The sequence below is a fragment of the Numenius arquata genome, chromosome 11 (genome assembly GCF_964106895.1).
Source record: "Numenius arquata chromosome 11, bNumArq3.hap1.1, whole genome shotgun sequence".
NCBI lineage: Eukaryota > Metazoa > Chordata > Aves > Charadriiformes > Scolopacidae > Numenius > Numenius arquata.
Window position 1 is genome coordinate 23,549,038 of NC_133586.1, and position 69,033 is coordinate 23,618,070.

Consider the following 69,033-nt stretch of genomic DNA (forward strand, 5'->3'; position numbering starts at 1 on the left):
GCCCAACCACATGGGACAGCTGAAGGATCACTGCAAGGACCCTGGGGTCCAAAACACCATCCTCACCCTCTATGGGGAACTGGTGTGTGTGTGACCTGGGACGCCGCCCTCCTCTGGGATGCGAAAATGAGTCCCCCTGAGGTCATGTCACCCCTCTCCTCACCTGAGATGGTTCAGGGGGGTGTTTCATAACTTGCAAACAAAGAAAATACATGCCCAGTTTGACTGCTATAAGTGAACCTAGTTACAGTCATGTCAACAAAGCCCCTATCTTCTTACCTAGCAAGGCAACAATGATCCTGATCATTGACTAAAAAGGCAAACGTATTTTTGTTGAGCTGATGCAACGTGAAACTGTTCTGGCAATAGGAATTGTTTTGCAAGGTCAACTTAAGTTCTAATATGATCTTTATAACACCACTATTGCGTGCCTAAAGGAATGCAAATGACCTTGTGGTCAGTAAAAGCTGTGTGCCCATAAGCATAAGTGAAAAAGAAACGAATGTGCAACTAAGTCCTAAGTATGTTTTGTTAGGCTTTTTTTTGGTTGGCAGTCCAAAGAGCTTGCCAGGCAGTGTTGAAGGCAAACAAGGGGAAATGGACCATGGCAAGATCTTCAAAACTTCTTTTAAATGAAGATCTCAGAGGACTTGTAGCAGCTGGTGAAGTCCTTGTGGTGTCGAAGCAAGAGTAGACCAAGTCTGCACGCTGGAGCTAGCTGTCAGGCAGAAAATGCTGGCAGAGAAAACACAGATGGAAAATGTGAACTGGATCTGATCCTGAAGGAGAGTGGGAAAGAGAAGGGGAGGAAATTGAAGACACAGTGCTGATGGTCACAGCAGGGAGCAGCAGGAGCTGCAGGAACCAGTTCTCATGCCCCAATAAAAAGCCACTTGTCTGCCCAAACGCTGGCAAGGAACCACCTTCCTCCCCATCTGGCTGCAGGGTAGGAGCAGAGGCTCTCTGGCCACAGGACTGTGTTGGACGAGGGCATCACTTTTGCTTAAGAAGAGCCAGCATCATTGGTTCCTCCTGGGAGAGATGACAACAGAACCAAAGCACTTTAAATCTGCCACCCTGCCCTGTCAAGGCAGTGACACCCTAGGCACAGCAGCAGCCAGAGGCTGGGCTCCTCAGAGCATCTCCTGGTGTGCAAAAGCAGATCAAAGCAGCACAGAAGCCACTTCTGCAGCAAGACAAAGCCTGTGGCAATTGAAACACACATTTTCTTGGCTGGCCCAACACACCTGCCATTGGCCTGGCCTGTTTGATGTACACAGAGGAAATCTCAGGGTGCGCTGCAGCACTGCTTTTGCAATGGCAGTCTGCAGCTGTGCCCCAGGAAATGGAGGTAGTCTCAAATGGAGAGAAGTTACCCTGGGCAAACATTGAGCCTGTGAGAAATCTCCCTTGAGAAAAGGAGGAATAAGGCTGCATGGGAATCACCAGCTTCCCAGGCATACCCAGCCACGCTTATTTCCCGTCAACTCCACTAATATCAGGGTATAATCTGAAAATCAGCAATATTGAGGAACAGAGTCTATCATGAGAGAGAGAGAGAGACTTAGTCTTGTAGGAGCTGAAGACGACTCCTGCGACCCATAGGAGTTGTACTGTAGCAAGAGCCTCAAGTTCTCAGCTGAGCCCCAAGCACGTCTCCAGTGTTTCTTGAAATTTTGGAGCCGAAGGGCCAGACTGCATGTTGCTGGTAGAGCTGTGGGATTTCACAGGGACTTCCAAGCTAGGATGCAGACAGAACAACGCAGACCATTTGCACAGCAAATCAAGTTTGGAGGTTAGCTGCAAATATGTCCCAAAAAGGAGAGGTGTGAATGGGTGCCCTGAGAAAACAAGCGTGTCCAGGAGGAGACGTCCATTCCCCATCTTTCTGTAATTTGCAGAAATGTAAATGTTCGTTTTATCCATGGAGGCAGTGGATGTGGCAGGAGTTGTATTGCTGTATAAATACTGAGTAAGGCATTTGGTCACAGCTTCCCTCGCACACACGCTCCTTCCCCTGCCCTCAGAGTAACCACAGGGGTGGCTCATAGCCACTAATTTGATGCTGACTCTGACTCAGACAAGCGTGACTGGGGAATGACCCTGATAGGGAGAACAGAAACGCATCAGCCCTCCTCTGCATGGAAGGTGAAACATTTTTGCAAGAGGGAAATGAAATTCATAGATACTCCCATTCATGCAAGTAGGAGAAAGCAGTAATATTAGAAGTGCAGGCTATTTTTAGCTCCTTCTGGCAATTTTGCATGACACATCCACCATATTTTAAGGCCAGGCTGGATGGGGCTTTGAGCAACCTGCTCTAGTGGGAGATGTCCCTGCCCAGGGCAGGGGGCCTGGAACTCGATGATCTTTAAGGTCCCTTCCAACTCTAACCATTCTATGATTCTATGATATTTTCTATTTTTCCAAGGAAGTCAAGCTCAGAAAGCTTCAGACTGTTCATAGGAGAGGATAACCTTCTTGAGATCTTTGCCAACTCCATTAGCCAAGGATCTCCGGCAGAAAAGCTCTTATCCCTGAAACCCAGAATCCCTGCAATCTCAAGTTTTTTCCCAGGAAGGCATTTTCCCGGCTGAGATATCCACATCCCAACAATGCTGTTCCTGGTTGGGTCCAGGCAAGCCCACCGGCCCGCATTGTGTTGAATTTTAGCTGAAGTGCACACTGCCACATTGCTTCACACCAGTGGCAGCATGAACCAGACCACTCCATTTAGCACAGGAGCAGAAGGCACTTGGGCAGACACGACATGAGGGGAGACAGGGCCCAGTGGCACCCAGTTACGCTCTGAAACACCGGGAGCGCTGTGTCCATCCCAAGCCGGGCCTGCCGGGGTCTGGGTGCAGGGAGGGCAGCCAGCAGGTCTCCAGCTGAAGCTGCTCCCCAGGCGCTGCCAGTGGCCGGGGGAGTCCATGGGGCTGAGGGAGCCCGGCGCTGCGGCCTTCTGGGGTCTGGGTGCTCAGTGGGGGAGACCCAGGCGGGCTGGGGTCTGAGCCTGCAGCAGGGGCCTGGGGCCGGGGCCTGCCCACTCGGTGCCGAGGGGGCGGCGCCGGGCATGGGGCAGAGGGCGGCCCCACCACGGGAGGCCCCGCTGCCGGCCCTTGAACCCGGGCGCCGCGCCGCGCACAGCCGAGCCGAGCCATGGCGGCGCCTGGGCAGAACTTGGCCGTGGTGGTGCACCGAGCCGGGGACCTGCGCCTGGTACGGGCCGGAGGGAGCGGGCTGCCCCGGGGCCGCCGCGACTCGGCTCGGCTCGGTGGGGCCGTGCGGAACAGGCCGGGAGCGGGGCCGCGCTCGGCGGCCGGGCTGGGTGGCGGCGGGGGCGGCCTCGCAGCGCGGCCCGGGCGGGGCGGGGGGAGCCGGGCCGGGCCGCCCCACAGCGCCGGCGGGCGAGCAGCTCCCCGCGGGACCGGGAGCCCGCCGGGGCCGAGGCCCCCACCGTGCGTGTGGGAGCGTCCGTTACCCTCGGTGTCCCTGACTGGTGCCGGGCCAGTGAGCTGAACTGGCCCCGGGATGGGAGCGGGGAGGGGCAGCGGCTGCCCCCGTGCTAGGGGGGAAAATGGGGCGCGGGGAGCCCAAAGCGTGGGGCTGCCCCATGGGTAGGGGCCGCCCGGTGGCTAGGGGCTGCCGAGCCCCTCTCTTTGTGTTGTGCAGCTGAAGGAGGGGACGGGGAGCGGGTGCTGTTCGTTATACAGTCCTGTGAAAGTGGCGTTTCCAGGAAGCGGAAATGGGGGGTGGCCCGTGGCTTCGTTGGGTGTGAGAACCCAGGTGAGAAGGAGGGTTCGAAGGGAGCAGCCACGCCCTGACGCCCGCGCTTGTTCCTGACGGGGAGGGGAGGCCTTGTGTTTCCATCAGTGCTTCAAACCGATTCTGTGACTGTGAACGCTTGGATGTCCCTGGTGTTGGATCATTGTGGCGCTGCTGCAGATTTGTGTTTGCCAGTTTGGCAAGTGCCAAGTCAGGGAGGGAAAATTTACATGGGCAAACATTGACAGGCGGTTTTCTGTACAAACAGTTCTGGCAGGAGGGCTTTTAGGAACACGCAGACTTTGGATACCTGCAGCAGCTCATTTTGGGGATGATTATCAGGGAAGCAGTTGATTTTTTACCATTCCTGCACAGCTCAAGCGACGCGTGCCAAAGGCTAAGTGATATTCGTGTGACTAATGCCTGTGTGGCTCCCAGCCGCCTTTGATATACCTGCAATTTCACTAGAAGCGTGTGCAACCTGGCTTCTACTAGCAATAAAAGGCATCGCCATAGTGAGAATTGAGATGGTCCCTCTAGTTCAAGAACACGTTTCCAAAACCCTGTGATTTAGAAAGATGTATGAGACTTGTGAGGGTGGATGCTGGCTCCATCCTGTCTGTGTTGCTGGTCTCTAAACTGGCTTACGCCCAGATGCGTGAGTTTTCCTTGGGATATTCATACTGCTGGAGACATTGGAGGTGGTCGTCAGTGCTCTCCTGGTCTTACTGGCAGCCCCTCAAGGTGTGATCCTCCCAGGCTTCTCTGAAGTTTCTTTGCCACAATATGAATGGCACTCATTGCATTGCCCCACTGATCATGCAAAGGTCACGTAAGGCAGTGAACTGTGAATTTGTTATCTGTGTTGTTGATACCTAAAGTTAGGTGAAATCATTTTTTCCATAATTCCCACACCATTCTTGATTTGTGTGGATGTGTTGGCCATGGGGAGAGTCACCGTGACTTCAATAGCTGACCAGTGTTATGCAAAAATGTGTTGGCTTCATTTTTGTTGACTCTGCTCTTGATCTTAGGCAGTTGCCACAGACTCACATTTGCTGTCACTTGAGGATTTATTGTTTTTTATGCACGTACCCATATCCTCTCTTTGTATGTCTCCTTTTACAGAAAAAATTTGCTGCATTTCCTTCATGTCCTCAGTTACACCAGTTGTTCTCTCTGAACTTCTCAGTGAACATTGGGCAGCAAGTAGAACATGTGTCCTGAAACACTTTGGGGTCTTCCAATTTGGTCACTCCCTGTTTTATGCAAATCAAGCTGGAGAATTCACTTCCTACCAGGATGTGTGTTTTTCCACACAGCTGTTATTGAAGAAAAAAAAAGTAGTTTTTTTTCTGGGCTGAGTTATAAGAAGCTACATCTAGATCAACTTCTTTTAAAAGTAATGCTGTGGACTGTGTCCTTAGTGAGACAAAACAAACACCCCACGTAGAAAAAAATGCAGGTAGAGTTCTGAACATTGAAAACCTCAGCAGATTGGGTTGTGCTTTGACTTGCACTCCAGTTGACACAATTTGGGCCATCTTGCCCACATCCCTGCAGGGATTATTCAGCAGGTATTTTAACAGAGCAGCACTCTCACGATGCGTTTCCAGAATTTCTCTTTTCGTGATGTTTAGATTGGTGAAGTAGAAAGTATGAGTTGGGGAATATGCTGGAATTGAGAATGTATTTAATTAGCTAAAATGCGAAGCAGTGCTCCCCAAAAGGAGGAAGGGATGCCCTGATTTCTCTGCAGTAGGGCAACAGAAAATCTCGTGTTCGTTGTTATGTAGCAGCTTCTAACTGGTGAAACTGATACATGGAGGACCGCTGTAAAGTGATTGCGCATCTCTGAAATCCGGAGATCACGTTTCTTGCTAACAGAAGATGCTCTTGCAAGGAGAAATAACTGATCGTGGACTCACTAATGTGTATACACCAAAAATTTGAAGAGGAAATGTGTGAATAGGAGGTCTGCTTGAAGGTCTTGTGCCCAGTTTTGGGCTGTGGGTAAAGAGGTCTAAGATGCATGAAAATTTGAGCAGCAGATGGATTATGAAGAGTTCCTTGTTAGCACTAACTACTTTGGTGGGGTTTTTCTTAGAGACATGATCCTAGAGGTGGGTGCTCGGTGGGTATTGTATTGTCTTGTTGTTGTAAACCCCAACAAAATTGCTCCTTTATCCTTTGAGGCACCTGAGGGAGTTCAGTGAAGGCAAAGGCCTGCAGACTTTTTGAGTGGAAGGGTGACTTGGGGCCATGTGACTACTTTTATAGTTCTGGTTTTACCATTCAATTCATGAATATAATTCATGAAGAGTTGTCATGCCAATTACAAGAGGATGTGACTTTAAATGTAACTTACATAATGTCTACAATTGATTTATGCATTGCGTTATTATGTAGTAAAAAAATTTCCTATTATTTGTAAGAATAACATAAACACTGCAATATCAACATTTTCTAGAAATAGGTGGTTCAGAATCTTCCTGGTTACAGAAGGTGAATTTTTTGGTCAGCCAGTGGGATGAAGGATTCAGGTGAAACTTGAGGCTGTTCCAGGGCAGGAAAGTTTAGTATGTGGCTCTTTTCTGGGCAGGAAAGGGGAGTTTACTGCAAAATAGTTTGGAGAGTGGATTTACAAGCTGGCTGTGTGCTCACTCGTAACGGATGCCTACATTACTCCACTGTGCAAGCAAAAGTAGGTGAGCTTAGGGAGCATGGACAGCACATTTATATCCCCCCTCATTGCACAGCAATGTCTGATTGAGCACACAGAACCAAAAATGTGATCAGCTTATGGATTTACCTGAGCTACCCTGGACTGACTCTCCACCTCTCTAGGAGCTATTCCCATGCCTATGCACAAGCAACTGAATGTTTGTTGTTTTTTTTTTCTTTTTGTCCACAGGAAAACCGTCCGATCCCAGAACCAGGTCCCAATGGTAGGTCTAGAGATGACTGCTTCTGTCTGCTTTCTTTACTAATCTCTTTCTTTTCTCATTCTCTTTTGTCACTCCTTAATATTATAAAGAGATAAAATATTTCTGAGAAAGTATAAAATAATTCAAAAAAGAATGTGTGGCTGAAAGATAATGCTGCGTTTTCACTTGAAAAGAAGAGCTGGAGCAGTGACAAATACAGCCCTTTGTCTGGCTTTTTCTGCTTCCTGTTTCATCAGTTCATGTATTTCACATTAAACAGCTCTTGGGACATGTCAGATGATCTTCTTGCAGGACTTAATATTAATAGGCTGGGCATATGTGCTGATAGGAATTTGATTCACTAACTCTCTGGGGCTGAAATCGTAGCTTAGGGAGAAGGAAAAATTAAATGGACTTGCTCTTTTATTCTTGCTCCAGTGACAGTCACGTCCCTCTTAGATTGTATTAGCTTTTGTTGACAGGGGTCTTACCATATGTTAAGCTTTTCTGATTTGTAAATCCTTGTGTAGTTTTGTATTTCAGCAGGTGTCTCATGAATATGCCATCCATCCTAATGCATGCATGTGTGGTTCTGGTATATTTATTTAATGCTAGTAAATTCAGCTGTTTCGATGCTGGCCTGGCCTTTGTTGTGGGGCACAGGGACAGCACACATGTCGCTCCCCAGTGCCCGAGAAGGTAAGCTTTCCTACAAGGAACATTTCTTGCGTTTCTGGCAGAGGTCCTTCTGCGGATGCATTCTGTTGGGATCTGCGGGTCTGATGTCCACTACTGGCAGCATGGTCGAATCGGAGATTTTGTCGTGAAGGACCCCATGGTGTTGGGGCATGAAGCTTCTGGGACTGTTGTGAAAGTGGGATCAGGAGTCACTCATCTGAAACCAGGTAACTGGAATCAAAACTGTCTTTTTATTTGTTTTCCTGCTAATCAGTTCCTGAGAACATGTTGGTAACAGGCTGTACTTTTTTGTTAGGTAAATTTATCTGGTGCTCTGACCTGTGAATTGCACAGTGTGACCTTCTCCTTCAGAGTGTCGCTGTGCTGCTATTTATCACCCAGCTTGGACGCTGTAATTTATGGTATTTCTTAGGTATGCTTTATCCTGGGATATCTTGAGCTGGTCTGACTTTATTTTAATGCAGAGCAGAGTCTACGCTGGTACAAGGTGCCTTTTGAAGAAGCTAGATAAAGCTTCAGAAACCATGTATGTTGCTCTTGCAAACAACCTGCTGTTAATGTTTCTTCACTGTGTGTGAAGCAAATGGCCTCCTGCAGTGGAGAGAGGTCACTGGAGCAACTCTACCAGGCCCCATGGTGTGACCTCTACAGTTCACTGTGCTCATGAATGTCCTAGAAAATGGGCTGAGCAGTGAATTTTGCAAAGTTTGCTGGTGATAGCAACTTAGGCAGGGTGGAGACCTAGTGAGAGTTACATAGAGACCTTAAGGGTGGCTGGGCAATGAGATGCCGATGAAATTCAATGCACATAAACACAGTGGTTTCCACAGCAGAAGAAACAAAGCCAGCTTCATATCTAAAATGGTGGGCTGACGATCACTGCTCAAGAGTGAGATCTTTGGCTCAGACACAGTGCGTGGGAAAGTTGGCTCAGCAGTGGTGAAGAATGCAAATCAGTGTTAGGAAAGGGACAGGGACTCAATCAGAGGACATCATTGCAGTCCTGGAGCTCTGCATACAGTTCTGGTCTCCTCCTTTCCAAAGGGATATAAAATAAGTGAAAAATTTTCAGAGGAGGAGAAGGAGATGATGAGATGTGGAGCAGCATCTCTGTAACGAATAACTAAGCTAGGAACGTGAGCTAGGCGCTGGAGAGACACCTCACTGATGTGTGACACAGGTCTGAGGACTCATGGAGGGCAAGGAGAGGGCACATAAAGGTTGTCTGGTTCTCTGGTTCCTCCAATACAGGAGCAAGGGATAGTGGAAGCCAGGTACAGCATTCACCTAAGGTGTAGCAGACCTGCAGGCCTCCTTGGCAACGGATGACGTGGATGCTAAAAGTTTACATGGTGGAAGGTGGGGGAGAAATTGTTGAGGGTTATGAAATACAAAGAAACCACATGCAGCCTGGGAGACCCCACAGCTGAATGTAAGGGGAGGCTGGGAGGACATTCAGTTCGTGCTTGTCCTCTCACCCCCAGACATCCCCTGTTGGCCATATCACAGGGGTGTAGACAGCTCTTTACTTCGATCCATTTGCCTGCTTGTCACTGTGTCTGGCTGAAACCCTGTTGGTGGAGACCTTCATGGAGACATTTGGCTTTAGTTGGCTTCCTCTGCCAAAGAAAAAGGGCTGTCTTGTGTCCCTGTGTATGGCAAGTTGTACTGTGGTCACACGGCTGTTTTCTTTGCCCATCCTGCCTTGTGATTGCAGTTAAATAATTACTCTTTGTCCTGCAGCATGTGTCCTTCAAGCAGTCTGGGCTACTCCATTGCAGCATCAAGATGTCTCTGTTCCCTGATAGGTCCTGCCTCACTCCTGGGTGTGCTTCTGCACCGTCACCTCCCTTCCCAAGGGACAGTCCTTTCCAGCTGGTGGCCAGCAGAGCTCACCTGCTCTCTCCTAATTATTTCCTCTTACAGTTTCTACAGATTCTGAAAAAAAATCTGATCACTCTGTGATTGCCTGGGGTGAGGGCTGCCTTTTCATCTGCTAAGGCTGAGTTCAAGGCAGCTGGAGAGAGGTTTCTATGTGGATGAGCTTCCATCTGCTCTGTGTCTGTGCCTTCGAAACACCAGCTCTTTCTTTTGGTGATGAGGCCACTATGAAGGAAGTGTTAGGAACTTGCCTGGCGCATGCAGCGTGATCAGTGAGCAGATGCCCCTCGTGACAGGGTTTCATGCTGTCTTCTGTGGTTGTTCAGTACTACTCGTACCTATGTGCCCACCTTCTTCCCGAGTAACAGTCTGCTTTCACCCTGGCAGGTGATCGAGTGGCCATCGAGCCTGGTGTCCCAAGGGAAATAGATGAGTTCTGCAAAACTGGCCGCTATAACCTGTCTCCAACCATCTTCTTCTGCGCCACTCCTCCCGATGACGGGAACTTGTGCCGCTACTACAAGCACAGTGCCAGCTACTGCTACAAGTGAGTTGGTGCTCCCTCTGCAGAGAAATACATACTCTCGAGGCCAGGGGGGGAGAGGGGGTAGCTGAAGAAATTGCCTCTTGGCCCTTTTGAGTATTGCAGTGAGCACTCTTTACATGAACACAACAGGTTTTATTGCTTTCTGATCCATAAATAACGTATAAGGCTTGGATAACAGCCACTTTGCAAAGGGTTTGTCAGGCAGGTGTAGTTTATCCTCTTTGGTGCCAGACATAAACAAACATTTCTTGCATGTTTCCTGGGATGTCACCACTGTTTTACCCTTTCATTATTTTCCTTTTCCCGTTTGCTCCCAGCTTCTTTTCTGCCATCTTTTTATATCGTTGCCTCCTTAGGATGGTGCCTGAAGGTCTTTGTCTTACTCTTTGAGCTGAGCTAGCTTTACTGCTGCTTTTCAGGAAGCACTGCATTGACTGCTGACACCTCGCTCTGCCATTTGAAACAAAGTCATCCTACTTAGAGCAGAGTACGAACAGAAAGCAGAGTCCCTGCTAAGGTGCTTTTTTGTGTGGCGCTGAGTGGCCCCACTAAGCTGCCAGGATTACACATCTGTTTTCATATCCAGTTCAGCAAACTTGAGTATGTGGCAGGACTGACACATTTGCTTAAAAGCAACTCTGTGCTTAAGTACGCTGGCAAATATGCTAGAAATCCAAATAAACCTCTGCAACGTTATACCCACTTAAGTGCATTTACACAGGGAGTTAAAAATAGTCTAAGGTTGTGGTCCCCTGAGACTGGTCTCCCTGTGCAGCTTGTTCTTTCTCAGTCTGTGTGGAGCTGGTACTTCGATGAGCAGGAACGTCCTTGGGATTGATCTTTGATGCCTGCAGAGGATGCATTCAGGATCAAATCAGTTGGAAGGAGGCACTTGATTGCTCTTGTCATGAGAGTCCTCAGGCAGGAAGCTCCTTTCAAAGTGGATCCCAAGCAGCTGCTGTCAGGATGAAATGCTGTTCTGGATGGGTCTAACTTCTTACTGTCCGGATCCTCTGTCACTGATTTCCTGTGTGTTAAAATAACGTTTTCTGACAACATCACAGGTTTTTGCTTGGGAGGAAGCAGCTGGTTCGTAGCTGTCTTCTTCCAGGGTTTTGCTTTTTTCTCCGATTTGAGTAAATATTACTTTGGCTATTTTTTGTTGTTTTTTTTTAAGCTGTGTATTGCAAAGCCTGGACCTAGTACTTCCCATTTCAGATCAGCAATGCTGTGGCTGTCTGATGCAGAGCAGATTCTGTGACATGAAGTCGCTCTGCCAGCACATATTTGCTAAGAAAAGGTGATGGCTGAGCTCAGTGGGCTCTTACATATTTGGGCAGCTGTTGTCTGTCCTTTTGGAGGCAGAGAGACTCTGTGTTGGGTGCTCTGAGTAATTTGATGGAGGTGGATGGTGCCACAAAGCTGCCCTCCCTGTTGTCAGGGCAGTACCCAGACCCAGGAGAGCAGATGCGATGCCAAACTCTCACGCAACGGAACTCTTGGAGTCAGCCCTTCAGTCCCTCCTGGAGACAAGGGACATACAGGTATCTTAGAGCCGCCTTCCCACAACTGTCATTTCCATCACTCTGACTTTGTGTTGGCTTGGATGGTGTCGTGGTTTAGCCTCAGACGGCAACAAAGGACCACGTGGCAGCCGCTCGCTCAGATGGGGCCCTCCCCCCCAGCGCGGCCGGGAGGGGAGAATCGGAAGAAAAAGGCAAAAACTCGTGGGTTGAGACAAAGGCAATTTAACAGAACAGCAAGGAGAGCAAGAAACAACAACAATAATAACACCGACAGAGGAATACACAACCACGAGTACGATACCACCGATTGCCGATCGCACCCGGGACGCCCCCGACCGCTCCGCTCCCCTGGGGGATGACTTCCTGCCCCTCCCCTTCCCCGGCTAGCTCCTGTTACCCCCTGAGCATGGCTCACATGGGATGGAATACCTGTGTCCCTGCTAGGTCCTGGGGAGAATTAACCCTATCCCCGCCAGACCCAGGACATCATCCACCCCTTATTCCATACCATTTCATGCCATGCCCAGATCTTACAGTTTCCAATTAAATACTATCAGTTTCCCCTGACATACATATATATATATACACATATGTATATCTCCATACAGGCGTAATGTCCTTAGTCTGTGCGCCATCACTCTAAAATGTCCGTTGAGTTCATATAGTCCATGACTTCGAGCTCCATCTGTTGGAACAGTCCCTCAGGGCATGCAAGATAGCGTGTGTGGAGCTGGACTGTCGCATGCTGTATTCTTGGGGCTTGTGGCTGATGTATCCGGTGCGGCTCATGTCCATGGTCCATGGGTTGAAGATGTCGATCTCAGTGAAGTTGCTGGACGCCAGCTGCTGAGGTCAGTTCTGGTCCCTTCGCTGCTGCACTTTACTTGGTTTTTCATCAGAGTCCATTTGTCATTAGTTTGGGTGATTCTTATTATAGTACAACCAATAGCAGTTACAGAAATGAGATGTACAGTGGCAGGGTTATTTAGCAATTAACATCATACAGTTTCATTCACTGGCTATTCTCGCCCAAAATCAGGTCCCCGTGTGGTACACATCGAACTTCCCCATCCTTCCGCATCACCCACCAAGTGCACCCGGGTCCTTGAGCAAAGGCAATCCCACGGACAGGTTTGCCTTTGCCTGAGGCAGGACTAACCCAGACTGTCTTCCCTAACATATTCTTCATGTGCACTACGGGGACTTTATCTCCCTCCACAGTACGTGGAGGTTTTGATTGGGCAGGGCCAGCTCGGTTGGTAGACCCCCTGGTGTTAACTAGCCAGGTAGCCTTTGCTAAGTGTGTATCCCAATTTTTTAAAGTTCCACCACCCATTGCTCTCAGTGCAGTTTTTAACAGTCCATTGTACCGTTCTATCTTCCCAGAGGCTGGTGCATGATAAGGGATGTGATAGACCCATTCAATACCATGCTCTTTGGCCCAGGTGTCAATGAGGCTGTTTCGGAAATGAGTCCCGTTGTCCGACTCAATTCTCTCTGGGGTGCCATGTCGCCACAGGATTTGTTTTTCAAGGCCCAGGATGGTGTTCCGGGCGGTGGCATGGGGCACAGGATATGTTTCCAACCATCCAGTGGTTGCTTCCACCATTGTGAGCACATAGCGCTTGCCTTGACGGGTTTGTGGGAGTGTAATATAATCGATCTGCCAGGCCTCCCCATATTTGTATTTCAGCCATCGTCCTCCATACCAAAGAGGCTTTAATCGCTTGGCTTGCTTGATTGCAGCACATGTCTCACATTCGTGGATGACCTGTGCAATAGTGTCCATGGTCAAATCCACCCCTCGGTCACGAGCCCATCTATATGTAGCGTCTCTTCCTTGATGGCCTGAGGAGTCATGGGCCCATCGAGCTATGAATAATTCACCCTTATGTTGCCAGTCCAGATCCACCTCGGCCACTTCAATCTTAGCAGCCTGATCCACTTGCTGGTTGTTCTGATGTTCCTCAGTGGCCCGGCTCTTGGGTACATGGGCATCTACATGACGTACTTTCACAACCAGATTCTCTACCCGAGCAGCAATATCCTGCCACAATTCAGCAGCCCAGATGGGTTTGCCTCTGCGCTGCCAATTGCTCTGCTTCCACTGCCGTAACCACCCCCACAAGGCATTTGCCACCATCCATGAATCGGTGTAGAGATAAAGTACTGGCCATTTTTCCCGCTCAGCAATGTCCAGAGCCAGCTGAATTGCTTTCACCTCTGCAAACTGGCTTGATTCACCTTGTCCTTCAGTGGCTTCTGCAACTCGTCTTGTAGGACTCCACACGGCAGCCTTCCACTTTCTATGCTTTCCCACAATCCGGCAGGACCCATCAGTGAACAGGGCATATCTCTTCTCATTTTCTGGTAGTTCATTATACGGTGGAGCCTCTTCTGCACGCATCACCTCCTCCTCCGGTGACATTCCAAAATCCTTGCCTTCTGGCCAGTCCATAATCACCTCTAGAATTCCTGGGCGACTGGGGTTTCCCATTCGAGTTCGCTGCGTGATCAATGCAATCCACTTACTCCATGTAGCATCCGTTGCATGATGTGTAGCAGGGACCCTTTCTTTGAACATCCAACCCAGCACCAGCAGCCGAGGTGCCAAGAGGAGCTGTGCTTCCGTACCAACCACTTCTGAAGCAGCTCGAACCCCTTCGTATGCTGCCAGTATCTCCTTTTCTGTTGGAGTATAGCGGGCTTCAGATCCTCTGTATGCCCGACTCCAAAACCCTAGGGGTCGACCGCGTGTCTCCCCTGGTGCTTTCTGCCAGAGGCTCCAGGTAGGGCCGTTCTCCCCAGCTGCGGTGTAGAGCACGTTTTTAACATCTTGTCCTGCCCGGACTGGCCCCAGAGCTACTGCGTGGACTATTTCCTGTTTAATTTGTTCGAAAGCTTGTCGCTGCTCAGGACCCCATTTAAAATCGTTCTTCTTCCGGGTTACTTGATACAGAGGGCTCACAATCAGACTGTAATCTGGGATATGCATCCTCCAAAAACCCACAATGCCCAGGAAAGCTTGTGCTTCCTTTTTACTAGTTGGTGGAGACATAGCTGCGATTTTATTGATCACATCCATTGGGATCTGACGGCGTCCATCTTGCCATTTTACTCCTAAAAACTGGATCTCCTGTGCAGGTCCCTTGACCTTACTTCGTCTTATGGCAAAACCGGCTTTCAGAAGGATTTGAATTATTTTATTCCCCTTCTCAAAAACTTCTTCTGCTGTGTTGCCCCATACAATGATGTCGTCAATGTACTGCAGATGTTCCGGAGCTTCACCCTGTTCCAGTGCAGTCTGGATCAGTCCATGGCAAATGGTGGGGCTATGTTTCCACCCCTGGGGCAGTCGGTTCCAGGTGTACTGGACACCTCTCCAAGTGAAAGCGAACTGTGATCTGCACTCTGCTGCCAGAGGGATTGAGAAAAATGCATTAGCGATATCAATTGTAGCATACCATTTGGCCGCCTTGGACTCCAGTTCGTATTGGAGTTCTAACATGTCCGGCACGGCAGCACTCAGCGGTGGAGTAACTTCATTAAGGCCACGATAGTCCACAGTTAGCCTCCACTCTCCATTAGATTTCTGCACTGGCCATATGGGACTGTTAAAGGGCGAGCGAGTCTTGCTGATCACTCCTTGAATCTCTAGTTGACGAATCAGCTTGTGGATGGGGATCAGAGAATCTCGGTTAGTTCGATACTGCCGCCGATGAACTGTTGTGGTAGCAATTGGCACCTGTTGTTCTTCGACCCTCAACAACCCCACAACAGAAGGGTCCTCTGAGAGACCAGGCAAGGTAGACAACTGTTTAACTTCTTCCGCCTCCAAGGCAGCTATGCCAAAAGCCCACCGGTACCCTTTTGGGTCCTTAAAATACCCTCTCCTGAGATAATCTATACCAAGGATGCATGGAGCATCTGGACCAGTCACAATGGGATGCTTTTGCCACTCATTCCCTGTTAGGCTCACTTCAGCCTCCAGTACAGTCAATTCTTGGGATCCCCCTGTCACTCCAGAAATACAAATGGGTTCTGTCCCTCTATAGCTTGATGGTATTAGGGTACACTGTGCACCTGTGTCTACTAAAGCTCTATACTCCTGTGGCTCTGATGTGCCAGGCCATCGAATCCACACTGTCCAATAAACTCGGTTGTCCCTTTCCCCCACCTGGCTGGAGGCAGGGCCCCCCTAATACTGGTCATAGTATCCGTCACTCACCTCGTGCAGAAATGCTCTGGAGGTTCCTTCAAGGGGATCAGAAGTAGGCTCAGGCCTTCTATTCTGTTTGGGGAACTGCACATTGGAAACCGGGGCAGCACTTTTCCTGGGGAGATCTGCTTTTGTGGTTGTTCTTCCTTGCAATTCCTGTACCCGTGCCCGTAGGATTGAAGTAGGTTGTCCATCCCACTTCCTCATGTCCTCTCCGTGGTCACGCAAGCAGAACCACAGGGTGCTTCGTGGGGTGTACTCCCTGTATTCTCTATCTTGAGTGGAAAAACGTCTGTTCCTAACAGCTGAGATACTGGCTCGTACAGGCGGGGAGGACATATTCTCTTCAAGTTGCTGGACCTTCCGGGACAGTTTCTCCACAGCTGAGACGAGGGGAGAAGACAGATTTTCTTCATATTGCCGAAGTCGGGCAGCCACCTCATCCACTGTTGGTCCCTCTTCGCCTTTCCATTCCATCACTGCTAATGAGTTGGCATATGATGATGGTGCGCTCCGTACAAACTTCCGCCACTGGACCTTGTGCATTGGATCTCATCAGGATCTGTGGGAAACTGGGCATTGTCCAGGTCATAATAAATCATCTCCCGCACGGCTAATTCTCTCAGGTACTGAATACCTCTTTCCATGGTGGTCCACTTGCTCGGATGACATACAACATCTTCACTGAAGGGATACCTTTCCCTCACGCCTGACAGGAGTCGCCTCCAGAGGCTGAGAGCTTGTGTCCTTTTCCCAATTGCCTTGTCAATGCCCCCCTCTCTAGACAGAGATCCCAGCTGCCTGGCTTCCCTACTCTCCAATTCCAAGCTACCAGCTCCGTTGTCCCAGCACCGGAGCAGCCAGGTGACAATGTGCTCACCTGGAAGTCGGCTGAAATCTTTTCGCATGTCCCGCAGCTCACTCAGGGACAGGGATCGAGTGATTATCTCTGGTTCTGCCTCTTCCTCTTGTTCTCGTGACAACCCTGGATCATCGTCATCCTTCGCTGAGCGAACTGATTTCTTGGTGTATTTCTTCTTCTGGATAGGGGCAACTGATATGGGCACAGGTTGGTTTTCTGGTTCAGTTGCAGTGCCTGCCACTGGGGCCGGAGCAGCCACCGCGCCTGCTGCAGGGGCCGGAGCAGACACCGTGCCTGCCGCAGGGGCCGGAGCAACAACCGTGCCTGCCACAGGGGCCGGAGCAACCACCGCGCCTGCCGCAGGGGCTGGAGCAGACACCGTGCCTGCCGCAGGGGCCAGAGCAACCACCGTGCCTGCTGCAGGGGCCGGAGCAGCCACCGTGCCTGCCACAGGGGCCGGAGCAGCCACCGTGCCTGCCACAGGGGCCGGAGCAGCCACCGTGCCTGCCACAGGGGCTGGGGCAGCCACCGCGCCTGCCGCAGGGGCCGGAGCAGCCACACTGCCTGTCAGCCTGGTTTCCATCTCTTCCTCCTGAGGATGCTGCGCACCATTGAGCAATGCTTGGTAGATACTGGCCAGGGCCCAGCACAATGCAGTGAGTTGTGCCTCTCTGGAATAGCCACAGCATTTTCCTTTCAAATATTCTATCACTTTATCGGGGTTCTGTAATTGTTCGGTGGTGAAATCCCAGACCATTGGAGGTGAAAAACTCTCTAGATACCTGCCCATGTTCTCCCACATGCCATGCCATCCATGACTCTCCAGCCTTGGGGCAGATCTCGGGGTGGTAGTCTTAAATAGTTGCTTAACCCTAAACAAAAACTGAAAAACATTCAGGAGACCGAGCAATAGGACCAAGCTGGTTTGCATGTCCCAAGAGTATTCAAAATTCTCAAAAACTGGCATATCCAGCACGAAAGAGAAAAGGGAGGTGAAAGAGCTGGGAAAAGCATCCCCCCCTGCTTCCCCTATAGACTCAGTGTGTTTATTAATAAATTCCCCGAGATATGGGCAGGAAAGCAGTGCCAAATAAACAACCCAACATAACCATCTGAACAGTGATGCTATCATATCATAAGTTGATATCGCACAGGACAGCAAAATTATAATCCTGATCCCTCTCCCAGAAGTGATAAACATCATCACGGGGAGTACATAGAGCATGTAAGAGTTTACATAACACAGCCATGAAAACAAACGAAGCAACATTGTCCCCAGTAAATAATACAATAAATACCGATAACAAATTCCTTTTAGCACACTCTGGTCAGATCTGTTTTTATCTCAACCCTCCGAGTTGCCCCACGTTGGGCGCCAAAAAGGACTGTCGTGGTTTAGCCTCAGACGGCAACAAAGGACCACGTGGCAGCCGCTCGCTCAGATGGGGCCCTCCCCCCCAGCGCGGCCGGGAGGGGAGAATCGGAAGAAAAAGGCAAAAACTCGTGGGTTGAGACAAAGGCAATTTAACAGAACAGCAAGGAGAGCAAGAAACAACAACAATAATAACACCGACAGAGGAATACACAACCACGAGTACGATACCACCGATTGCCGATCGCACCCGGGACGCCCCCGACCGCTCCGCTCCCCTGGGGGATGACTTCCTGCCCCTCCCCTTCCCCGGCTAGCTCCTGTTACCCCCTGAGCATGGCTCACATGGGATGGAATACCTGTGTCCCTGCTAGGTCCTGGGGAGAATTAACCCTATCCCCGCCAGACCCAGGACAGATGGGATCTGCCCTCAGGCTTCCCAGGGCTGTCAGAAAGACTCCTTGCGGATGCGGCACCCGCTGTGTGAGAGCCCATGCTGGTGGCTTTCTGGAAGGCTGCATTGTGAGGCTGGGATTTATTTCTGTCAGCAGTTCGGAAGGGTTTCACCCCCTCTGCTTTTTTCCATCCATATGAAGGGTGTGGGAGCCCACTGATGTGTCCCAGCCATAGGGCAGCCTTTGAGGAGGTGCACACGCAACTGTGGGGTTTATCCCAAAGGGAATGAGCGGCTAAAGAGTTGACTCACCAAGTAGTGGGGAGATGGTTTAGGGAAGCTTGTGGATCCCTGTGTTTGGTGCTTAGGCAAACCTTACTACTAAATGTACTTGATGCTGTACATGATGTACTTGATGTACAAGATGTACTTGATGCTGCTTCAGAGGAGGGAAGGAGGCAATATAACCTCTTGAAACGGCTTCCAGCCCTGGGTTTCTCAGACCAAGGGCGAGAGTGTATTTTGCCACTGGGATTTAGACCCACGTTTGGTCCTTGAGTGTCATGGCTTTCCTCATCACTGTCATAAACCTCTTTGGTGACTGTTGCTTGTGTCTGGTTCTTGCAGGCTTCCAGATAATGTCACCTTTGAAGAAGGAGCCCTTATTGAGCCCCTTTCGGTGGGAATCCATGCCTGCAAAAGGGCGGGAGTCACTCTGGGAAGCAAAGTCTTCGTGTCTGGCGCTGGTACAGTGAACTTGTTCAGTCCTTGGGTTCTCTGTCTGCTGGGGCATGGAGGGGGATGGATGGGGTGCAAGCTGTGCTTCTAGGCTCTGCTGTAAGCCGTGGGTCACGGCAGAGTTATGGGGATGCCGAGGGGGACCTTGAGGCTGCCCTTGCCCGTGCTGCACTACGGTGCTGCATTTTCTGCTGCCCAAATGCAAAGTGCAGTGCCTGGGCGTGCTGAGCCTATAGCTCCAGGGAGGGAGGAGTGGGTGGCGTTTTCCTTGCGGAATCCCTCATGCAGCAGTAGCTGCTCTCTCAGCAGCTGGTCTCACTGCCGTGGGATCACAGTGATGCTGAGATCCCACAGCTGCCCACCTGGAAATGCAGTCAGAGCCTCCTTTAGCCTGGGAATGTGCTGAGGCCTGGGCACGTTCAGAGCCCACGACTGGTGTCTTTGACAGTCTCTCTTCCCTTTGTACCCAGGACCGATTGGCCTTGTGAATGTGCTTGTTGCTAAGATGATGGGTGCAGCAGCGGTGGTAATTACAGGTAGGTCCTTTTAACCCTTAAGAGTGTGCCTGTTTCCTACAACACGTCACTTTGACTAGTTGCACGTTATTCCTTCAAGGTTACTGCTGGGGAAAGCAGCCGAAGCACAATGGAAGGTCTGTTCATGAATGGAGTAGTAGTGTGCCCTGTCTGGAGGGAATCCTAACAAACGCCTCATTCCCCAGGACAAGACTTTGATCTTTGCACTAATTGGGATCTGTAAGAAGGTGCAGGTTGCAACTGGTGCTTCTCTGCTGGGTTGGTGGAGCAGGGTAGCAACTTCTGCTTCCTGGCACAGACGTGTTGTGCAGGTGGCGTCGCTACAGTGCTTCAAGGAGAAAAAAGCAGAGGCTAATGAGTGGTCCTTGGGTCAAGCCTAGAGACCTTTTTCAGACTTTGAGCAGGTCTTTTGGGAAGAGGGAACGTGTCTGTATGACAAAGCCCCAAGTTACAAAAGCTGCTTGCTCCTGGTGCCTCTGATCACTGACAGACCCTTTTTTTTTTTTCCCATTTTGAGCTTTTCTGACCTCAACTTTGTGCTTTGCCTTTGGCTCATAGATCAAGAAGATCTGGTTTCGTCTTCCCTGTAGGGCAGATAGACCTTGATTATATCTGCTTCTAGTCTTCACCTAGGCACACAGCGTATTTTACACCGTGTTTGGAGGTTTGCTCTGAGCAGGTTTTTCCTTCCTCTTGTAGCTCTAGGTGATGGCTTGGACGTGTGTTTTCACAGTCCTTTCTGTGTGCAGAAGGTACTCTCTAGTTCTCTTTTGCTGCCCTTCTTTCTGCTGTCCTGCTGGGGGGTTTATTTTCCACTCACTATCTGCGATGACTGAAATGGCCTTTTCAGGGTCCCTGCTTTTCAGAAATGGGCCTTCCTTGCATAACTGTGTCCTGGAGGTTTCTAGTCCACTGCTGCTTGCAGTCACGTTTTTGACTAGCTGGGCCTGGGAAACAGCTGAGGATGGACATCCCGCCTTTCTGGGTACCTACTCCAGGATTGCACCACCTCCTAATGAAGAGGCTTTTTCTGGGGTCAACTCACAAACTGTCATTTGTAGGTATTTCCCCTTGTATTGTCTGCAACAACTGAAATGAGTCACTATTGTCTTTGCAGCTGCCCTTCTGGTTGTTGCAGAGAGATGTTTGATCCCCCCTTCTCTTTGCCCTGCTACCCCAGCCCAGCTCCCTTCACCTCGCCTCAAAGTTCAGGTACTTCTCTGTAGCTTGCCCAGGAGAATTGAGAGCTGGAGTAGCCTCAGGAGGTTCCCTGGTTGAAATTTCCACCTGGGGTTTGGACAGGGCCCAGGAGTGGTGTTTCCACTACTCTTTGATCCTTCTGAGCAGTGGTGGCTGGGAGGAGCGGTTACAGGTAAGACTAGACAATGAGCACAGGTTGCTGCAATGTTTTTGGGCCAAAGCCCCAACATGGACCTCTCAGAAGGCTGTTACTCCACCTCCCACACTTTGGGCTGGGTGTATTTTTGACCTCTCGATTACTGTGTTTCTGTCTTTGGGTTGAGAGACAAAACTCAGGTCCCACCCTCTTGCCTTCACGCAAGCATCTTTCCGTGGTAGCTCATGACAAAACCTAAGGCAGATTATTGCTTTCTCATTCCTAAATCCTTTTGCTGCCAAGTCTGGGGCCTTTTTTGCTCTGCTGGCCCCACCCTGCAGGCGTGTCCTTGGTGGACGTGATCAGTCCAGGCCTCAGATTTTGCGAAGTGTTGTCATTTGAGGATGTTGGTTGCTATAGCAGGAAAAGCAACCCTGCTTCTTGAATTACATATGAGGAACCTTGCTTCCAAGCTGAGCTGGTGGAGGGTGACCCAGTCCTTGGGTGGGGAAGGGCTTGGTGAGCTGTCAGGGGTTGGTGGGGCTGAGGCAGCTGGTCCTGCCCGAGTGTTGCCTCCTGGGGACCTTTGGCAAGCAGGTCTGTATAGCATGTGCCCCAGGCTCCAGGTGGCCATAGGAAGATCTCGGAACCTGGTTTATAGGGTCAGCAAGCTTGGCTACATGGAATTAACCCCTTCCTGTCTTTGCATCTTGGCCTAGGTAACAATCCTGACTTGTCGACATCTCCTACCTGAGCGGTGTTTGACTGAGATGCTCAGACACCCATGGAGGTGCTGTCCCCAGTCAAATATTTGTACGTGACATGAGCTGAGGAATGGGTTTAGTTTGGCTTGTTACCGCTGGGGATTTTGCTGCCCTTCTCAAGGAACTGCTTTTTGTGTTGGCTTTAGGAGCCAACACCTGTGAGGTGACTGTCTGCCCACAAAGGCCCTCTTGTACTTTGCTACCAGATTCTTTGAATTCATTGCCCGGAGTTTTTATGATGTGTTTGTCTGTGAAGAGCTTTGTCTGCAACAGCATTTAAGGCTTTAAATGTTTGTTTTGACAAGCTGCACACAAATACAGAAATAGCTAGAAGAGCTTTTTCCTGACTTGGGGAAAACTCATCTCTTACAGCTTCTGCGATGAGTGTCTTTGGCACACCTGGAGTCCATGAATTTTGGAAAGTTACATCTCTGCTGAGGGGTGGGGTCCCTTCTTTGGGACTCCCAGAGAGTAGCTGGCACTGTAGCTAGAGACTAACACTCAGCCCTACCCTCCCAAAGGCCTGCGTGCACCAAAGCTTGCCTTCTTTCCCTCCAGCTAAGGCAGCTTGCCTGACAAAAGGTATTAGCATTTCTGATAACCTTTGCTCCTCTCCTTGAAGTGCTTTATTCCTGGCAAACTGGTGTTCTCCCTTTTCAGAGACAGGGTTTGATGTGTTTAATGGACTGCAGTTGGGTGCAGGAGATCAGTTTGCCTCATGGGTCCTCATCTTCTCTTCCCTAAGGTCTATGGCTTTCTCTGTTCTGCTGCTGAGTGGGTGTGATCGATATTTATGGGCAACCTTCTCCTGGCCTTCTGCCTTGCTGTGGACGTTACTGTTGCTCTGGAAAGTTGCGTTTCTCCTTAGAGTAACATAAAAGATTAGCCTTGTTCCCCAGCAAGTGAAACAACATTTTGGATGTTCATATGGCAGTGTTAGGCTGTCTTGCCTTATTCTATCTGTCACTAAAGGTACACTTAGTAATCCCTACTTAAAGGAAACCGTTCCCCTCGTGCTATCTAAATCTGAAGTCCTGGGTGCTAGTGCCTCCAGAAACCCTGGAAGTCAAGGTCAGAGAAGATGAATAATTGGACAGAGTTCAACTCCTTTGTGAAAGAAGATCAACATAGAAAGCGTGAGAGCTTCAAGAATATTTGCATGTTAAGTTGGCTCATAAACCATCACAAGCAGCTTAAGTGTAATTTGATAACTTCCGTGGGAGCAGAGATACAAGAACAGGCTACTTGTAGTCCTGCAGCCAAAACTTTAATTAGCTCCAGCTGCCAGGAAGTGAAAACAAACTAGAGGCAAGATGCAACCCTTTAATTGGATAATTGACCAATCAATTGGTCCAATTGGACCAATATCAATTAATTGGATAATTGATAAGAGTTGCGTGGGGTTCAGCCACAGTAAGGTTTAAAATCTGAATTACTTGGTTCTTCTCAAGACTCACAAGTGTCAGGAGCTCTAAACAATGTGGTAACCTTCTCGTTTGATAACCTGTAGATCTGTCAGCTTCAGTATGTGCTTAGTGGTGATTTGCTTAGGCCAGGTGTACCGAGATGTTACCACAGCCCTGACCAGGTCTGACAGTATCGTTGCTGGGTCCTGTATTCCTCTCTGACACGAGGACTTCCTTCCTGAGCAGGTCAGCAAAACAGAGACCAACTACAGGAAAAGCGTGGGTTTTTTTTTTTTTACTGCCAGAGAATGACTTTTGTGGCTGCTTTGAAAGGCACTGGCTGGCCGGGCCTGTTGCTCCAGGACTCTGCCTCTGGATGTATTTCTGGCAAAGAGACAGTATAAAATGAATTAGTGACTGGGCAGATTCTCTAAATGGCTGAATCCAGCTGTGTCTGCTGCAAGCTGGTGTTTTGAGACCAAACTTCCTGGGGAGTTTGGCCCATTGCTGGGAGCGCTGTTGAGCCCCTGTGGTCTCCTTGCTGTATGCTGAGATTTGGGGGACACCAGCCATGCCAGGCAGAAGTGTTTCTTAGCACTTCGAGAGCCTCAAAATTGCATGAGAGGTCTGTGAGTGCAGCTTGGCTGGCAGAGCGTCATGACTGTACCACGCGTCCTGAGGCCCAGTACTCACAGCCTGGGAGAGACAGAAGTGACTAATGCCTCCTGCAGTCCCAGGAGTGAGAGCTCGCGTTGAGGCTTCCGGGGTGATGCTGCCCTGAGTTTTCAGCCTTGGCTTTTCCTCCTTTGCATTTTATTACCTTTTGTTACCCTTTCTTGAGACTCCCTCCACGGGTCTCCTGGGTGCTTATCTTGGTGGGTGTGCCCGCCCCTGGCACCCCGAGTGCTTCAGCGGCCAGTGTGGGCATGGCCATCACCTGCCCTGGCTGTCAGTAACCTCACACTCACTGTGATGGGCAGGGTGGGTCCTCTGGCCTGGCTTCCTCCCAGCCCTGGGGCTGAGTCAGAGTGGCTCATGTCGGAGCAGCGGCCTCGTCCTCCTTCTCTTTTCCCTTGATATTTTCCCCTCATCCCCATCTCTGACTTCTCTGAAGACTGCGCCCTGGTGAGAAGGGTATTTTCCTCTTTGTGGTGGGTGGGTGCGCTGTGTGTCCTGGAGAGCAGTGTGCCCCTGGCAAAGGCATCATTTTCCGAGTCTTCAAGCCTAGGACATTGCTTACACATCAATTTTGGGTCTAGCAAGTCTCTGGCTGTTACAGCTCAGTTTCCACCTTTGATCCGGACATCTTTTCCAGTGCCAACACACAAGCCCCTGTAGACCACTGCTTCAGTGCAAGGCAAAGAGGTTGTTTCTGCCTGGGAAATGCCACTCTTCTTGTCTGCTGTCCACCTCCTTATCGCCAGAGATGTCCTGGTCACCAGTGGTACCGGGAGAGGGATGTGTGGCTTCCTTCCATGGGACATGGAAGAGAAGAGACAAACAGTGTGGCTACCTGCCAGGGCAGCTTGCTCCGTGGTACAGACCATTTTGTGGATCTTCAAAAGGCCAGGTTGGACGGGGCTTTGAGCAACCTGGTCTAGTGGGAGGTGTCCCTGCCCAGGGCAGGGGGTTGGAACTCAATGATCTTTAAGGTCCTTTCCAACTCTAACCCTTGTATGGTTCTATGAAAAGATATTGACGTTGCTGTCAACATCCTTCTTGACAGAGTACCAGAGTACAGCCATGCCCTTGCAGACATTTATCATCACCAGCTTTGGTGCTCTGTGGTAATGGGGTATCTGAGGTCTCCACCGTATTACCATATGCACTCCCTTTTTTTTTAATGGCCTTGCCTGCTCATTTGTCTGTGACAGAAACTGCTTGAGAGATCTCAGCAGCCTCCAGTGCTCTTACAAGGAGGGTAAAAGGATGGCAGAGGTCTGTAACAGCAGGGACGCACTTAGTGTTGACAACTAATGCATCCTGCAGTTCACTCAGCTGAAGCATCTGCTGGTGGTTCACTGAGGAAGCCCTCAGAGAGCTCACAACCTGCTCTCATCTGGTACCCCAAGAAGTGAAATGGCCATGTTAACGATCCTCTGAGCCTGATGTCTCCTGTCAGAAAGGCTTCTCGGTGCTCTGCTGTCCATAGCCAGGTCATTTCTGGGTCATCAGGGAGTAAGGTCAGAGCAACCTTGTCTCTGATTAGTGCCCTTTGCAAGGTATCCTTGAGGGTGTGAGCAACAGCAAATATTCTTGAGAGCCAGAGAAGGAAGATGCAAAAGCAATGGGTGTTTTTTTGCCTTGTAGGCTCCTCCTGAGGTTAACTTGCTGAGTGTGTGTATAACATGTTTTTTTACAGTCCGTTTGCACTAGTGGATGAGTTAGTGAAGCTAACTGGGCAGGGCAGTCGTAGACAGTGGCAGCTTTGGTAAGACACAACCACGCTGTTCAAACAGGTTGAGCGTAGCTCAGCGCTGCCCTGTCTGTTCTGCCCTCCTCCTGCCTTTTGCCTTTCCCTGCACTGAGGTTCCACCAGTGCTTGGCCATGGCTGTTCCTGCTGTGGTTTCTGCTTGTGGCACGGGTGCATATGGCCTTTGAAGTTAAGCTTGGCCTTCTAGTTTGTCTTGGCACACTTTTGGTGTTCCTGCAGTACCAAAGAGAAATTGGGAGATCTACGAACTGATAGTCTTAAAAAATACCCCTCGAGACTAGAGGTGGCAGCTCTTCCTTCACTCAGACATCGCTTTGCATGGTGTGGGTTTCAGCTGTGAGTTCATGCTTCAGCCTCTTTAAAACACACCCTCTTCTGTGGCTGGAAAGCCTTTGGTATCTCCTGTGTCTGTAAGTTGTCCTCATCGCTCATCTTTCTCTGCCTGCCCAGGAAAGGGAGCAGGCCTCCACCTTTCCTCCTCACTGAAGGCTCCCTGGATTTGAGGAAGGGAACACATGTTCAGACCCCAGACGTGTCTGCTTCCATCAGCGCTCCTTGATGGTGGCCTGCTTGCATCAAGGGTGGGAAGCCCTTTGGTCTGGGTGGTCTACATAAATTCTTGAGAAACTACTGCAGTTTACCACCTTGTCCTACCACATAACAAATTCTGTCTTCTCTCCTGGGAGAGCTGGTGACCAAGCACTGTGGTTCTGTTGAGACATCAGACAGGGGTAGGAAGCACATTGCAGGCTCAGGTTCTCTCTCCCCTTCTGCTTCACATAACGCTGCAATTCTTGACCTGTTTTGTCTTTCCCCAGATTTATCAGCCTCTCGCCTGCAAAAAGCCAAGGAGGTGGGGTCAGATTTCACCATTCAGGTGAAGAATGAGACCCCGCAGGAGGTGGCCTCCAAAGTGGAAAGCCTGCTTGGCTGCATGCCTGAGATAACGGTGGAATGTACAGGAGTGCAGGCCTGCATCCAGGCTGGCATCTATGTGAGTACGACTCGTCCCCAGGGTAAAGCAGGGGTGGCAACTGGCTTTTCTTTTCATGGGACCCGCAGGGAATGACAGTTATTTCGCTCCCATAGTGCTTTATTCCAGTGGGCTTGGCATCGGGGAGAGAAGGTGCTTGTTAGACAACAAATTAAGATAATTAAAGAGTTAACATCTTTGCAGGCAGCATGGGAATAATTGTCTGATTTGATGTTTTACCACTTACCAAAGAGACTGCAGTAAGACCAAAAACCCAAACATGGCTATGCAGCAGTGCCAGGGAGCTGGTACAAGTAGAACAGCATCTTCCATTAAGGTGTCCAAACGAGAATAATTAAGAAAATTAATTCCAGCAGGTGAAGAAAGCAGTTAAGGAGGGGATGTTTTGTGGCCATGAACTTCCTGATGGGAGGATGCAGAAAAGGTAGTGCTGAGTTTCACAAAGAAAGGACAGGAGACAAATGGGACAAGCTGCAAAAAGGCAAATTCCAGTGGAGCATCAGGCTCTTAGTTTTAAATCTCTCCCATTGAAATCCAATACTCCTAAGTGCCATACTCCGAAGTGCCAGTCATTTTTCAGAATTAGATTTAGATACCAAAATCCTTCAGAGGTTTTTGAGAGATTGCTTTTTAAGCCTTGTTTATTGAGTGTTTCACACTTATGGGCTCCACACAGCATCCTGTGTCACCCCTGGCTTCTCTGCTGTGCCCCAGGCAGTCCATTACAGCCACAAAGTGTGGCTTTATTTTTCACAGTCTGCTGCACAGGCTCTGGTGACTGCATTTTGCCAAATATAACGTATTTGTGTGTTTGTTCTCCAGGCCACTCGTTCTGGTGGGACCTTGGTGCTAGTGGGGCTGGGGCCTGAGATGGTGACTGTGCCCATTGTGAACGCTGCCGTGCGGGAAGTGGATATCCGGGGGATATTCCGCTACTGCAACACGTGAGTCTTCTGCAGGGTGGGCTGATCTTCCTCCAAGTCTGTCCTTAAGAAATTCTTGCTTTCCACAAGGAGAGAGGACATGGAAAAGGCTGGTTTTCCTTACAGTTGGTTAAACCTCATGTCACACTGATGTGCCAGCGCTGCAGTGCAGACCGTCTGACTGATGTGTCCTGCATTTTATGCCTTGGTTCCTGGATGAGCCCAGCACTGCAAACATGACCACAGCAAAGCAGCCCAGCCCAGCTGGGTTGTCCCACTCTCCCATTTCATGCAGCATTTGGTGCAAAGAAAGGAAGAGACCCAACAAACCCTTACTCTGCTGCAAGCAAGCAAGCTAAAATAAAACTAAAAATAAATCATAATATTTGTGCCTTCAACTCTTATGCCCCATAGAAAGGGAAGGCCAGGTGCTGGGGGTGTTTTGGAGGAGGTATGATGTGGTAGAATGCTCATGGCATGGCAGGGAGAACACACAGCTTTTAGCTGCTTCAGCCTTTTGTGCTGGGAGATGTCTGAGCAGCTGTTTGGCCTGGCCCTGGCCCTGGCCCTGGCCCTATGCACTGCTTTGTGAGAAGCTGCCTGGCTGCTGGCCCCCACCTTCCTAACTGCTCTATTGTCCATTTTTGAGGAAAGGATATGGGGAGTCTTAGTTCTGGGCAAACAGTCAAAATCCCAAGCGCTGCAGACGTACCCAGTTGTGCTGCTGGTGCCCAGCTCTGCTCTCCTTGCTCCTCATGGAAGGAAATAACATCATCAATCTTGTTGGAGATCAGCGAATGCTGGGGTGAGCAAGAGCCTTGTTTAATTTTCATCATTTTTCTGGAGCTGGAGATACATCTGGAGCCAGTCTGAAGGCATATGCGCTTACAGAGAACTGAACTGCATGGCTCGTGGACAGGCAGGTCTTTGAGTGAAAGCTGGCCTTGCCCTGGAAGCAGAAGAAGCTCAGCTGTCCTCTCTTCGATCTTGAATTCCTTGGGTAGCGCTTGAGACCCAGCATTGCACGTGTGCGGGCTGGTTTCTGCTCTCTTCAGAGCTGTAGTTTCTTGCTAGTGGAGCAAGAACCTTTGCTTAGTCTGCAGGGGTGGTTTCCGGGAAGGATTTATGAAGTGTGGTCAGGCTCCTTCTTAAAAGGAGAAACGTCTTTAAGTAGGCAGTTTGGGAGTTAGATTAGCTGCTGCATCCCTTTGTAGAATCCTAGAATCATAGAATTGTCTAGGTTGGAAGGGACCTTTAAGATCATCTAGTCCAACCATCAACCTAACTCTGATAAAAACAAAAAACCACATCACTAAACCGTGTCTCTAAGCACTATGTCACCCTGTCTTTTGAATACCTCCAGGGATGGTGCCTCAATCACTTCCCTGGGCAGCCCATCCCAAGGCTTAATAACCCTTAAAGTATAAAAATTTTTCCTAATATCCAATCTGAACCTCCCCTGGCGCAACTTGAAGCCATTTCCTCTTGTCCCATTGCCTGTGACTTGGGAGAAGAGACCGAACCCCCCCGCCTACGCCGTCCTTTCAGGGAGTTGTAGAGAGCGAGAAGGTCTCCCCTCAGCCTCCTTTTCTCCAGGCTGAACATCCCCAGCTCCCTCAGCCTCTCCTCACAAGACTTGTGCTCCAGACCCCTCACCAGCTTCGTTGCCGTTCTCTGGACCCGCTACAGCCCCTCAATGTCTTTTTTGTGGTAAGGGGCCCAAAACTGGACACAGCACTCGAGGTGGGGCCCCATCCCTCTAATTTGGCCCATTCAAATGGATTGACAAGGCAATCAGATTTAGGAGTCTCTGCCAAAGCAGAGGTTGGAAGCTGACTGAGGCTTCTCCTTTCTTCTCCCTGCACTGAGTCGGTGAGTTTGAACTCCACAGTGATCAGTCTGGAGGCAAGGAGGCCAGGCGGGAGGAGAGCCGTGCACAGCGCTTTTGTTTATCTTTCGGTGCTTCAGAAGTACAGGTGTTCCCTGTGATTTTCACTTACTCAGCCTCTTGTGGGTGAAACACAGCCGACTGTCTGTGTACAGCAGACTTCTTGGTGCTCAACAGCCTAAAGCAGTTGGGTTGTCCCGTCTCCCATGCCTGATGCCTGAGCTTCCCCCTCTGGAAGACTGATTGTGGGCAAAACTCCCCTGGGTTTTCTGGGCTAAGGAAGTTACTGTAATGAAACCAGGTGCCTCCCTCCATGCTCCTTCCTTGGGGCTCTAAACTGGTGGCTGCTCTAATCTCCTGCTCTCTGGTTGCCTTGCAGGTGGCCTGTGGCAATTGCTCTGCTCGCAGCCAAGCGGATCAACGTCAAGCCCTTGGTTACCCACCGCTTCCCCCTGGAAAAGGCTCTGGAGGCATTTGAGACCAGCAAGAGAGGTGAGGGGGTCAAAGTGATGCTGAAGTGTGACCCCACTGACCACAGCCCCTGAGATGCCGCCGTGCCTGGCCCTCTCCCCCATCACAGCACCTGCCTGAGATGTGAAGCATGAGGCCGCAGAAGGCTGATGTGTGGCTGTTGCACCTTATGCGGGCGCTGCTTTGTAATAGAGCTGGAAAATCAAATGTTAATGAGGGTGAATGGTACCGAGGGATACACCATTAGAGTATTAACAGGTAACTACAAACAGAGAGCAATAGGGAATAGCTTGAATCAAAACTGTTTGGTTAGACGCTGTCTAAGCTGCTGTTTGGTTAGAGACAATGGTTCACACAGTTGGCTCTTCTCCCCCAGACCCTGTGTGCAGAAGAGCCTGGGTCTCTCTGCAGGCATCGGGCAGAGCCACCTGTGTGGCCACAGGGTTTGTCCCCGTGAACATGCTGGGTGAGGATATCACCAGCCACATGGGTGAAGTGAGGATGGAGATGCTGGTGTTCCACCTGCCCCCCCCAGCACTGCCCTGGGGTTGTCCTTGCCGCAGCTCTTCCCACCTGGCGATCCCGGGTGCGTGATGGCCCCACGTGAATACTCTGCCTTCCAGTCGCACCTTCCTGGGGATGCTCAGGGACTGTGACAGCCGGTGGAACAAAGCTTGGCTAGCCCACCTCTATGGGGAGCATCTGCACATCCACGTCATTCCATGCTCTTTGCAAACTGTGGGCTCAAAGCACAGAGCCCAGGGCTTTTTTGAAGAAGCTGGTCTGGAGGCCAGCTGGGACCACGTCTGCTGTGTCATCCCACCCCAGCAGTTCCCCGTGGGGCAGAAGGACCACTGCAGAGCAGGCTGCGGTGTGTTTGTGGGGAAACTGCCCTGTCCCTGGCTGGGACCCCAGAGGGCCCCAAGGAGGGGCTGCTGTTGCGGGGCACAGCTTGCTTGTAGCATGGAGGGGAGCACAGGTGAGAAGTAAGGGGACAGCATCACTCAAAGGTTTTACCACTGCGAATGAATTGTAACTTTCTGAGGATCTCAGGCCTTCCTGCTGAGTTTGTGAGCCATGAATGAGGTACTAACGAGGTAGTGGGTTGCAGATAATCTAATCTTTGATTACAGTCATGTTAATTTTCGTACTGAGAGATCAGTCCCTTTCTTGGGCCGGTACTGAACTTTCCTCAATAAATGGTACCTACCTGTTGTGTGTGTGTCTGTTAAAGCCTTGGGTGGCTGAAGGGGTCTGTGCTTTCGGGTCCTGGGGACCGTGCCCTAGGGTGTTGCCAGGCTGCAGGAGAGCTCGGTGCAGGCAGGACCATGAAACCTTCAATGACCCAACCGTAAAGCTAGTCTTTATGGCGGAGGTGGATCAAGTGATCTTGGCAGAGGTGGAAGCCTGTGAGTCGATGCTGTATTTTAACAGGACTAAGACATAACCCAGGACAACTTTCCGTAGCCAGAAGGAGAAGCAGTCACAGCACTACTCACCATAAACAGGGTCATAAAACCTAAAAATGTGTCAGCCTGAGCAGGTAAAACCAACCTGAGAGCCCGGCCCTGTCGTTGGATGTGGTGTTAGCAGGGCCTGTCCAAGAATTGCCAAAATGTACCTTGCCGAAGGATGCAATGGCCGGGCGGGGGGAGCCTGCCCAACTTTTGGCAGTGGGTGGGAGTTGGGGCTTCTTGCTGACCTGTGGGTCTCTCCTGGCCCCCAACTCCCATGCTGTGGGTGCCAGGGCCGTGTAGCCTCAGTGGCATGGCTGGGGAAGCGCTGGCCATCACAGACCCCCTTACTACCATGAAATGTAGAGAATCTCCTTGTGGTCTTGGGGGACTGTTTAACACCCCAAGGGCTGAAGCTGTTCCCAAGGGTCAGCCTCTTTGGGCTCCTCGGCTGTAATTTACTCCCACACCAGATCTTGCAGTGAGGCGTTGCCACTGCGGGGGCATTGCTGGGGCTGCTGAGCCTGGTAGGACAGAGTCTAAGGCTGGAATCTGTATCACACCCCACCTCACGCCATATACACACCACCAGTAGAGGGGACACTCCCTCCTGTTTAACCTGGACTGCATCAAAAGAAGCAGCTCGAGGGGGGGGATTCTGCCTCTCTAGTGAGATCCCATCCGGAGTACTGCTTCCAGCTCCGCGGCCACCAACATCAGAAGGACACGGATCTGTTGGAGTGGGGCTAGAGAAGGCCATGGAGATGATCAGGGGGCTGGAGCCCCTCTGCTGTGAGGACAGGCTGAGAGAGTTGGGGGGTTCAGCCTGGAGAAGAGAAGGCTCCAGGGAGACCTTAGAGCCCCTTCCAGTCCTTAAAGGGGCTGCAGGAAAGCTGGGGAGGGACTCTGGATCAGGGAGGGGAGCCATGGGAGGAGGGGGAAGGGTTTGACACTGAAAGAGGGGAGATGGAGATGAGATGTGGGGAAGAACTTCTTTGCTGTGAGGGTGGTGAGAGCCTGGCCCAGGTTGCCCAGAGAAGCTGTGGCTGCCCCATCCCTGGAGGGGTTCAAGGCCAGGTTGGATGGGGCTTGGAGCAACCTGGTCTGGTGGGAGGTGTCCCTGCCCAGGGCAGGGGGTGGGACTGGATGGTCTTTATGGTCCCTTCCGACCCAAACCATTCTATAACTATTTCCCAGTGGGCTGTAACTAATACTCTGTAGGAGGCGCAAGACCAGCACTATGCCACAGGTGTTGCAAGGCTCCAGGTGACCAAGACCCAACTACAGGAGGCAAGAAAATGATTTAAAACTTCAGTCAGCTTTATTAAAGCTCAATCACAGCCTGCGAGAACGGCAGCCCAGCAATGCAAAGCCAGGCATTACTTAAACAAGCGCAAATGATCCCTGATTAAAGGATGGTGATGCTGCTGAAAGAAGCCAACACAAACATGACCTAAGGCCCTACGCAAACCCAGGAAAGGCTCCAAGTACTAATGAGCGGGCACAAATGAGTACGTTAGGAGACCTGAGCCCAGTGCGAGGAGGGGGATGGTGGAGAGCTCTGGCTCCTCACCCCATGTGCATCCTGCCCCGATCCTGGGGCAAAGTGCTGTGAATTCAGGCTGTGCAGAAGCACCAAGCTGTTCCCCAAAGCTCTTCAGACCCATTCCCTGTGTGACCCAGCAGCAGACGGGCTCTGTCTCGTGGAATTAAGGTGGCAGAGCCCAGCTTGACCTTAATGCTGGGTGTCTGGATTGGGACACTTCCAGCCTGACCCTGGGTGTGGGGGCTGCAGGAGTGCAGGGATGGCAGCAGGATTCCTGGGGCTCAGGGCTTCACACCAGGGCTGTGTGGGGTGATGCTGGGATGGCAACATTTTACTGGTGCCCTGCATGCTAGTCGCAGCTTTGCGGGTCTTGGCATCCATGCTCTTGGCCACAGTTGGCTTTCTCCTGGGGATGGTGGTGGGTAGGAGCCCAGGGCCATGACCACCTGAAGCATTGCTGCATGGGTGCTGGGGTTGAACACACATTTCCGATGAAAACTTTTCTGGGGGTGAAATGGCCTGGGGTAGGGTCAGAAATTCTCATAGTGATGTGCAAAGTAGGTCTGGTCCTTCTTGTTCAGCTGTCGACAAGCCTTTTCCACGCTCTTTGTCATCCCCGGTGGGCCACAGCTGAATACCCCGATCTTCTGCACCTGGGGAAGGAGGGACACAAAGGGGTAGAACCCAGCACCACAGCTCTCCTCTCAGCCCAGCCCCTTCTTGGCCCCTTGCCCTCTGGCAGCTCTGGGCACAGACACCAGCCGAGAAGTTTGTCCCAGCCTTAGGAAGCTTTCAGGGAAGTTGTCACCTCCCTTTGGACCCACTGTGGCCATGGAGGAAGGACAGGATCCCCCAAGGTTTTTGCCAGCTCTTGGCAGCGACTGCAGGCAGGGTCTCACCATAGTGGGGGAGGAGGGGAGCATTTGGCTGGTGTGGGGCATTGGTGATCCTCATCTGGGCTCCAGAGAGAAAGTGGGGTTCATGTCCCTTCTGCCCTCCCCTTGGTGTGGATGTCACCAAGGTCTTCAAGACCTTGGGGACAGGCTGGGACCAGTCCTCCACACTGGCAGTTGGGTGCCTCTCTCCCATCCCCAGCCAGGCACTGACCTCGGGGTGCACCTCCTGCAGCGAGTTGAAGAAGGGTACGAAGGGAGGGCGCCCGAAATGGGTGATGGAGTGCAGCCCTGTGAACAGGCTCTTGTTCAGCACCTTCTGGAAGTGCCGCTCACAGATGTACTGGAAGAGAGATCAGCGCACGTCAGATGGCCCAGCACAGCCCAACATGACCCACCACGGCCCAGCATGGCCCACCATGGCATGACATCCTCCCCAGTGGGTGGCCAGGCTCACCAGCATGGTGGTGCGCAGGTCAAACTTCTCAGCCAGCTGTGTGATGTAAATGTGCACGGAGACCAGGTCGTTCCTGTCCGCCTCCTCCACCTCACGAATGATGTCTGCCAGCCACTCAAACTGCCGCTGCGTGCGTGTCACCCAGATGAAGTAGATCTGTGGCACATAGGGACAAGGCTCAGCACGGGGCTGGCAGCCCACAAACATCCATGGGGCTCCTTACTAGATGGGTCATGGGGGGATTTTGCCCCTGAAGAATCCACCAGCAGCAGGAAGCATCTCAGGAGGGCTCTTGTCCTCCAGATGCTTCCACTTACCTTCTTACATGGCAGCTTGGAGCTGATGGATGACTTGAAGACCAGGTCCTTGAGGATGGATGCGAAGGGTGTCACCCCAATGCCTCCTCCCACCAGCACTGACACCTCAAACTTGTTCCACTCCTGGTGGCCCTCCCCAAAGGGCCCATCCAGATAGAGCTGGAAGAGAACCAGCTGTCAGCAGAGCATTTACCTCCTCCACTTGCCCAGGTCTTGGCCACCTTCAAGGCTGGAGAAATGCCTTGGGCTAGGCACGATCCATTGCTGAGATGGTCTTGGGCTTGGATGTCCCTGTTGCTGGAGAAGCATCGCAGGGCTTACCTTGGGCAGCTTGCCGATGAGGGCCAGGCTTTCAGGGGAGTAGAGCTCCCGCAGGCGAGTGGTCCAGGGCCCCACAGCCCGGATATGCAGGCTCAGCGTGTCCTCATGTGGTGCCGAGGTCAGGGTGAAGGGATGGTACTCAGTGGTGCCCAGGGCCACACAGGCGATGCGCACCCACTGCCCAGACTTGTAGTCAAAGTCCTGCGGCCGCTGGAACCGGAGGTGGGTGACGCCTAGAGGACAGGAATGGGGGCTTCATTCAGGTGGAGACATTGAACATTGGAGAGGAACGGCTGGGGGAGATGAGTGGGCTCAAGGACAGATGGAGTATTAGAACTGATGCAGGGTGGGTGGGAAGGGGTTTGGGGACAAGCCGTGGAGGCAGGCACTGGGCTCAGGATGCTGAAGAGGCCGTGCTGGGGCAGAGCCCAAGGGCCAAGTGCTTCTTCTTGGGTAAATAACTGAACCCAGGGTGTGATTATCTGAGCTTTGTGCCTCAGTTTCCCTGTCTTTGGGGGGGGGGGAGTGGCGGCACAGGAGACCCTTGCCATGCAGGGGTGCTGCAAAGGCATTGGGGCAACACATGTAATGGGATGCAGCTAACTCTTGGAGGTGCCAGCCTGAGCCACCTGCACATGTGACAGCCAGCAGGACATTTCCTGGGGCTAGGGTCACCTATGTGCCACCTGGGTTGGGAACTGCTGCCATCTGAGAGCTGGCAGAGCTGATAGCTGTGTTCCTTCCATCGTTGCCACCCTGGGTGCAAGGCTGGGGAGGATACGGTACCTGAGGGCAGGAGCTCGGCTTTCACCACGCTGATCTCCACCTTCTTCCTGCTCAGGCTGAGCAGCTTGTCCGCGCTGTAGATGAGAGCTGGGATAATGAAGTAGATGTGGAAGCGGGGCTGCTGGATCAGCGCGTAGCTGCCGTGGATGATGACCTGGGCAGGGAGCAGCCCCCATCAGCACAGCACTTGGCACAGCAAGCCATCGCCCCATGTCTGATTTGGTGGCAGCTCAGCAGCAGTGGGGAGCCAAGATTACGCCCACCAGCTCCCTTGGGACCTCCACAGCTATTTCACCATGTCAGCCAGGCTGACCACAGGCTTGCGATGCATGGGCACCACCCCACCTTCCCAGCCCAAATGCTTTACCAGGACGTAGAGGAGTATGTAGAGGTGGTGGGTGATCCAGAAGCCCTGGAAGCTGACGCGTCGGAAGTGGTGGGTGGCGAACACGTACATCACGGCCAGGATCACGAGCAGCAGCACTCCTGTCATGCCTGTGAGAGGAGAGGTTGGGAGGTCCTGGGGGGGGATCAGGGCAGCCCCACAGGGGCTTCACCTGGGCTGTGCAGAGGGCTGCCCATCCTGGGCATAGGTATGCAGGTGGTCTGGTCTCACCTGGAATAGTCTGGAAGAACCACCAGTAATACTTTTGGGGGAGCTGTGACCTGGAGACGGACAAGAGATTGCACCATGAAGTGGCCAGAGCAAACTCCTGGTTTCCACTTTCATTCCTGTCCATTCCCAGGACACCCCACCTGGACCATGCTTTGAATTTCACCTACCCATCATCCGTAAAGACACTGGAAAAGAGGCAGGACAACACGCTGAGAGGCATGACTGAGAAGATGTAGACATTCACTATGTGACCTGCAGTGTGGAGCACTGTAAGAGAAACCAGGAGAGAAAAGCATCACTGTTGCTGTGGATGGAGATGCGGCAGACCCTGCTGATGTGCCCAGGGACCTGCCAATTCCTCTTCTCTGGTGCAAAGCATCTATGTCTCTCCAGGCTCCCTATGGGTTTTCAAGCTTCTGCCTGGTCCTGCTGTGCTATAGTGAGCTGGTCCTCCTGCTTTAACTGTGGTTCGTAGGTGGCACATACCCTAGCAGCCCACCTACCTGAGAAAATCAGGGCTGCCATGGCAACCCAGCGGTGGAAGTCCACGGCGGCATCGAAGGGGATGTAGTGATTGAGGAAGGTCTCCCGCAGGACAGTGACGAGGTTGCGGCACATGGTAAGCAAGATGTAGGAGTACATGAAGGAGAGGCAGGCAGCCGATCCCCGGGAGATGATGATCCCCACAAAGGTGGTCTGTGCTATTCCAGTGCTGGGGGATGCAAAGGCATAGTCTGGGAGAGAGAGAGCAAAGCGGGTGTCAATGTGCATGGCACTGAGGGCCATGACCCTTCCTGCAACAATGGGACAGTCACCTGTGTGGCTCCACCAAGAATGGGTGCTGTGTGGGGACAGGGGCATGATTCTCTGTGTCAGACCCCGCAGCGCTGCTGGGTGACAGGTTCTCCTTGGAGGACAAGGGAGAACATTATCCTCCTCTGCCAGGCTCTGTGAAACTGCATCTTGGTAATGTGTCCTCAGTTGGGCATCCCAATATGAGAAGTATCAACAAATTGGAATGATTCCAGTGGAGGCCACCAGGATGGATAGGAGCTGGAGGATGTCACGTAGGGGAAAGGCTGAGGGAAATGGGCTTGTTCAGGCTGGAGGAAATGGGTCAGGGAAGACCTTGTGGCTGCCTGCCGCTTAATGGGTGTTACAGAGGGGAGAGAGCCAAGCTCTTTCTCACAGATGCACAATGAAAAGATGAGAAGCAAGAGCATGAGCTTCACTGAAAGAAATTCAGGTTTGAATATAAAATGAAAACTCTTCACAGGGAGGATGGTCAAAAACTAGCACAGGCCCAACAAAGTGGCAGGATCTCCAGCCTCAGAGCTCTTCAAACCTTCTCTAGACAAGGCCTTCAGCAGCCTGATTCAGCTTTGAAACTGGCCTTACTCTGAGCAAGGCATTGGACCAGCCCCTTCCAGAGGTCCCATCCAACCTCACTAATCCTTTGGCTATTCCAGAGGAGGACCAACACTGTTGCCCAAAGTTGTATGGGGACCTTTCACATCCCAGCATGCCCCATGCAACCGGCAACTTTAAGGAGAGGACACCATGTCCCGCTCCACATCTGGGGCAGCAGGGCTGGATGGGCACTCACAGTAAGCTCTCTCCACGAACAGGCCAGCAGTGATGGCAGAGAAGAGGGCCACACAGACGATATGGCGCCGGTAATTCTCAACGAAGCGCTTGAACTCCTGGATCTTCTGGTGAACTTTGTTTCGCTCATACTTCTTCCGTTGGGCTTCAGTGTACAAATGCAGCTGGTACTGATTCACCCTGGGAAATGCAGGAGGGCTGGTGTCATTTCAAGGTTTAGCTGGCAAGATATGGCTCAGGGCCATGCTGCCCAGATCCTGGTCTTCCTCCCTGTGCAGCTGTGGCCACATCTGCACACCAGTGACTTGCAGAGCTGTGTCAGCAGTTCATCTCAGGTCGTCCCACAGTCTATACGCTTTTGAAAGCTGATAACAAGTCTGCAGATAGTGACTCATAAACCATAGGTAAGAACTGTAATAGATAATTTTTATAGCAATATTCAACCCTCCAAATCAATTCCAGGGAAAGTCCTTGGAACTATTATGAAAAATCAGGTCATGAAAAACAACCGCTTAACTTCTTCCTTGTAGAAATATTTGGGGCTACTACAGCAGCAAGGACCAGGGTCTCTCCTGCAGCTCTTGCAGGCAGCCCACAGGTCAACCAGCAGTGTCCCAGGGGGCAGAGGAGCGCAGGCAGGACCTGCCAGGCAAAGCCTCTCTCTGCGGGCAAGGCATACACTCTAAAACCCGCTGTCCCAAGCTCTGGAGTTGGCCATTTCATTTGTTTTCAATAGAAGCATGTCGTGGTTTTGGCCAAATTTACCAAAACCAGACTGACAGATGGCCCTTCCCCCCCTCCTCCCCCCCCCCCCCCCAAAAAAAAAAAAAAAAAGAGAGGAGAGGAGGAGATAAGGAGATTTAGAAGTTTAGAATGAACCAGCTATGGCACCATCCCCACCGAGATGGGGTTGTTATGTCTGAGGGGCTGGGGCATCTCCTGCAGGGATGGTCTCGCATCCCCTCCCTATGTTGCACCACCACCATGGGTGTGCTGGCTCCTTGCAGCAGTGCCATTTGACAGGAGGACTACCCGGTCTGACACAGAGATGTGAGAAACAGCAAACAGGCTGAACCTGTGTCCGAGGAGGCCACCCTGCAAGGAGAGGGAGTACTCACTTTCTGCCTGGTCTCTTCCTCAGCTCTTGCCCTTCTCGCTCCACATACTGGCTCACAGTGTCCAGATTTGGGTCCTTTTCTTCATCTGAGATGGTTCTGTTGGAAAGAGAGCTCTGTCTAGCCCAGAGCTGTACTTGCAGGAAGGGCTTGACAAAATTTTCCCCCATTCCTCCACTTTCCATCTCAGGCTCATCTAAGGAGGTGTCCAGCTCTTTCCTGCACATCTGCTTGTGTTAACTTTAATTGCATGGTACATGGGCTGGATTCACTCCAAGATAATCAGCCCCTCTGAAAAGCAAGGTAGGACTCCCATCCCCATGTAGTGGAGGCAGTGGGGGCTCTGCAGGATGCAGGTCCTCCCCTCTGCCTACCTGGGTGCCAGGGGTGGGCAGCAGCCCCACTGCAGTGTCCAGCTTGCTCACAGTCACGTCCTAACACAGCCGTACCTGTTCCCCAGTGCTGGGTGTGCAAACACCCGGTGGGAGCATTTATTGGAGAGGCTGAGGCCAAGGACGGATGTGCATCAGGGCAGAAAGAGAAGAAGAAATAGCAGCAGCAGCAAGACTAAGGAGGAGAGCTTACCCTTTCGGCTCTTTCTTTTTTATGAAGGAGACGCGGTTGTGCAGGTTTTGCTTGAGCACCTCAGGGACACCTTTCAGGAACCAAAAAGACAAACAACTGTTTAGAGTGTGTGAGATGTGGTGGACAAGGTTTAGGCATCTCCCCCGGGCAGGGGTGGGATGGAGAGAGGCTCTGAGCTGACCCAAATATGTCACAGAGGGAACAACAGCTGATGCCCCATTACTGCAGCTGGGTTGGAGAGACTGATGGGACAAGATTTGGGAGCTACACATTGGGTGCTGCCCATCTCCTCCAGTCCTGCAGGGCCTGTGGTGACCCAGTGCTCCTGCCCACTGACCTTTGATGCAGAGCTGTGTGAGACGAAGCTCGCTGTCATGGTCCCGCAGCATGTAGTGGAAATCCTCCCATGTCAGCTCATCCCTGTCCTGAAACCCTGAGGCCCGAAACATGGACTCGGTCACCTGCTCTGCCTGGTCTCTTGACAGGCAGTTGTTGGAGATCTCAATGAAGGACCTGGAGCAAGGAGGGGAGATGGGAACTTTAGAGACCACAGCTTGAGCCCCAGACCAGTTTCATAGGAGAAATGAACTCTTGATTGCGAGTGCTGAGCTCGTGAGCTCTCATGTAGCACCCTTGGGGAGTGAAGCATAGAAACTGGGTGCTGCTTTTGAAGACATCTGTGTTTACAGACATTGTGAAAACATCTGGAGAGTTGAGGAGCATCCTCAGTACGAGTACCTGAGCATCCTCAGAAACTCGTCCTTGGAGAGAAACCCATTCTCATCAATGTCATACATCCTGAACATCACCTTGGACTTCTCCTCTGGGGACCCTAAAGGGGAGGGAGAGATGCAAAGTAAGAACAAGAACCTATTTTCATTGGCAAAAATGCTGTTAAACATTGTCTTTGAGAGTCTGGAGCTGCAGTAGTGAAGTTTCATCCAGCTCTGAAGAGACTGAAAGCACTCTGCTTATCGCAGCTTAAGCAGTGACTGAATGTGAATAGCATGAGCCCTTCCACTTGACTTTCTCAAGTGCAAGGTGAAATACCACGTAGATACACATTCTTTCTTGTGCATTATTTTGCTAACTCAAAATGTGCTTTTGCACAACAATGTTTTTTCTGGGAGCTGCTTTGATTGAATCTGGCATTCAGCAGCTCCATCAGTCAGATGGAGTCAGATACGATGTCTGATATGGCTGTTATCCTCTGTCAAGGAAAGGACACATGGTCCATTCAGGAGATGGGGCAGACTTGTCTATGTCAGCAACAGATCATCAAATCACTGCTCTGAGATAGCTCCCCTCATGGACAGTCTTACAGAAAACATAGTTGCATTGTCACTGCCCCATAACTCAAGTTGAAGCTGTCCTGACTGAAGGGAATTTTAACCTGTAGTAGTGTCTACAGATTGACCTGCTGGAATGGGTCTTGTCCTTCACTCTGCTGGTAGCCTTGCCAGAGCCTTTCTAGGCTGAGGACTACAGATGCAGACACTAACCAGCTCCAGCTCCCACCTTTCATGAAGACCACCAAGATATCCAGGAACTCCCGGAAGGAGATGTAGCCGTTGCCATCTTTGTCAGCCAGGGAGAACATGGAGTCCACAAACATGGAGTGGGCTTTGAGCCCCAGGGCCTCGGCAAACTCAGCCCTGCTCAGCTCACATGTCAGAGACTCCTTTGCCTTTTGTGAAGATTCAAAGTTGAGCTCTCCAGCATCGGACTTGTCGATTTCCAGCACCTGCAGGTTGTGTCCCACAAAAGAAAGACCATGAGTGCTGGCAGAGCAGAAGTCTGGTGTTCACTTGCCTGACCTATTGCACAAAGACTGGTGGCTGCCCTGGCACAAAACTCATGGCAGACACCACGGGGAAGTCCTGTGTTTCTTCTACACCACATGACTTTCTCACTGAACACCACTGACCGTTATGGAGACCTCAGTTACATCATCCAAAAGTCTCTTTGCAACTTTAAACACTTATATCACCACAGCAGAACTCCCTTTTTCTTCTGCAAGGGAAAATATCCCTCAGCCCTGAAAGTATCAGCAACTTCCTTGTGCATCACTTACCAGATCTTAAGGTGAGCAACAGCAGCAACATTTATTGCTTAATCAATACAGAAATACCTTCCTCCATGCATCAGAGCCTGCCACACCTCTACATACCTGAGCAAACAGGTGCCTAAAAAAAGTCTCCAGAATTTGTTTTCTCTGCTCCTGAGTGACCGCCCGTTTCATCAGGCTCTGCTCCTTCATCTCAGACAGATGCAGATCAAGGCCACTCTCCTGCATGTAGCCTTGTAGCTTCCCAATGAAGCTGCTCCTCTCTGCCTCCTCGCTGAAAAGCAGCACCTGCAAAAGACCCCACCGAATGGCTGTGAGCAGCAGAGGCTCAGTCGGGATGTGAGCGCTGCTGCTCTTCACCACAGTGGTCGCTCCATGGTATGAGCTGGACCTGGTGGTGCTCAGGAGGCTACAACTACCCTTCAGGGACCTACACTGCTCCCAGTGTCCAGGACTGAGTGGTGCAGGGGGTACACGATCAGTGGCAGAAGGTGGTGGAGGGTCCAGGGGAAGGTATCATACCCTAGGCATTGTGGTACTCACCAGGTCGTACTCCTTGGGGCTCTTCAGGAGCAGAGCTTTGTTCCCTTTGTTGCTAGAGAGGATCACCTCCACCCTTTGATGGGCTTTCAGGCTGATGCTCCGGAGCACAGACCCTCTCCCATCCAGCACTTTGAGCACTTTGTCAGCTTGGAGCTGAATGTAGACGAGAGAGCTGTCTGTCTTGGGACCATGCCACTCCATGGCTGGTGGGAGAGAGAACAGGACTCAGCTGGAAAGGTGCACCTGTGTCCCTATTCATCCCAGTACCTCCACCTTCACTGAGATGCAGCTTGGGAGTGATTGCATGACATGTTAAGGGAAAAATGATGATCTTCCAGCTGCAAAGCTCAACCACACAGTCACAGGAGGAGTACAGACCATGGAGCAGGGAGGCAGCATTTTTCCAGTGTCCAGAGCAAGGAGATACAGTCCCCTGTCCTGAAGCTACTGATGCAATTGCTTTAAATAGGTTTCCTTCAGGTAGGGTGTGATCTAGAGAGGGTTGTAATTAGGGGGTCCTACAATGACTCAGGTTGGAAAGGACTCAGATTGGAAAGGTCTCCCACTCAGCCTCCTGCCCAAAGTGGGACCAGCTATGGGGTCAGGCCAGTCTGCTCAAGGTTTTATCCAGGTGGGTCTTGGATAGAATGGAGACTGCACAACCTCTCTGGGCTACCTTGCTCCACTGCTTGACTACCCTCCTGGGGAAATACATCCAGTCTGGAAATAAGCTCCAAGCCCAGCTCTGCCTTGGCATGTGCCCTGACTTCAGCAGCTTCACCAGACACCACCACAGGACCAGCAGTGCCACCTCACCTTGTACGGCGTCTCCGGTCACCTCCCTCCGCACGCTGGAGCCCTGCTTCTTCTGCAACTTGTTGAAGTCTTTCTTGCGAAGAACAGCAACAATCCAGGCAACAAACAGAGTCACTGGGGACACATGGGAGAAGAACACGAGATACCTCAAAACTCCTTCCTTGAAAGCATCACCAGTACGACCGGGGTGTTCTTCCGTGTCATCCCCCGTTCAATGTTACGTGGTTTTATTTAATGCAGGGCTGCACCATGAACCATCTGATGCCCAAGGGCCCTGCCACCTCAAGAACTCAGGAGTGGCCAACACTCATCAGCTCCCGCTTGGATGTTCTTGGTTCATGGGCACTCAGCCCCTTTATCCAGTGGCAGAGGAGAAGGGTAAAGAAGTGGAGCAGCAAACCTAAAGGCAGACAGCAGAGGACAACGATGATGATCCCGAAGCCTGCGCCGCTGCCTTCAAAGTAGTCCAGCACAGTCATGGGTGTGCAGTTGGCCAAGTGTTGAGCTGTCAGCTGCTGGGGCTGGGGGCATGGGTCACCTGCATGGGGGAGACAGGCTATGAGTGTCATGGACCTTTTTCTCATCTCACCTCCATCATCCACAGGTACCATCTTAATGATGCTGGGTCACTCATTGCTGAGTGACCCAGGGAGCACTGCAAATCTGGGGTGTTCAAGTTAAACTCCAGATTTTAAGGGTCAACCCCTGTTTTCAGGATGAACCTTTGCCTGCTACAGCAAAACAAGCATAGAATTGGGTTCAAGCACTCTGGGAGTTCAGCACCATCACCTCTTCCCATGGGATGGGTTGAGCAAGAAGCACCCTGGGCCATGGCAAATTGTGGGTCAGAGCCTCGGCTCATCTGCATGCTGTAAATCCAGGGAGTCCTCTGGTACAATTGCACAGAGCATATGCTGAGGGAAGTAAATGCCTTGCAAGTGCTGGAACGCGCATCATATAAAATGCTTTCAGTAAATGGGAAGGGTGTGGCAAGGTCTGCAGAGGAAAAGGCAGACTGCTGTGTTCAGCCACACCTCACCCTAAGCATGGCACCAGCTCTCTTTCTGCGGCGAGGAAAGCTCATTTCAAGGATGGCACAGAGGGACACCAGGGTGAGGGGTGCACATCAGCATGGGTCTAGGCTGCTCCTAGCCTGCTGGGAACCCAAAACATGCTGGGATGCAAGCTCTAAGCTTCAGGATGAAAGCTGGCTGGCACAGTTCGTGCTGCTGTTGCAACCACATCTGCAGAAACCCTGGCCAGCCCTTCCAGCAGCCCTGGTTAACCAACAACCCTGCTGGTGGAACAGCTGAGCAGGAGTGGGTGTTGCGATACAGCACCCAGGGCACCTTCAGGGGCTGATGCAATTAAAGGCAAAAGTAGGCATCGTTACACAGTTATGGTACGCAAAGCTTAACTCATCTGCAAACTTCATCATGTTTCAGGTCACTCGTCAGTTTAGCCTGCAGACCTGTGTGTGCTTGTATATCGAAGGAGTGAGAGGACACATCAGTGAGAAGCGTGACACAGCGTGGGGTATGCAGAGGCTGAGTTTTAACTCCAGCATGATCTTCCAGCGCATCAATTACGTTTTTGTACCCCGAGATCCTCGCAGCACACATGCAATGCATGTGCCTGGACTTCAGCCCACTTTCAACGTCAGTGCTGCCCACCTTGCTTACAAGCAATCCTTGCATTTTGCACGTATTTTGCTGGCTTAGGGGCATTGCAGGTGTCAGGCTTGAGAAACTGCCAGCCTGATGCTTTCCCTGTGTCACTGAGTCACTGTGTGACACATGGAGATCTGCCTTCCTCCCTGACTTGCTGGTGCTGTTTGCTCCCTGCACTCTGCTGTTTGGACTCACCATTGCTCCAGACGAACACGTGGGGCTGGAGGTCTGTGAGGCTTGCATTGGTGACAACAGCCAGGACATCACGGAAGGTGGTATTATGGATCTCCCTGATTTCCTCCACTGTGAACAGCCTGGGGGAAAAGATGTGGGGCCAAATAGTGGCCCGGGCTGTCACTGTCTGGCAGCAGGAGGGATGTGCTCTCCACACTGTTTTAAGAAGTGAGGAAGCTGGAGGGTGTTTTTTCCCCAGTCCCAGTTATTACGTCTTACTGGGGCTGGCAAAGCAGTGGGTAGCCTGCTCTCTGTGCCAGACAGGGAAGATGAATTTACCCATTCTTGGTGTTTTCAAACCAAAATCTGTCGCCATCACGCAGGCGCACAAACTGGTCCAGGATGATGGCACTGAAGAGGGAGCTGTCAACTTCCAGCATGCCTCCAGGGAGCAGCTCCAGCGTGGCCGTGTTGTTGGCATACAGAGCAGTGACCTTCTCCAGGACCTGGCCAGAAACCCCCACCGCACACATGTGAGCAGAGGGAATTCTGCCAGAGCCTCAGAAAGTCTTGGCAAGCCTCAGGAGGTGCGAGGAATGTGAATTTCCCAGACATTGCAAATCCGTGGGCTGGGAAGATGCTCAGCTCCACACAGCCTTGAGCTCACCGCTTGGACTTGAGAACTAAGCATCACTCCCAGAGCATCTCAGCCCCAGGAGGAGCCGAGTTCGCAGCTGCACAGGAGCTTAGCACTGGGGCCAGATACATTTATTCACACCATGTAATTACACAGTTATCCCAATGCAACAGCCCTGCAGGCATGAAAATGAGCTAAGGCAAGATGAGCACTGAAGTCCCTCTTCCTACGTTGCTGGAGAAGCCAGTTACTACCTGGACTGTCCCAATGTTCTTTGACCCACACACTTTCTGTGCCCAGATCAGTTCCCTCTTACCTGTCGCTCCAAGTGTGGGGCAAGATCTGACCAGTTCTGGAGAGGCTCCAACCCAAATTGCTCCCGGGCTTGGTTATAGGTGGGCAGGCCAAGGTCTCGTCCCCGCTGAATCCAGCTGGCCACGTAATCGGTGCGAGAGTACTTCAGGGGCCCATACCAGAAATCTGTGGGTGATTTAAAACCATAGTGATGGCAAGGCAGAGCCAGAGGAGCAACCCCAACCACCATAGCTGCCAGGCTGGCCTTGTGCCTCTGCCATTGGCCGTGCTGAACAAGGAGATCATCTCCATGCTCATGCCAGGACGGTCTCAGTAATGTGCTTAACATGCCCTGCAGCTTCTTTGCACCTCCATTAACAAGGTCGAAGCTGCTCTAAGCATGTGGTTGGGTGCTGATGGTGGTGGCAATGGGACATGCCTCCCCACCTTGGCCTCTGCACAGCCCCAAGAAAGAGAGTCCCCCACCAATGCGCTGGTTGCACTGCAGGGGAGTGCAGACCTTGGAGATCTTCCACCACGATGTTGTCCTCTCGCTCTGCAATCTGCGAGCTCATCCCCAGCAGGAGGTTGTCCACGTCCACAGGGTCCGCCTGCTGCAGCCCAGTGCTCTGAGAGTAGATGGGAAGAGCAGGTGATTCCTTGCAGGACTGAGGACATGGGGCAGCCCCATACCCTGAACTAGTGACCATAGAGGTGCAGACCCTGGGCATAGGGGGATGATGGACTTTTTCCAGGCTTATTTTCTTTATGTCAGCTCGACCCTGAGGTCTGAGCCTGCTGTGGCTGGAGACAGAATGTGGGGATGTCTGGATGGGGAGGATCTCACAGCTCTTGGTTGGCTGTCATGCTCTGCACCCAACTTCCCTTTCAGACCCCTGTAAGGTCATCCGTAATGTAAAGCAAGGAATGAAGCCCCACCCCTGGCCAGTCTGCCACATCCTCGGGACCCCCACACTCCCTTCCCTGTACCTCTCTGCTCCAGTAGCTGTTGCAAAGCCGCACCGCTGGGAATGAGCCTCCAGGGCCGGGGACTTTCTGGAAGTTGCACTGGGTGTCTCTGGAACAGCAGAGAAGGGCTGGACGCACAGTCCCTGGCCAGGGCTGCCCCAAGCTGACAAGGCTCAGCTGTCCCAGCGAGGTGCAAGATGCAGGGAAGGGACAGGCACCATCCCCAGCCACCACCTCAGCTCAGGCATCCCCTTCCCTGGCAAGGGCACCGCTGTCCCACAGCCCCACTGGGCTCATCCTACCTCTTGTAAATGCCTGGTGGCACCATGGTGGCCAGGAATTGCCTTGCAGCCACCACGAACTCTGGTGAGAGGCTGGGGTCCAGGTGCTGCTGGTAACCTGTGGGGCAGCAGCCAAGCTCCAGCAGCCGGGCTGGAGGGAAAGGGGGCCAAGCTCCCTCTCCTGCCCCATCCCCCAGCTCCCCTGGTCCCCCAACTCCTGTTCCCCACACGCCATTGCCCACTGTGCCCCTCACCTTTGTACTCCGGGATGCTTGTTCCCAGCAGGGTTGGCAGCCACTCGTACAGCACGATCCTCTAGAGCACAGAGGAGCCCCTGGGTCAGGGCCAGCACTGGGGAGGATGCTGGGGGTCCTGGCAGAGCCAAGGGGTTCCCATCCCTTACCTGGAAAGTGGCGATGACCCGCTTGCGAGCATGCTGGAAGAGGTCCTCATCAGACCAGGTGGGGTGCGTCTGGGCCAGCATTGTGGCCAGGTGGTTGTGGTACCGAAACCAGGCGATGCTCTCAGCCTGGAGGAAGCGGTTCTCATTCCCCCAGGCACTCCCCAGGTCTGCAAGAGCCGCCAGGATCATCAGTGGGGGATGCCGCCACTGGGTCTAGCTTTGCCTGTGGCTGGAGGAGCACCCCCAGCCCTTTGGCTGCAGCCAGCATCCCTTCATCCCCTTGCCCTGCCTTCCTCCCCAAGGAGATGGGCAGCCCGAGTGAGAAGCAGCACCAGGCCCCCAGCACAGACCACGGGTCAGGCAGGTGAGGAATTCTGCAAGCTGAGCAGGTTTTTGTCGGTGGTAGCCCCTTCCCTTTCCCCAGAGGAGATTGCCTCAGATCAGAGGGACCAGCACCCACTGGTCTCCGCATGTTGGCTGGGAAATAACCTGCTGCCTTCCAGGGATGCAGCACCTGTGAACCTTAAGTTCACAGTGTGTCTTTGCTGGGAAGCCTTTGCTGGGGCATGCATTTTCCTCTCCCTCAGGCTGAGAAATGGCCTGCTCTCCCACGGGACTCCTGACCCATGTGTCTCAGCTCACAGCACTCCCCTGCTTTTTCCCAGCATCCCCTCTGGGCTCAGCTCCAAAGACCTCCTGCTCCCCCTGGTCATGGTCAGAAATGGATCCAAGCAGGAAAAAACCCATTGAGGATGCCACCATTACCATAGATTCCCTGGGGACCACCCTGTCCCGTGGATGGATCCAGCGCCTTCCACATGGGGACCCTGCCATCCGTCTCCCTCGGCAGGCGCCCGCTGGGCCCCGACGCCAGCTGTCCCCCTGAGAAGTTCCTCAGGGCATCGCTCCAGGAGTGTGAGGGGCCGTAGATGGAGCTGCCGTCTAGCCAGCCTGTCACCTCATTGGTCTAGGGCAGATGCAGGGAACCGACATTAACAGGCACCGGGGTCTCAGCAGAAAGGTGGGGAAAAAAAAGGTCTGAAAAGTCCCAACCCAGCCCTTTTCATCTTGCAAAGCAGATACCCCATCCCCTATTTTAACAAGAGCTATCGGGATGAAAATATATACACCAACAATCTCTAGGCAAACTGCAGGAATTAGTGCCAGGTACAAGAAAAGACCAGGTACAGGGATTTTTTTTCCCAATTATTTTCAGCTATGTCCAGAGGCAGACATCTGTGAATCCCTACATAGGCAAGGTCAAGTTGGAAGGGGACTAAACCCATCTCTGGGGAAACTGGAAACACTGAAGCCCTCTGGGGAGCCCTGCCCTTGCAGCAGGGAGTCTCATTGCCCTGGCAGCATGTTGAATATCTTCCCTGCCAAATGTTTTCATGAAAACATCCTTTTTAGTCTCAAACCATGCTGGAGTTTTCATTCTTCTAAGGTTTGAAATACTGCTAAAAACATGACTTGCCAATCTGGTCTCATCATGGTTTGTCATGTGAAAGGTTCAGGGGAAATATTTTGCTTCAGAAAAGGGTTTGGGGTTTTTTTGGGAAGCTTTCCAGCATGAAAGAAAAAGCACATGGGCTTGGAAACACATCCAACCTCAGCACAGCAAAATATGGAGAAATGGGGGAAAATCTGGATTTTTTCCAAAAATGAGTGAAATTCAGAGAAGCTTTACAACTTTACGACTGTACTGGATCAGTTTTATGATACGTTATTAAAGGTAAGAGTTGGTGCCTAAAAAACCGTGTCATAATTACAGACCTTCTAGAGCAGCACAAGTTTATAAATTGATTATGAAAGTTCATTGCACTTGCACTAAAAAGGCTCCAGTTATCACTTGTTTCACCAGATACAGTCTTACCTTTACTAATCCTGACTGAGGTGATAAAACTTTCTCAGGCAAGGAAGCCTGCAAATTGTTCCTGCTTTACCCTTTCCTGTTCTGCCATCCATAAACCATGCAAGATAGATACTCAAATTTGCATTAAAATAGGTGACATAGGCAGATATAAAGTAATTACATTTTATTTGGCCAAGAAAAGCACTGAGCTTGAGCAACCACAAATGTTGGAGGTTGTGCTTTGGTTCATTTGCAATTGGTTCAAACACTTGAGAGATGTATATATTTTTAAGGAAACAATGGTGCTTTCCTTTTATTTTTGCAAACACTATTTTGGCTGCTACAGACCCCAGTGTTGGGGGAAGAAGTGTTAAGCTGAAAGGCAAAGGAAACACTACCTACCTGTTCCCGGGGGCTGTTGGGGCTCTGCCCCGTCTCCATCGCCCATTGGATGCGCTGGAAGGGCAGGACCACGTCTCCAGTCCCCACAGGGTCAAACGTGAGGTCTCCAGGCGGGATGTGGATATTCAGGAACTCAGCAGGACAGCCAGGTTTCTCTGTCCCCAGGATGTCCAAAAGTACATGGAAACCTGCCAGAGACCCAAGGATGGTCAGCAGCTGGGAGGACTGCCAACAGCACCTGGAGCAGGATGTGATGGTGGGCAGCTGAGCTGTATGTGGGCTGAGGGGATGACCCTTTGCAGCAAGAGTGGTTTCCTTCCTTGCCTTCACTGCTGGTTTGCTCTACAATTTTGCAAAGCAGGGCTCCAGGAGCTCCTGGCCAGGCCTCATGAGTAGCGTAGGGTTATTCAGTGACCAGGGTGGGGAAACTCAGCCAGCAGATGTTCAGAGACCAACAGCAGCTGGACCATCTGCTGGCCACCACTTCACCAGGAGTGAGGCTCTGCATCTAGCCACTATTTCCGAGTTCCTCCTTGCCTGTAGCCTTCAAAGCCAAGGGTAGCTGCTGATGCTGAGCCTGGTGGCTGCTGTTACTGTTGACCCATTTGAGCTTTGGTGTGATGGGAAAAAACTACCTCCAAGGAGAAACAAAATGATACTGCACTAGTGGCTGCCCCTTCTATGGCCTCTCTTGGGGCCCAGCACCCCATCATGGGTGTCCAGGGATGTGTATGAACCTTAAGCTGTATGTCTAGCTGTGAGCTAATTGTCTCCAATTCTTTAACAATTTCAGCCTGTTTTCTGCATGAGATGAGTGTATTTCCCAGAGACAGACATCCCTGGGCTTAGAGACCCAAGACCCTGCTGAGCTCCTGAGAGGCAGCAATTCTTCCCAGCAGTCACTCACAGCACGGCTCTTACTGCATCTGTCAGGCGTTTTGCAACGGGGTAACTCTACTGCTAAAACAAATGAGGAAGTGCCCAAACAACAAGTATCATTATTTGTGGCAACTGCCAAAGGTCACCAAAAATTCACGCAAATTCTCTCGGCTGTACAGCACTTTGGTATGGCAATACCCAAAGCTTTATCTCTCAGGTGTGGGTCTGCTGTGATGCAGTGGGTGAGGAGTGCTCTGAAGTGTGGCCTTGGGGTGTGGGAAACTGACATTTTTCCACCCAAACCAAGATTTTTCTACCTGATGCCAGGCCCCAGCTCTTACCAAAGAAGACAGCCAGCACAGTTGTGTTCCTGCGTGAGGGCAGTCCAGAGGGTCCCCGTGCCACCATGTTGCTGAGCTGACGAGCGTTGGGCACATGGGGCTCTTGCAGAGCCTGGTAGACGCCGTCCGCATAGTTGGCAGGCAGAAGACGCAGCAGCCTGGCACCTGCAGCACCAAAGTAACATGGTGTGGGTCCAGCAGCACCCAGCAGACAGGAGAGGCAACAATATTGGGATACACCAGCATGTGTGAAGGTCCCAGAAGAGAGCAAGAAGATGGCATAGATGCTTCTAGTGGCCAAGAACACACAAGTTTTGGTACCGATGCCCAAAACTTCTTGCAATCAGTTCTTTTAAAACTAGGAGGGTTCCTCCATGGGCATGTTCCCTTCCAGTTGTCCTTCTTTGGTCCATGTGCATCCCCACTGCCTCCTGGAGGTCTTGGGTGGTGGGTAACTGGAGTGACATTAAGATGCCCATGTTGACTATGCAATCCTGCATAAACATAGTGATTGCCAACTGTAGGAAACAGGAGAGGGAACAGACATAGAGGGAGAGAGACAAGGGAGAAGATGAGAGAGAAACGCCCTGACTTTGCACCCACTGCCTGTCCTGAAAAGGCAGCAGGTGGGAGTTCTTTTCTCAGTCATGAGCAAGTTCATTTTGAAAGGCTCTTCACCAGTGTAGTGGGCTTCATTTGCTGGATTCCCCAGAGCTGGGAAACCTGAATTGCTGGCTTAGTTTCGGGTTTAGTTTCCATAGATTTTTTTCCAAATGTTAAGGTCTGATCTGTCTGCTCTGGAAGATGGAGATCTTGTCTGCCAGGGACCCACTGGATCTCCCTAATAAGCTTTGGTGTAACCAAGGGGTTAATGACACACTTATCATGCTGGAGAGTCCTTCGGATTCAGAGGAACCCGCGTAATTGTCACTGTGCCTTGTGTCACTGTGTAGGTGTCATCTGGGCTGCAGGAAATAGGAGGATTCATAATCTTAGATGAGATCCTGCCTGATCTGCCCTGGTCACAGGCTTGGGGACATCTCCTGGAGGTGGACCCATGGGCTGGTTTTAGGCACAAGAAAGCAGCTCACAACTGGCACAGGGAAATCCTGCATGCCTGTCCCAGTACAGTACATGCTGCACAGCAGCCCAACAACGCAATATCTGTCCTCTGCAGAGCAGAAAAGGAGTAGATCTAGCATGTCTGGACCATGAACTCTTCTGTCTCTGGCTTTCTGCTGAGTGCTGTTTGAACTTCATGCCGATTTTGGCTAAAGATTCCTTTTCCCAGCTCTGGGATCCCTGACCATCAATGAAATGCCTGCTGGAAAGAGATGGGTCCTCCCTGCCTTGGATATTTTGAATGGCCCTGCAAAGGCACAGCTCTGGGACTGACCCAACACCATTGTGACCTGCAGATGGTACCTGGGCAGCAGGTAGAAGTAGGGGGGACACAAAACTGGGCTGCTTAGCCCCTCCAGGCTTCTCCAACAGGGGGTCTTAGGTGCACCTAGGGACCTACCTTGAGTGCAAACACCCACCTCTCAGGGCCAGAGGAGGTGGCATTGCCTGGTCATCTGCCTGGTTCAGGCTCCAATCATAAACGGTTTCTCTCTCAGTGGTAAATCAAGCCAGATGCCAAAGTGCCAGCTCGCCCCATCCCACCATTCCCATCCCTGGGCCTGGCACTCACCCACCGAGCCGCGGCTGTGGTGCAGTAGGTTGTTGTACCAGCCGTCGTAACGCTGTACCTCCCAGGAGATGCTCTCCTGGGCTCCTGGAAGAGACCAGACCCACTTGGTAAAGAGCAAAACAAGATGCATGAAACGAGCATCTCCACTAATTATATTTATATTAGTGACATTTTCCCCATTTTTTTCTGAGACTTCCTGTATGAACCATTTTTTAGAAAAGTTTTGCACTCCTTTTGAGGGATAAGCAATGTCTAAAATTAGAAATTCACACTTGTGATCTTGATTTCCCCAAATCAATTTCTGGCCCCCACAGTCTAATCCCAAAGCATCTTCATTTGTTCCTTTTCTCTCATTGTATCAGAAGAAGTGTCTCCTTACTTCCGACCCCCACAATGTCCATGTGAGTCTAGCAAAGGCCTTGACACTGGAGTTGGGTTCTCCTCCATGCATTATGTATCAGCATCAGCCTTTGCCAATAAACATATACTTTTTTTCCTTTGTGTTAATTTTTATTCTTTTTATTATAATGCCAGTAAGAAGCTCTAGTTCCTGGTTACAAGCTATATAAACATCACATAAACATATAAGTACATAAGCATATAAACGTATGAACAGCAGTAGGTGAGTCCCCCAAGCTGCAGGCTCTGAAAATTCGGTATTTTGCTCCATTTTTTTCTGAAATCATCCCCATCTCTGATATGGTGTTCCATGAGTTAGAGGAAATTCCTTTGAGGGGCAGAAACTATCCAGGATCTCCCCTTGGGTCCCCTTCCCTGAAACTGTACTTACCTGCCAAGGTCCACGTCCCCAGCAGAACCACGGTCAAACTCAACATTGTTTCCACAGGTGTCACTGGCCCCTAGGTCTTTGGAAGCAGTGACCTGCAAACAGAGAGCAGGAGGAGAAGGGAGCTGGAGCCGGGCTGCTCCCGGAGGCTGGGAACATGCACAGACCATAATCTCAGCTCCCTCTTGTGGTTTCAGCTGCCTGGTAAAACCCCACTGCTGTCATCATCCATCAGAAGTATCTCCCGATTTGGGCTGTGGGAAGGTGGCAGGGGACAAGTGAAACCCCATCACTCTGGGAAAGCTCTGTCAGGAGGTGTCAACTGGCCTAAGACGACATTTCTGCTGGAGCAGGATGGGTATCCCTGCCTCGGGATACCCCAGTTGTAGGTTCACAACTCATCATCCACGACAGGAAGACATTAAACTATGCCAGCTCTGTTATAGAAACATGCTCTTTGTTACAGAAATAGACATGTTTCAGCCGGCAATTTCTCTGCGTGCACTTTGTCCAATCCAAGCAAAATCCAGTTGTGAACAAAATGCTAATAGCCTCAGCATTCAGTCAGGCCTCCTAAAGTGTGCTACTACTGCAGATCAAGACCTCTTGGTCACCTCTAACTTGATAGCACTCTTGATGACATCAAGAAGTCACCTCTAATTTGATGGTCACCGCTAACTTGATTGGCACTCTCTCATGACCAGCCTTTCTCATGACACTTTGCCATCGCTCTTTCCACAAAGACCCTGGACCCAGAGCAGATTTTATCACTGGGATCTGAACATTTAAAACTCCAGCCAACACCTGACTGAAAAGAGGGATTTCCAGCCATGAACAGCAGAGGCTACGTTTTTTGATCATGAATGACACAATGCTGCCACTGGCTTTTCAGTCACAGGAATGCCAAACTTGGATTTAACTCCAAGACAGGGTTTTCTGCTAAATATGGTTCATTGTCCGTTGTTCCAGCACTGCGGGTGTGTATCCAAAGACCAGCATCATTTCAGAGGAGCCGTGTTGCCAAGAGATGTGGCGTTGCACAGGTTTCAGCTTTTCCTACATCACTCTGTCACAAGCCAAAGTGACACATTTAGTTTCCTTTTCTCATTGTTTTAATCAAAGCTTAAAGAAATTATGGTTTCGGAAAAGCTTACACATTGCCAGCAGCACTGTAGGTTTTATTTCTGATTTCTGGGAATTGCAATGGGGATGTTTCACTTATAACTCCCAGTGGCATAGACTGTAAAATGTGAGTCACTTGGCAAATGAAGTAGTTTGATATTTAATTATTGTCATTGCATTCACATTAATTGTGTTCATAAAACTGAACGGTCATTGCCAGGCTTTGAGCATAGCGTATAACCCATGTTAACTTCCTTCCACCAGAGATTTCTGCACTTCTGGCCTTTTGCATTGGAAAACAAGCTGTTTCTCAAGAAGTGACATTTCCACGTTCCTCCTCTGTCGCAGCAGCTCACCTGCACTCTACCCTTACAAAACTTTATTACAGGCACACCACTTTGTTACCTTCCCCTAACATGGATTTAATGTTAGATCACTGTCAAATACCTCTGCACTGATTGCATTTTCAGTTCTAGCCTCGCCTCCATGAGAATGGGAGCTGGGGTGGCTGTAAGCCTCAGAGCTACTGAGAGCAGAATTGGGTGGTGTCCCTGGTCACCCAGTGCCACCCCTGTTCTCCTGGAGCATGGCCATGTGCAAGAGGCCGCCACAGCTCTTCCATCCCACAGCCCTCTGCTGAGCATGGTCTCATGGACATGAGATTTGGGTTGTGCAGCTGATGGGAACCAGAGGCTCTCTGAGCCTCATCCCATAGGAAAACCACAAAAGTTTGGTCAATGGTTGAAGCATGGAGATGCCTAGGACCTCTGCCAGGAGTGGCAGAGCCTAGTTGCCATCACCACATGGGACTCTCCTGCCAGAAAACTCTCTCCATTGAAGCTGCCTGAAACCAGTGGGGGGGGCTGCGTGGCTGGAGACTTTCTGAGCAACCTGTAGCAGCTGTGGGTTGCTTGTCCATGTGGCCTCCTGCACTGTAGGAAGGGAATCCCCATAGACACAGCTGGGTTTATCTCCTGCTGACTCAAAATGTACAGAGCTGCAACCCCCATGTAGAGCTGAGCTCTGAAGGTGCTGCAGATTTATCAGAGTCGCTCAGGAAACATGGGGCAAAGCCAAGGCTCACAGCACACCACCACAGTCACAGCATAGCACCTGCCCCCCTTCCCCTCCAGTCTTCTCGCAGGGATCTAGCAAAAAAAGAGTTTTAAAATTCCTTCTGTCACTGAGCAACCTCCATTTTCTTCAGATGTCGGAATCGATCTTGACCCAAGTCATGAGATGACATGCCAGTTCTCACGCACCTTTCACCTCTCCATGGCCCAGCACTGAAAACCCACTTATTGCCTAGTCAATCCAAGACTGTAGGTGGAGTCTCTGGAGGCTTTTCAGCCTCGATCATGGCCAACATGATACAGTAACAGCGGTGGTCTTGCTCCAAGCAGTAGGTTGGACCACAGACTTCTCAGGGCCCTTTCCACCAACATGGAACTCTTTCATGCCTCTACACTGTCTTTATGTCTTTCTACAAGTTACTGGGCACATCAGCAGTTTGTCTCTCTCAACCAAACCTCAGGAATCATTTCCCTTCCCCAGGAGCAGCTGTCCCTGGCAGAACTTGGTCTGTAAAGGCATGAGCAGACATTGACATCATGTCTCCCCTGCCTATCAAACCTTCCCTTGCTGGGAACCTCCTCACAGGCAAGGCTGAGTGTCAGCAGTCCTTACAGGATGTACTCAAGAAGAGGAACACGCAGATCTGGGCTAGGAACCTCACGCCCCAGGAAGATGGGAATCTTATGAGTGGCACTCAGCTGTCCCACAAGCTCCTTTCCATGCTTCATTTGAGAGCTCCAGCTTCACACTCCCCAGTGTTCTCTCCCATGTGCTGAGGACCAGTTGCCAGGCTTCTTCAGAAAGAAACCCCTGCTCTCACACCTGCCTCCCAAATCTCGCAAACCACCCAGGGGGTTCCTTGACATAATGAAACTAGACTGACCTTGGAAGCCCATGGTGCAGCTTGATGAGGGAAAACTTTGCAAGCTTTGATTGTTTCCATAGGCTTGTTGAGCTTTCCAGGAATTTTGTAAGATTTGATGAGCCCTCCAGTCTCTGCTTTTCCACAGATTCCCTGTGTGACCTTTGGAAAGTCATTCCTGCCCTCTGCACCTTGTGAAATCAAGCACCCACTTCTCCAGCCTTGTCTTCTTCCATTAGAGGGGATCCCTGTGCCCTTTCAAGGCCTGGAATTTCACACACCTCCAAAAACGGTGCTGCAGAGGGTGCAAATACATGGTTTCCCCCAAAGCAAGGATCTCGTGCTCCACCTGATCTCAGCAGACTTAATTCCCCTAAAGTTAGAACTTCAGCCTCCAAATGTCTCTTGAGCTCTCCCCAGAGCCACGTGTAATCTGGGACTGTGGGACACATCAGCTTCCTAAGGGAGTAGCAGCCCCACTGCAGAACTCAGTGTGACCATACAGGTAGAGGAGAGTAGTTTCACAGCATTTGAGAAGCCTGGAGCCTCGTCCCCATGGTTCTTGTTAGTCACAGCTTATTTCTAGCTTTCCCAATTGCTGGTGGGACAGACTGTGGAACTGTCACCTTCCCCCACCAGCCAGCCAGCCAGCCCTGGGGTTTCAGAACAGGCTGCATCCCCCAGCCTCAGACATCATCCAGAAAATCCCAAACCTGTGCACATGCTATGGACAACGTGCACACAGGGACCACCAGTGTCTCCAGCTTTCCCACCTGGGGATACCCCTGGGGCTAGATGCCCCAGGGCCACCACAGTGTACAGCAGGACTCCCTCCCCTGGTGGGACATAAGGGGTCCCCACGGTGTCCTGTGCCCATGCAGGCAGGGACATGCACAGTCCCAACCCGCTCTGTCCTGTGGCCCTGCTCCATCATGGGCAGGGATGTGCATGGCTCCATCGCACCCTGCAGGTGAGGACATGCATGACCCCATCCCACCCTGTCCTTCCACATGACCCGAACTCCCCCTAGTCCTCCATGCAGGCAGGGATATGAGTGGTCCCAACCTCCTAGTCCTCCATGCAGGCGTGTGCTCCAAGCAGGCAGGGACACCAGTGGCCCTGGCCCCTTGGTCCTCCATGCAGGCAGGGACGTGTTCTCCCATCTTACCCGGTCCCCCAAGCGGGTGGGGACACCAGTAGCTCAGTAGCTTCTCTTGCAGGTGGGGGGACACGTGGCCTCATCCCACCTTGTCCATCACAAAGAAACGCATGTGCCGACCCCTTCCATCCCCCGACGCGTGGCCCCATCCCAACTTGTGCCCCAAGCAGGAAACGGGAGTAGCACGATCCCCTGCCCCCTCCACCGGCGACAACGCGCGTAGCTCGACTCCCCGCCAGGCAGCAGCGTGCATGGCCCTGTGTCGCGGCTTGGGTCCTTCCAGTTGCCCGCGGGAGGAGGAGGGACACGCGTGGCGCCGATCCCACTGACCCCACGCAAGAAAGGACACGCGTGAGCCCAGTCCCCCAGCCTCCATGCAAAAAGGGACACGCGTGGCCCCGATCTCATAAACCCCAGGCAAGAAGGGACAAGCGTGGCCCTGACCCCCCGGACTTCACGCGAGAGGGGACACGCGTGTCGGCGGCCCCGGTGGCGGCACTCACCTGCGCAGCGGGCAGTGCGGCGGGCAGTGCGGCGGGGCGGGCCGCGCCGGCATTTACATAGAGCTCCGCGCCCGCCGCCGCCTATAAGAGCGCGGTGCGGGACGGTGCCACCCGAGCCCCGCCGCCGCCGCCGCCACCGGCAGGTAGGTAGGTCCATAGGTAGGTAGATAGGAAAGGGCCGCCGCCCCCCGCGCCGCTCCGCCCGCGCCCCGCTGCCCGCCCGCCCCTATCCCCCGGCGGGGCGACCCGCTCCTTCCCCAGCCCTTCGAAACCTCCGGCGAGCAGCGCCCGGACGCTGCCTGCTCTACTCAAGGGGTCCCGGTTAGGCGAGAGTGGGGAGGAGAGGATGAATCCCCATCCTGAGTTAATCCGGCAAGTTTTCCTACCCCGATCTGACCCTCTTACAGGGACAGGAAAATGCAAGGAGATGCCCCCATCCCTGAATTGCAGCTCTGATGATTCAGTTTCCAGGGGACAGGAATTCCATTGTTTCAATGCAAAATACCAATCTGCAGCCCTGAGCACCCCAATCTAGGATTGCTGTGAGGAGGTTTTGGCTGGGCACTTCCAAAAGGTCCCTTCCAGCTTGATTCGTTGTCGGGCAGGAAAACTGTGGTTCTGTAAGCAGAAACTGCTGAGGTTTGGGCAAACTCTCTGCCTCCTTTGCCTTTCTCCCCTGCCAATCCAGAATACTTTAAACAAATGGTAAGATGCCCCTTTCTGTTAAATTACTGATCTTTCCTTGAAGATTTCTTTAGTCTTTTCTCTCTCTGTACACTGTGACAGAGGAAACTGCAGGGGCTAGGGCCACAGCCATACCTCTGCATGGAGGATGTTTTCTATGGTGCAACAACTTCAGTTATCCTGCCCTGAGCTGCAGGCACCAGTTTTCCACTTCAAAGCTGCAAAAATGCCAAGGAGCTGGTCTTCTGTGCAAGGCAATCGAGAGATTGGGCAGACAGCAACAGAAAGAGTTGTTTCCCTGGAAATTCTCTATAAAACCATTCCCAGAAGTCGTGAAGTGTAGAGGAAACGCAAACAGCCCTTGATATTGTTTGAAAGTTCAATTTAGATTTTAAAAGGCAACATTTTCCATGTTACATTCTGTTTTTCAACTGTTATGTATTGTTGATCTGTTTTAGGTTGTGATGAGTTGCTTTTTGGCGACTACAAACTTGGAAATTGTCCTTCCCCCATTGCATCTCATATTCAAAGATACAATGAAACCAGTGGAATTCAAGCAATCAAAATTTAACTTGTCCTAGGCTAAACTGTTCATTTGTTTCTTCTCTCACAGCCACTCAAGACTGTTTGTGGACACGTTTGCTGGGCTGGGGACCCTGTGACTGAACTTCAGTCCAACATTGTAGCATCAGAACTCAATTACAGCTCCTGTTTGCCAGGTAATCACAGCAGGAATGGTGCTTCAAGGCTGCCCTTCTCTGGGCTTGGCTTTCCAGGGATATAGCTCAAAACAAGATTTGTAAGTGTGCATGATAGTTCTGTTAGTCCGGAGCAGAGAGTCAAGAGAAGGTCAGGTCTAGATTAGTTGTGAGCCAGTTGTAAAAACTGCTAAACTGTTTGCTGCAACGATCTGTGTAACTGGACAGAGAATTATTCTGAAACCAAATATTGCTTTATGCATTGAAAAGTGACTTCAGCTGCCCAGGTAAACTGTTTTATGATACTTATTGTAATTCTCACCCACTTCTAGGGATTTGGGACCTGCTTTTTACTGGCTGAATTGCTCTGGGTTGGATCTTACCTAAAAATATGATTAATACTTTTTTTTTTTTTTTCCAGAAAATTATAAAATCAACTCCTCCATGCAGGGACAGAATGGAATTGTATTTGGTCATGAGTCATATTAGCTGTGGCATTCCCTGACTTTAGAAGACTTCCTGGGGTAGTTATATGCGGAGATGCTATTAAATAAGCAAAATAAAACGACTAAGCATGTAATCAGTTTCGGTGGAAAAGATCTAACCCAGGAACTGGGGAAGCTCTGTAATTGCTAGAACTAAAGTGTCAGTGGGAGTTCAAAGATGTCTATGGGAATTACACACTTCATTGTCTCATGTAACTCAGTTTTCTTTAGCCTTGAGATGTGCTCCTGAAGTTTGTGTGCTCCTTGGACTCCCAAATCCAGGGGTTGCTTCTGGCTCCTCTGGACCAAGCACAGGAACAGTCCTCCCTCCCCAGATTGCACTCTGCAGCTCTTGGGGAAAAGTCTCTTTGAGGAGAGGGGGTGGAAATGGAGAGTGGTGGGCTTTATTCTGCTTGGCAATGGTGGCCCCTGGCTGGGGATAGTTTTGCTACTGTGGAATTGATGTTCTCGGTGGTTCCTTGTCATTTTGGAGGAAGGCTGCATCTGCTGGTGATTGCTGGCTCATGAACTTCCTCTAAGGGTGAGCCACAAAGTGGAAAGCCCTGGCTGCATCTGCTGGAGGGAAAGAGCCGTCGCTGTCTGGGGAGGAGCTGCTCAACAGGTTTCTGGGCTTGGGCTGCTCCTTAAGCAGTAGCGGGACAGTAGCTCGTAATTCCCCGGGCTGCCATAATCCCTCCAGGGTGGTGGAGACCTGCCCCAGGCACCTCCTCTCCTCCACCGAGGGCTGTTTGGTGGCGTGTTTCTCTGCTGGGGAGTATTTCACCCTGTCTGTTTCCTTGCAGCGTCACATTTCCTTGTCCCTCTGGGGATTTTTGGGGTGGATCTCCTGCAGCTGGTTATTCCAGAGCTGAGCTGGGGCTGGCCACCAAAGGCTCGAGGCAGCTGGGCAGGACAGTGCAGGAGTGCCTGCCTGCAGTGGCAGGCAGTGTGACTGCCTCTCTCCCACAGGCTCCTGGAGGTGCAAGATGACTCTCTTTGATAGCATCTACCCCTTCTACCTGCAGCAGAGGAAGGTTGCTGTGTTCGATGTCAGTACCATCATAGTGATCGTGGTCTACCTAACATTCACCTGCAGCTTCCTGCTCATCATCCCAGGCATCCGTGGCCAGGCGGTGTGTGACCCCTCTCCCTGGAGACAAGCATCTGCTCCCCACATTTGGATGCTGGGATACTCCCGGCTGGTTTGGAGTGAGGCAGGAAGGCAGCCGGGGATGTTCCTCCCTGCTTGATGTCCCACCTTTTTCTCCACAGAGGCTGTACTGGACTCTCCGGGTTCTCCTCAGCCTCCTCGTGGGAGTGGTGATCGTTGGTAAGTGCTGTGCAGCCCTCAGAGGGTGGGTCTGGGGGCAGGATTAAACACCGGGGCAGGGTCTGTGTCTGGGAAATGGGAGCTGGCGGTCACAGCCGTCCCCTGGCTGGGTCTGGTTGTAGGGTCTACCCTACCCCTGCTCTGTGAAGCAGTCACACAGCTTTCCAAAGGGGCTTATAGCATGGGGGCTGAGGGCACCCAGAGGTGCCTGTGGTCGCTTCTGAATCGAGAGGGAGCTTTGCTGGCTGTAACTGCACCGCAGAGGTTGAACAGCCCCAACTCTGGTGGGCTGCACAATCCCATGTTCCTCCAACCATGCATGCCCTCCTGAGCTGCCCACTGCTGAGGTAGCACGGCTGGGCAGCTCAAACTGTGGCCAGGCATGTTTGGAGGATCAGAGAAGCCTTCTGGAGAGAACAGGTCAAAATAAAACACAGGCAGGACAGAGATTGCAGTGGGAAGGGTAAAGACTTTCCAAGGAGCAAGGCAGGAGGAGATGAAGGAGAGGATTTGATTTAGTAGAAACTAGGAAATCTTCTGTAATAAATGGGATTTGTGGTGGAAACCAGGCTGTGGGATTCGCAACTTGGAGAGGGCGACAGGACATGTAAATGAAAGATGTACTGAGGGGATAGAAGATGCCAGATGGGGAGAGCAAACAGCCCTGAGCCTAAATCAAAGAAAGTCTCCTGCTGCAAAGGACAGGGAAGATCACAAGACTGCTTGGAGAGGGATGATGAAGCACAACCTAACTGACTCAACCCGGCAATAGAAGTAGATATCCAGGCTGTGACCAGCTACAGGACTCTGCTGGCTGGCACATATATAGTGGTCACCCTCTGCCTGAGGATGTTCAGGTGCTGGGAGATGCCAGCAGAGCTGCCCGGGAACATGGTGCGAGGCTGGAAATGGCAGAGGGGTGTAGATCAGGGTTTGCTCCACAGCCTTAACCAGCTCAGCCCTGGAGACCCATCCGGTGCCACTCTCCTTACAAGGATGCAGCCAGGCACTGCTTGGACACACAGGAGGAATTAATTGTTTTAAAGTCAGCGTCAGGGCTTCTGTCTGGCAGCAGCGGGGCACACTCAACCCTGCAGCTGGAAAGCGTTCCTGCAGAGCTGCTACTGGATCAGTGCCCTCACAAGTTGCTGAACTTCAGGAGCTGAACTTATTTTTGGGCAAGTTTTCTTGTTCAGCCTGAGATTAAATCATCACCTTCACTTTCTGCTCATTTCTGTGCTGAAAAATTAAGCCCACCACAACGGGAAAGTGTTTCAGAAAAGGATACTTTGTTCCAAAACAAATATATACTAGAAATCCTGTAAATTTATCTTTTTCCCTCAGCTGAAATGACAGAGCTGTGACGGCACTTGCCACCCCTCTCCACCGCCTCCATTTGACAGCAATCCTCACTATGCGCTAATACTGTGATCTAGGGAGCTTAATATTTGGAATGAAACTCACCCCTGTTCCCGAAGCTGAGGAACGTGCTCATTTCCGAGCGCTGTCCCCAGGGGCTGCGCTGCTTGCTGCGTTGCGGGGCTTGCAGAGAAGTCCTGGGAAGGATGCCCAAGGAGGAATCAGGTCATGGGGTTGGTTCCTAGGAATCTGAGCTGCCCCACTCCAGGATCGAGGGAGTGGATGCTCAGCAAAGGGAGGACATGAGCTCTGCCAGGGCGTGGGAGCTAGTTGAGGCACGTCCTGGTGGCTGAGTCAGCTCTCCTGCCCTCCTTACACTCCCTTGCAGTGCCACGGTGGGAATGCTGCCCGTGATCCCCCCCTTCAGCACAGCAAAGCTCGAGACCAATCCCTTCTTAACCTCAGCTTTACCTTTCCTGGCAGCTGTCCAGTTCACGGGGGACTGGGAGACCGGCTGGGTGACAGCAAACACCTCCTACAAGTCCTTCAGCCATGCCCTGGTCAACGCGGACATTGGGCTGCATGTTGGCCTGGCGGGGGTGAACATCACACTCATGGGTGAGTCTGATGTCCCCATTTGCAGCTCTGGAGTGGCCATGGAGGTCTCCAAGTGCTCCGTGGGTGGCCTTGGTCCGCACAGAGGCTCCTGGGACCCTGTTGTCCCTTGGGTGCCTGGGCACTTGGCTGGCAGCACCCAGGCTGCTGGGACACAGCAGGACCTCAGTCTTTTCCCTCTGGCAGGAAACCCAGTGAATCAGGTCAACGAGACCATCAACTACAATGAGTACTTTGCCTGGAGTTTCGATGCAGACTATGACCACAGCTACAGCGAAGGCTTGGAGAAGGGGCTGCCCAGCCCCATCCTCTATGTGGCGGAGAAGTTCACCACGCAAAGCCCCTGCAGCATGCACAGGCAGTACCGCATCTCCGGCCACTATGCATCAGCCACTCTCTGGTGAGCTCCTGTCTCCTGGTGTAGGCAGGGGAGATGCAAGGGTGTGGGAGGGGCTCTGCTGCCTTGTCCCTAGGCCTCAGAGGGCCAGGAAGAAGGCCACGTGCATGAAGGGGCCTTTGCAAGGTCTGCAGTCAAAACCAGTGGTCCTGTAGGTACCTCGGAGTGAGCAGATAGGAGGTCCTGGTTCTCTCTGCTGGTCAGCTCCACCAGGGCTGGGCACAGGAGAGGAATATGGTGCAGATCCCTGCCAATGATGTCAGGGATCCGTCCCAATAGACAGAGTTGGAGCTGCTGTCCTTGCTGGCCCAGGGAGGCCCATGGGCATGTGTAGAACTCTCCCGTCCTCATCTGTGAGAGTATTTGATGTCTGGAAGTGGGACCAGATGAGGAAAGGGTGATAATCCTGTTATTGTGGGGCCAGTCTCAACACTTTTGCAGGATCTGTTGTGCAGCGAGATGTTTTTGCTCATGGGCAGAGGGAGAGATGGTCCACAGCTGTGCAGATAATGTCTCCTCTTCTGTCAATTGTGAAGGGTAAGGGCTGTTCCCTGTGATCTGGGTTTGACAGCAGGGATGCAGAAGCTAGGAAAGGAGCCTGGCAGTGCCATGGACCAGGGGCTCCTGGCCCATAGCTTAAGGCTTCCCCTGTCACCCAGCTCCTCAGCCAAGTCCAGAGCTGCGGAAAATGATTTATGCCTGCTTCAGCAATTATCCCAGTTCTGTGTGCTGCTCGCCAGGGTCTGCACTGCCCCACACATGGAAGGGCAGGGGCCTGAGATGGTCTAGATATCCTGAGTGGGCTGCTGTGGCCTCCTTGAGGCTGGTATGGTCTGTGTCTGAGCAATGGGAAGAGGAAATCCAGGCTTCTGCCTTCTGGATGTAACAGTGTGAGCGTTGCACATCTGCTTGCTCAGCCTGGGAGGCCAAGGATCACTCCAGCCTGCCCACAGAGCTTCTTGGCCTCATACAATGCAACCTGGAGCCCAGATTCCTCCTTCTACATAGAAATCCTCACATACAACATCCTAGTCCGTGGCAGTTGCACAACTCATCCATTGGTCTTCTCTTGTCTCCAGGGTGGCCTTTTGCACTTGGCTTATTGCCAACATGCTCTTCTCCATGCCTGTCCTAGTCTATGGAGGCTATATGCTCCTGGTCACAGGGGCCTTCATGATCTTTTCGTTGCTCTCGTTCTCCACGGTGAGGAACTCCCCGATGTGCCTGATCCAGTTTGGGACCACAACCCTGCACGTTGGCTATGGGGGATCTTTCTGGCTCACACTAGCGATTGGTAAGGACCAAGCTACGTCAGGGCATACCACCTTGTCCCTCTGGGTGTGCAAGAGTCCCAGTGCTTTCCCCCAGAAATGGATGTGAGAGAGCTTGGACGGTGCAGCTCACCAGAGCCCCAGCCTGTGCCTTGGCAAAGCAGATCCTGGCAGAGATGTGGAGAGGGCTGGCAGAAGGGGGAATACCATCCCCATCTCAAGGGTGATGGAGGGGTTTTAGTCCCTGAGGTGCAGTAAGGCAAGGAGATGGGGATCGCTTGCCTGGGTTTTAAGACCCATGCCTGGGTTTTAAGATATTCAGCACAGCAGCTTGAGCCACCTCATATAGTAGAAGGGCATCTTCCATAAGAGAAGGCATTGTTCCCTGGCAGGGGCCCATCACAGGAGGGATGTGGGGTGGGAAGTGTGCTGGTGTTTACAAGAATGCTCTCAGGGAGTATGTTGTCTTCTAGGCTTGCTCTGTTTTGTGGCTGGGATCACTGTTGTCGCATTGCACTACTTCAACTTGGACCTACTGAAAACTTTCTTTGATCTCCGTGAGGACAAAGCAGAGGAATGCCAGGAGATGACTGAAGTGTACGTCAACACTCATTTTGTGAACAAAGGACTGTGTCTTTCTCAGCCCTCCAAACTCAACCCCAACAACATCTAGAAAAAAGTTTTTCCCATTCCTTCCCTGAGGGTGGGCCCAAAAGGGCAGAGCACAAACCCTTCTTGATGTCCCCAGAGACCTATTTCCCCATCCAACTGCCTTTGAAGAGTGCACGAGTCCACATTGGGATGGGTACGTGATGAGAAGTACCATTGCAGACTGTATCTCCCTGACTGTGCCCTGTGGAAAAGGGCAGGCTTTGCAGGGAGCTGGCAATCTGCAATCTGAGCAGCTCACAGCTCCAGCCACTTGAGCTGCACACTCACCTGGAGATCTCTGTCCCAGGAGAAATGCCCTTCCTGCTCCATGCCCTGGCACAGCTTGGTGCAGTGAGTCTCTGATGGCCAGTTCCCACACCAGAAACTGATTTCTCACGGGGAGCACCTGTGACTCCAAAAGCCAGTGATTAAACCTACTCATTTCTTCCCCAAACACTGATGTTTAGTGTCGACCTTTAGGTGTACCTTGGAAAGCCAGGCACTGACCCAGACTCTGTCGGGCTGGATGCTGCATGAGCTAGAGTAAAAAAAAACTGCTCCAGAAACAAAGACTGAGTACATGTACAATGGCATTTGCCAGGAGGGATGTGGTGATGTGATTATTTTCACTTTCAAAATTGAGCTGTATTAGATAAGACTTGTAGCCCAGCGTGGGCCAAAAGATGCCGCAGGAAAGGAAGGAGAGGGAAGAATGAAGTTACCCCCATCCAGCTGGAGTACATTTGGGCTAGTTGGGCTCACCATGAACTGCAAGCCCAAGGCCAGGAGTCAGACCCAGCCAAGGTGAGAAGTGAAGTGCATCAATTTGCATTATTACAAAAAGAAGACAGGCTCTGACACCAAACCCACTGTCCTGATGAAGTCTCCACGGGCTGGCACAGCGAGATCACCATACCTGAATGCTTGAAACCCAGACAGCTTCAGTCCAATTAATTGTAAAGGACATCGTTTCAGTATCTTGGCTTTTTCCTTTCTGAGAAAAGAGCCTCACTGTAAAGTTACTTATTTCTTTCACATGATATTTGTGTTGCAGTAATGTGATTTGCTAGGCACAAGAATTATTATTTTCAAGAAAACATTATTAAAAACCCACTCCTTTGAAACACTCTGGACATTTTGGGGGGGGTAGTTTTTTAGGAGGAGGCTGTAGGGCATATCTGCAGGCAGCTGCCTGTGAGCCCCCAGCATCAGCATCCTTCCCATGGGGGAAGCTGCCCTGGCAGAGGTGCCCCCAAGGAAGGACTAGGCTTGGCTGGCTGGCTGGCATGTGTCAATGTGAGCCATTGAGAAACCTTTGTTGTGGGGAGCAGCGTGCTGTAGGAATGTAGGATAACCTCAAAAGGACTTTAAATAGCCAAGCAGCAGGACAAAAGCCACAGGATTAAACCAACAAAACTCCCTTGGGAAAAGGAGGATCCTTTCTCGAGTCTTTCTTGCCTCAAGTCCGGAGGAATCGCGGGAAGATGCTACAAACAACCACAAGTTATTGGGGCTGGTGTGGGACAGATCCTGTGCCCTGAAAGCACAGGAGGCTGAGGGGTTTCCCATCCTTTCTGCCACCTCACCCGGCACTCTCCAGTTTCATGTCCTGCTTTTAGCCATGCTTACCCTCCAATAGCATCCTCACCAGAAGAAAAGCTTTGGCCTGTTGTGTCAGACATGAAGGGACATGAACCCAAATAAACAAAACATAAACAAAATTTGATCTGTTTGAAGCACAGAGACACAAAATGTCTTGCCCACTTCCCATCAAACATAGGACGGCCGGGATTTCTGCAGCAGACCTTGCATGGGACCAGCCGAGCAGTGGCAATGACATGGTGCAGGATGCAGAGACCCCTTCACGCATCATGTCTCATGCAGAGGAGGAGGTCAGGATAACAGCGGCTGGCTGTGGCATGGGGGCTGGCCACCTGCAAGGAGACTTCTTCCCTTGCCACCACAAGGAGGTGCATACACCGGGGCCATTGCTCGGGAGTGGTCATTTTGCCTCACGTGTTGCCACAGCAGCTTCTTCACACACACTGTAAGAGCTGTGGCTGCATGGCCCCTGGGTTGGGCTGCTGCAGGTCGTACCTCATCCGTCCACCACAGCTCCCGGCTGTTTCCTGGCTGTATTGAACCATTGTTGGAAAAGACATAAAATAATTGCCATTAAGTCCCTGGCTCTCAGCCCAAACTGTTTCTGGCCCCACGCTGTCCAGGGAATCTGGCATGTAACCAGAGAGTCAGTGCCAGCAACGGAGCAAACGCCATAAGCGTCTCAGAGAGCACAGCCTGGGGCTCTGCAAGGACCGTGGTTCACATGCCTGGAGGCACTCATTGCACAAGGGCATGCAGCCACCAAGCCATCCAGCAGGCAGAAGAGTTGCCTGCTCCCCTGCCCCCCAGGCTGGGCTGCAAGGGGGGACTCGCTGGGGAAAGGCAGAGGTTTATGAGAGCTGAATTTCGATTCAATAAATAAAAGGGGTTTGTTGCACATTAGATCTAGTTCATCTGTAGGCTGAAGCATCTCCTGGTAGATGCTGTTGCAAATGTCCTGGCTGAGGTCTCCCAAGACCAAGGAGTTCAACCTATTTTTAAGTGCCTGTTGGGCCCTCTATGTCCTCATTGAAGGCTCCTCCATCCAGAGTGGGATGGGACAGAATGCCATGTCTGAGCAGCCCCCTCCCCAGAGGGCCTGCCCCATGGTGGTCCCTCTGCAAACCTCTCTGCTGGGCTGGGAATTGCTCCCATCAAACCTCTGATACCCTGTTTACTGTGTGTTGACTTGCCTTATTATTGACCAGCTAGGCATGGTCAGATATCCCATACAGGGTCACAAAAATTCTCTGCCTTTACCTTCTTCCCTTCCCTATGGCTGCCATGCCACAGCTGCAGAGCATCTCCAGCCTGCTGGCCCTCAGAGGGACGCCTCTATCGACAGACAAGAGAAAGACCAGGTCCAACTTATTTTATTGAGATAGAGGGGAAAACACATGAGCACAAAAGAGAAAAAAATATGTTGCAAAACCTGTGGAGAGTTAAAGGGGTGCAAACCTGAAGCGTGCTCCCTGCCCTCCCTCCCTGCGTGGGCAAGGAACCTGCCAGCCACCAGCTGGGAGTGGGTGGCTGGATCCACCTTGGGCGTGCAGGATTTCAGCGTCGTGTGCCCCACGACGTGTATTTCCACAGCTGAGCAAGAGGAAAACAAGCTTCCCAGACCAGGTGTGATGCTCACCTCTTGCTAAGTGATTGCAGCTGCTCTCTGGGGCACTGTAGCACCTCCATTCCCACCTCCTCCTTTCCTTCCCTCCCAACAAAACATTTTGTTTCTAGAGGGCTTCTAGAACCTTCTAGAGGGCTGCAAGAGCACTGATAACTCACAGGCTGCTCACAGGCTGGTGGCTCCGATTTGAGGTGTTTCTAAGCACTGTAAGAAGCAAGAACCAACCAATCAACCAGCCCAATGTACAGCCCAGCACATCTCAGACTTACATCAAACTTGGGCTGTGGGGTGTCAGGATGGGTCTGAAATCCAGGAGGTCTCCAAGGTCTGGTACCTCCAGCATCCTACTAAATCATGGGCCCCCTCGCCAATCTGCTCTTCACCCCAGACTAAGAGGAGGT

General features: G+C 51.6%; 3 protein-coding genes across 3 annotated transcripts; 2 read left to right on the forward strand and 1 right to left on the reverse strand.

Moving 5' to 3' along the window:
• The first annotated feature begins 3,086 nt into the window (after positions 1 to 3,086).
• SORD (sorbitol dehydrogenase) lies at positions 3,087 to 30,902 on the forward strand. The gene is made up of 9 exons (XM_074156674.1): positions 3,087 to 3,222; positions 6,683 to 6,716; positions 7,436 to 7,600; positions 9,663 to 9,822; positions 18,823 to 18,941; positions 19,404 to 19,469; positions 26,229 to 26,404; positions 27,227 to 27,348; positions 29,595 to 30,902. Exons 1-9 carry the CDS (start codon positions 3,163 to 3,165, stop codon positions 29,758 to 29,760), a joined length of 1,068 nt encoding a protein of 355 aa, XP_074012775.1. The 5' UTR covers positions 3,087 to 3,162; the 3' UTR covers positions 29,761 to 30,902.
• A 2,314-nt stretch (positions 30,903 to 33,216) lies between these two features.
• On the reverse strand, positions 33,217 to 57,522 carry DUOX2 (dual oxidase 2). Its single transcript, XM_074156037.1, has 34 exons — positions 57,499 to 57,522; positions 53,197 to 53,266; positions 52,407 to 52,490; positions 50,714 to 50,878; positions 49,494 to 49,681; positions 48,002 to 48,203; positions 47,237 to 47,403; positions 47,088 to 47,148; positions 46,855 to 46,951; positions 46,574 to 46,661; positions 46,104 to 46,212; positions 45,606 to 45,769; positions 44,992 to 45,158; positions 44,674 to 44,792; positions 43,209 to 43,346; positions 42,809 to 42,922; positions 41,993 to 42,195; positions 41,552 to 41,737; positions 40,900 to 41,125; positions 40,120 to 40,213; positions 39,719 to 39,894; positions 39,382 to 39,451; positions 38,800 to 38,895; positions 37,683 to 37,861; positions 36,580 to 36,810; positions 36,244 to 36,343; positions 36,077 to 36,126; positions 35,828 to 35,955; positions 35,461 to 35,614; positions 34,675 to 34,907; positions 34,354 to 34,512; positions 34,037 to 34,192; positions 33,794 to 33,922; positions 33,217 to 33,339 (listed from the first exon to the last, which is right to left on the reverse strand). Exons 1-34 carry the CDS (start codon positions 57,520 to 57,522, stop codon positions 33,217 to 33,219), a joined length of 4,650 nt encoding a protein of 1,549 aa, XP_074012138.1.
• A 3,244-nt stretch (positions 57,523 to 60,766) lies between these two features.
• DUOXA2 (dual oxidase maturation factor 2) lies at positions 60,767 to 65,425 on the forward strand. Its single transcript, XM_074156165.1, has 6 exons — positions 60,767 to 60,913; positions 61,053 to 61,110; positions 62,953 to 63,087; positions 63,271 to 63,484; positions 64,561 to 64,775; positions 65,226 to 65,425. The coding sequence occupies exons 1-6, from the start codon at positions 60,767 to 60,769 to the stop codon at positions 65,423 to 65,425; spliced, it is 969 nt and encodes a 322-aa protein (XP_074012266.1).
• Positions 65,426 to 69,033: the final 3,608 nt, after the last annotated feature.

Coding starts and splice junctions, on each gene's coding strand:
- DUOX2 (XM_074156037.1), bottom strand. CDS start 57,522: ATGCGTTTCTTTGTGATGGACAAG. Junction 44,793..44,991: donor TTTGAAAACACCAAGAATGG/GTAAATTCATCT, acceptor CTTTTCCCCCAG/GCTGTTCACAGTGGAGGAAA. Junction 36,127..36,243: donor AGTGTCTTTACGGATGATGG/GTAGGTGAAATT, acceptor GTCCGTCTCCAG/GTCACAGCTCCCCCAAAAGT.
- DUOXA2 (XM_074156165.1), top strand. CDS start 60,767: ATGACTCTCTTTGATAGCATCTACCCCTTCTACCTGCAGCAGAGGAAG. Junction 60,914..61,052: donor CAGGCATCCGTGGCCAGGCG/GTGTGTGACCCC, acceptor TTTTCTCCACAG/AGGCTGTACTGGACTCTCCG. Junction 63,485..64,560: donor TATGCATCAGCCACTCTCTG/GTGAGCTCCTGT, acceptor TCTTGTCTCCAG/GGTGGCCTTTTGCACTTGGC.
- SORD (XM_074156674.1), top strand. CDS start 3,163: ATGGCGGCGCCTGGGCAGAACTTGGCCGTGGTGGTGCACCGAGCCGGG. Junction 6,717..7,435: donor CCCAGAACCAGGTCCCAATG/GTAGGTCTAGAG, acceptor CGTTTCTGGCAG/AGGTCCTTCTGCGGATGCAT. Junction 9,823..18,822: donor AGTGCCAGCTACTGCTACAA/GTGAGTTGGTGC, acceptor TGGTTCTTGCAG/GCTTCCAGATAATGTCACCT.